The following is a 72,089-nucleotide window of genomic DNA, read 5'->3' on the forward strand; positions in this document are numbered from 1 at the left end:
GACTGACCAACTAGCTAAAGAAATGATGAGGCGGTTTTCATTAATGAATTGGAATTCTATAGATGCAAATGAAATACGTTTTGTCAAAGTTTTCAGTGTTATAATGTCATTTTAATTTTAGAAATTCAGCTCTTAGACGTCAAAGTGGCCAACGCAAGACACTCTGCTGCCATGTTTATTTCTCATCTTGCAGCGTGTGTTTCATCCTGTCATCCTGTCTTGCAGTGGGCTCTCGTTGAGGTTGTTAGACTGGCTTACGATCGTCACAGAGTCAGCTACAAGTTGGACCATACATTCTGCATATCGCCGGGTGCTTTGTGAAGGGTGTTCTGTTAGCATTTTGGTTGTGCCATTCTTCCTGCTCCACTTGGTCAACTGGAGACCTATGGCCGTGTGACTCAGTTGCTGTCCAGTTGCCTCAGCAACGTGTAGTACGAATAGGAGGCTTTCATCAGCTGCAACACAACAGCACAGGTCATACACCAATGTAAGTTTTTTATTCCAGGTCCGTTTTCGTTTGTTGATCACATCACTATAGTACAACACAACGTTGACACAGCTCTATCTGTTTATACAGCTTGTAAAACTACTATCGCTGTACTAATAATAAAACTGTAAAACCGTTGTGTCTGTCTGTCTGTTCCAACAAGCTAATCTCCAAAATCACTAGACGAATTTTTATGAGTTTTTCACGGTTAACGTGAGCGTGGCTTGGGTCGACGTATTGGCTTTATTTAATCAAAATCTCAACACGGAAAAAAAGATATCTTAATTTAAAATTTTGTCTAACTCCATCTGCTCAGCTTAGTATTTCAGATGCTTAAGGATTACAAATCACGGCATAGTACATCAAAGAACTAATAGATGACGTTGTTAGTTTAGTATTGCACCGAAGAACCACTAGATGGCGCTGTTAACTTTTTTTAAACGTAGCGACAGGAATATTTGCGGAAATTTACGCCAGTGACAGAATTAAATGCCACAGCCTTATCTTAACGAATACGCACTGACAGAAAATTTACTTGGCTAGGATATATGGATTTACTGATTTCTTTTTGTGTGTTGAAAACTTAACGAAATTGTTTTGTTTCTTTCCCTAGACTTTGTAAATATTATTTGCTAGAAAACCTAATTTATTAAGTTTGCTTCGTGATTTGGGTGCCTACTCATCATATTTTGATTTCTTTTTGTTTACAAATAAAAGCGTCTAGAAAATGGTCGAGTTTTTCTGAACACACCAGGATGGCTAAAAGACTGAGGACTATGCATTCTCAAGAATCCAATGAAAATTGTGAGCCGAGTTGTTGGTGTAGCTCGAGAACATCAGGCTTTAAGGGGAGCCGGAGGTGGTCGAATCCAAAAAATTACGATTTTTTTTTTTTTGCTACCGAAAATTAATTGGAACATTCCTCTTTAATGTAAACTTTAAATTATTGTTCTACTCACCCTAGAAGTGGAGTTATTACCATTTTTCCCCACCCCTGCAGAGGAAATGGGCGGCCGCTGAATGCATCTAACACCCTCTCATGACTTCCTGGCGAACTGCTTGGGATTTTCTCGCCCTGTTACACATACAGCGCCTTATGTTACGCATACAGCGAGTGTTCAAGCGTTGGCTACATTGTTTTCTGTGACAAATGAAGCGTTAAGAGCGCGGAACATCGTCTCTTTGCTGTTTACCGTTTCGAATTAGTTCAGTGTTGCGCCCGTTGTTGGTAGTACAATTCTTGTGTAAAGCGTTGTTCTGGTTACGATGCCACGTTTTAGTAACCGTGTATATAAGAAGAGGAAGAACGTAGGGAAAAGAAAATTAACACTAATACCAAGTTGTGATACTACAATTACTGAAACAGTGCGTTCTTCTGCTAAGCAACACATGGCCAGCCATAGCTCTGTGATATCTTCTAGCAAGAAGCTGACTGGTGAAAGTGACAGATTTCGTGAATATGTTAGTGACAGTGATGATATTAACGAAGTACTGAATATTGGATTATTATCTTCTGTGCTGAAAGAAAGTGTTCTGTGCAAAATGTGTTCAAGTGTAGGAGTGGGACTAGAGATAACAAAGCACTTTGGTTTAGCTTGTGAGATGAAGATAATCTGTGCATGTTGCAAGTATCAAGTGACTTTCTACAATTCACATGCCAGTCTCTTTGGTGAAAATGGACGATCTAGAGTGTTTGATGCGAATGTTCGACTTGTGTATGGTCTTCAATCCATTGGAAAAGGGTCTGCTGCTGGTAAACTGTTTTGTGGTATTATGAACTTGCCTTCGCCTCCAAGCAAATTTGGGTACTACTGTGAACTGGTAGGATCCTCTGTTGAAGATGTGGCTTTGAAAACCATGAAGCAAGCAGTGGAGGAATATGTAGAAATGAACGGTGGTTCTAGGGATTTTGTAGTGGCATTAGATGGTTCCTGGCAAAAGAGGGGTCATAAATCCCTGAATGGGGTTGTAACTGCTACTTGTGGTGATAGTGCAAAAGTGATAGATGTTGCAATATTATCAGAACACTGTAGGTGCAAAAATAAAATCAAAGGAGAGCACAGTGGAACCTGTGAGGCAAATTTTAGTGTATCAAGTGGAGCAATGGAAGTGGATGGAGTGAAGCAAATTTTTGAACATTCAGTTCCCAGATACAACGTTAGGTACAAATACTACCTTGGGGATGGGACTCCAAAGGTTTCAAGACTATAGAGGGCATTGTTCCTTCGTACTGCCTCTTCCAATGAGTACCCTCAACACAGCCTGAGCCCAAAAGATTCCTGGTGCAAATATAATGCAAAAAAGGCCTATGATCACAAACATGGTTTGCCAGCAGCTGTGATAAATGCAATAAAACCAATTTTTCATGACTTAGCACAGCCAGAATTGTTACACAAACGTCTACACAGAAAGACGCGAGCGTAAACAATTTGATTTGGAAAGTGATTCCTAAAAGGGTGTTTGTAAGCATAAAAACACTGCACTTTGGCATTTATGATGCAATATCAACCTATAACCAAGGGAACAGTGTGAAGTGTGAAGTTCTGAAGGCATTAGAATTTACAGCTGGGGTGAACACTGTACGAGCACTAAGAAATATTGACGGAGAAAGGATAAGAGGAGCAGAAAGAAGAGAAAGCCATATGAAGTATGATGGAACAACAGGCCAGAAAAGAAGACAGAAGAGGAAGCTTTTGGAGGATGAAGAAGAAGACCCTGATAATCCATCCTATAGTGCAGGAATGTATTGAGAAACTTTGATAGCCATTTCCCATAAATTAGAATTTTCCGAATATAAGGAACATTTTTTCAAAATGCACTCAAGCTAGAGAGATGAAATTTTTATACAGCACTCCTAGTGGTCAAACGTACATTGTAACACAGCCATTTGGCTATATGTTCAGTAGTTTCATTTCAGTTTAATTATAAAGCAATTATTTGTAAAAAAAATTTGGGTCATTAATAAACTAGGAAACTAGAAAAGATACTCCAAAATCCCTCTGTCATAACTGCAGTACTAAACCACTCTATACGTAAAAAAAATTCAAATTTTTCTATTTGGTAGTTTATTCATAAATGTTCCTCAAACTTAGTGATTTTAACATGGGCAGCATAGGCACCTCCGGCTCCCCTTAACTCGATCTTTGGAAACTCCTTCCAAAGGTGAGGCACAACATTATTTCGCGCCTCAGAAGCCTATATTCAGAGAAGTTTTAAGCTATTTGTGTGTGATGTAACATCATAGAAGCGAAATTTTGACAGGAAATGGCGCAAACGATCGTGTTTTTATACCCCGATTCCCACTTATTCCCAGTGAGTTGACGTTGTGCCATAATTATAAATAAAGCACAAGGCCAGACGCAGCATGTTGTGGGTATGGACTGAAGTGTCAGTTCCTCTTCGCATGGCTATCTCCTCATGCTGTCTCCCACGTCAGGGAAGCAAACAAACTCTTCATTCATTTCCCCAATTACACTACTTCAAATCTTAAGTCAAAAGTAAATTCCTCTCATATGAAGCCTCAGGCACAGTTATAAATAAATACCTGGGCAATTCCATGTTCCTCAGCTGGTATACAATATTATGGATTGTTTGGAGGAGGTAAAGAATAATGTCACAAGTGCAACGTTTCCCCTCTAGGAATCCATTGGGTTTTGACGCTAGTGGTGAGGTGGTTTTCAAACTGTTGCGTGATAAATATTGTTTTAGAGATGTTGCTAAAATTATTATCCATCACCATTAATGCACAAATGGCATCTGCAAGCTAATAATTGTATAACACTGCTGGATATTATGCATGACCACCTGACTGGTCCATATCTTCTGCCTAATACGCTCAACAGAGAATATTACCATGCTGTGAAGTACTACCAGAACTACAACAGGAAATACTGGAGAATTTACCACCAGTAGTCAGGCAATGATTATGGTTCGAACATGGGACTAGTCACACTAAGCTGCTGACGTAACAGAATATTTAGGCAATGTAATCCGCAGTTGTCATATTGGGAGGAGTGGTTCAGTGCTGTGGCCACCATGTTCTCCTGACCTCACTTCTATAAATTTATTTTTTTGAGGTGGAGATGAAGAGTTTGGTGTACGAGACACCAAAAGATATCCCAAAATATTTGCTCGTTTTACTGAAGCCTCACCCATTGTTTGTGATACACTACGTTGTTTTGATTGTGTTAGACAATCATTAGCACACAGATGCCAGTTGTCACTAAAGTAATGGGCGACATTCTCAGCAATATCTCTTGAACAATATTCATCATAAAGATGTTTCAACACTGTGTCTGAATATCAACACTATCAGAAAATTCATAGATAAGTTGTGGAGAAACGCTACAGCTGTGACATTTTGTCACTCAAAAGTTTCTATTTACATCTCCTCTAAATATTTGGAACATATAGTTTTTTTACGTCTTGTTTAATCAATACGATCTGCAGTTATACAAAGAAACAATATTATACACAGAGCCATAAATTCATTTTACGTTCCAAGAACCAGTATTCAGTCTTTCAATGAAACCACATTTTGCATAGGCTTTAACTGTATTTGAAATAAACAATTACTTCACACGAGTGGCCATTTTCAACGCCGGTCTCATTTTTGAGTCCACGTAGGTAACACATCAACAAAAATGAAAGCTAGGAGACATGGAACAAAAATATGATGTAATACCAAAGAGTTGATCATCTCATAATGCCTAATTTGGTCTTTCACCTGTAATTTTAATACACAATTTACGTAAAACGTTATGTGACACATGTACTAACATTCTGGGTGAAATATTGCATTACGTGATGATCCAGTTTTTGGAAGAAAGCTGTCTTAAGTAGAAGATGTGCCATGGTGGTGCTCAACAATTTTCACTGCTTTGAGAGGGATAAACTGATGCTACAGCGTTCATCTTCCGCACTCTAGTGTACCAAAACATGAGTGTGGCAGGATACATTGTGTATTGTAAAAAGTTTGTGAGAGCTGCGTGAAACGCCTTTCGTACCATTTAGACAGCAACGTACTTCATTTGTGCTTTCCAGAAATTTTGGCAATAATATTCTCGTTCAAACAATCGGTCCCTCCAAATGTCAGTGAATATGTGATTGATGAAATGTATATATTTGGTAACTTTCTGATGCTTACAAGAGCCATAAAGAACAAAATGTTTCAAATGGCTCTGAGCGCTATGGGACTTAACTTCTGAGGTCATCAGTGCCCTAGAACATAGAACTACTTGAACCTAACTAACCTAAGGACATCGCACACATCCATGCCCGAGGCAATATTCGAACCTGCGACCGTAGCGGTCGCGCGGTTCCAGACTGAAGCGCCTAGAAGCGCTCGGCCACAGCGGCCGGCCATAAAGAACATATTCGTAGCAAACTGACTGCTGTGTGTTACAGTTTCGCACCATAGAAGTTTTAGTAGTAAATTTCTTTCTCCTTTGATTATAGTGTAAGTACTTCCGCGATTTGTGCATTGTTTCTATATTTTCTTCCGGTCATTGGCCTTCTCCTTACATTCGCCAAACCTCAGGGACTGACTGCAGTAACTTTTGCTTACAAGGACCTGCTCGACCATTTACTCCATTCTTTCTATCTGCGCACAGTCATTCTGCTAGCTGGACTATTGGTAGCACTTTGAAACTTACAAGTGATATCTTCCATCAGTTTCATGCTATTTTCTACAACCACCGTCCACAGTGCCCGACGCTCCCTGTCCATCAGTACATAAGGTCTGCCTGGCCTTTATGTCCACTTCACAATAACATTACCAATAGTCGACTTGGGTAACTTTAGAAAGGCTGCATTGTCCCCGATGGATTTATTACTCAGGTAACATCCACTGCCCAGTCCACATTTGAAGTCACCGAGGTCCCTGGCCAACCTAATCTGCTGTTACTACTTCTCTAGTGGCAATACAATACGGCTCACATTCTTTTATAATGGCGCATCCTCCTGTAGTCCTGACATCTAGTGGTGGAATCCGCCTTAAACAGGTTTGTCGGGATACTTTTGATCAGATAGTGTTATGAGCGGAGCATGTACAGAAAGTGAATCATTCTAGCGACGTCAAGGAACGCAAAAGGGAAAATCCATTGACAAAAGCGACTGTAACAACACCAGATTGTTTTGGCCTGGCACCTCGGAACGATCATCTAAGAAACGACAAAGCTGGTCGGTTGTCCTTGTACTACTGTCGAAGGCACTTACGGAAAGTGGTTGAAGTACAGTGAAACCACGTATGGCCGACAATGTGATTGACATCCACACCCATCGAGATTGAACCGCCGCTCAATTAAAATGTGTCGCATGATTGGATGAATCGCATTTCTTTTTACAGTAGGCCGACGGTCATTCCGGGATACGTCGTCGTCCAGATGAATAATTACTCGAAACACGCACCACCCCACGGAGGCAGCCTGGTGGTGGCAGTATTATGCTACGGGAGACATCCATCTAGTCTTGCACATGTGACAGAAGCCTGGAATATGTTTGAAGAGAAAATGGACGGACACAGACGCCACACAATTAAGATGCTGTAACGACGCAAAAAAGGGTCTGAGTAGCAGAAGCACGCTAGAGAACAGGAGAATACGAAGGAGAGCTCAAGATCGCGACCTAATTTCCCACTGCTTTCACATCTGTCAACTTCTCATAGGCACTGGAGTCGGAAAGTGCTGGTGTTAACCCCCACAATTTTTCACTTACCTAAAAATTTCGGTGAATTTCGACAACACATACAAACTACGTTTAAACAATTACCGCGACACCTCCACATCCATAGCCGCCGCATACGGTAAAAAATTTTGAGTTTCAAACGCTAGTAGCGTTCTTACATCAAACAATGCAGTGACGACCAGTCACTTACATTTACTTCACAGCCCACCGCTTTAAAAACAATTAACACAGGATAATCGATAGTGGATGGCTAAATGTATAAGTAACCCATCATTTAAACAAGTACATTTTAAACGGCAGAAAGCACGGTTCGCTCTGTAGCAATTGCCACACAGGCTTGGAAATTACCGAGATTACCGTCCAGCCACCACAATGATTTAAAGAATTCCACCATTCTATTGAAACATGGCGCATAAGTATAAACCATTGACATTGTCAGGTTACCCTCCATTCAGAGGCTGTTGCACGCAGCGACTGTTATATTGACTCGTAAATAATAGAGTTCAGCTATCAGTCGTCCTTTGGAATCTAGATTTCGGCTAGAAACTAGCCATTCTTAATTTACTATCATTTTTGATCAATGGTCGGGCTTCATCCATGAATTGTGGATGAAGCCCGACCAACAGGCATTACTAATTAGTATTAATTACATGCATTTATCAAAAATGATAGTGCATTTAGAACGGCTAGTTTCTAGCTGAAATATACATCTGCCAGTAAAAATTCCAAAGGACGACTGATAGCTGAAATCTATTATTTACAAATTGACATTGTTTTGTAACAGTGCAACTGGCCTATTGCAATATGGTGAGAATTATGTTAGCAGTTTTTTCACTTCATTTAAACAATTCACTCGTTTTTCCGCATATATACTTCAACCAATTTACAAAGCGAAATTGGACTAGCAACAGTGTGACGTCATGTTTATTTTGTACTTTATTTAAACTAAGCATTGTGCATAGTCATGTCACAGGCATATACTTCACGACACAACAGTTCTAGAATTGAAGCAATTGGAGTGGCAGTGCATGATGGTTAACAGTTAAGCACATGCAGGTGCTACAGACGCACCACATGCACACGGTAAGTGTAGCACCGACCAAGGTAACAAGAGTAAATATAATACATTGCAGCCTCAGAGCCTCAGGGCAGCCAATAAGCTTTCACGTGCATCTTCTATGCATGTACTTCCTGACATGACAGTTCTAGAATTTAAAAGAATTGTGGCAGATCTAGTCTTACACGACATGCATCGAAGTAATTAGGAAGCCTGTCACCGAAAAGTATTGACGTACAAAATTTTACACACTTACTGCATCCACACTAATATACAAAATTAGTAACATTTAATAAGAAATTTTTTAAATCACACAGTTACTGGCATTTACCAACAGCTGTGACACTACGTTTTAAGAATTATTTAAGCTAGTCATTTGGTGTGTACCATCAACTACAAGACCTGCCAGTGCAATGGACTTATGAGTCAGTTGAAGCGACTACATTGACAGGAATAGACTTAATGACTCCTACCATTGTGGCACTCACGTGCGTACTCTTTCACATGAACATAAATATATGACTTTGAAAAGAGGCAGTACTGAACGTATTAAAGCAAAATTAATTTAGGGTTGTCTTCATGGGTGAGGTCATTATTAATTTTGTAAATCGTTCACAAACACCATTCTCCGTACCATAGTAAAGAGCCTTACATGCGTTGAGAACTTCAGTACTGTTTTTTTTACTATAAAGGTAAATCATTTTGTGCTTGCCAGGCAGGCAGTACGTGAGAATTTCTAATGTCTGAGTGGCAATTACTACACAGTTCCATTAACATTTGTAAATAAGTGCAGCGATGCGAGAATTAATTTTTTTAGATTTAACAGGGGCAAATGAGATATTCAGAATACGCATGTGTCACGCTCGCTGGTTATAACATAGCAGACGCTCTTAGGGAAAGAATACTACACCTTTCAGAATCGAATTAAAGCGTACTGGAAAGCAATAATCCACAGCAGATTCATACATGTAAGATCACACTTCAGTAATCTCGTGTTAAAAAAAAAAAAAACAAAAAAAAAAAAAGAAAAGACTCAAGGGAACACAATTTAATATGATTTTTGCCAGGAAAATACACAATTCTGTTACCAGATTGCCTGTATGTGGGTAGTGGACACTAGCTTTCGTATCGTAACAATCAGAATTCGTTACCTCTTGAATAATGACGCATCATATGTGAGACTTCTGTTGTGTACACCCAAATGTCATAATCCATCACAGTTGTCACTTTATTAATCATGCCCTGATTGATATGTATAGTAAATATACTTAGGATAAATAATATACCAAAATTAATCAAAATTTTACAATGGCAGTTATGGGGATTTTTCATAGCTATCACTTTACTGCACAAGAGTCCAGTCACAACAAAGAAATGAGTTCTGTGTATAATAAGACTAAGTTCTATGCAGACTTCTATCATTAAGGAAGGAGTTACACTGATCAGCCAGAACATTACGCCAACCGACCTACTATCTATAGAAACCCATCCAGTCGATAGCAGCGTCATCTGGCGAGGAATGCTGCTGGTCAGAAACACGCATGGTGGAGGAAGTAACAGTGAGCATGCTGACCACGTGTAGAATTGGGAAGGCGCGCGATCTATCTGTGTTTGACCGAGGGAAGATTTTGTTGGCCTGGAGGCTCGGCACGAGCATTTTGGAAACTGCACGATTTGTTGTGTGTTCGAGGACTGCTGTGTTGAGTGTCTTCAATACTTGGCGAAACCAAGGTGAAACCACATCCAGGCGTTATGGGGTTGGGCATTGTAATGGTTCTTTATTTACGTGACCATTACGGTACTCCAACCCCATTTCTCGATACCAGTAATATCGTACTACTTTTCTACGAAGTAACAGACGTAATTTTGTGATAATATTCACATTTGGTTTTATTAATGTATAGGTACTCCGATGTATCGATGTATTACAGTGATATCGTTCTTGTGTGTATTCATTTCTGTGAGACTGTCATAATCTTTGACTTATTTGTAACCGTTTTGGAGCGAATGCGCACAGAGCAGTCTTTGTTTCACTTTGCAGAAGTTACGTGGTTATTTCGCTTTGTAAAAAAACAGTCAAGTCTTGTGTTTGGTTAAAGTGGAAATTAAATATATGAAGATTGATACAAACCTGTTTTCTTGATGATGTGACAATTAAGAAGGAGTATATGTGAATTTACAAGAAGTTTAATAAAAATGTGGATCGTGAACACCAAGCCAAAAATTATTTCTACCATACCATTGTTCTGATCTGGGTTTGTTTGATCATTAAGAATTTCTTGAAAAACGCATTTGTTAGGTCTTCAAATATTGCTAAAATACAGATCTGGACCTCCTAGCAGTCAAAGTGGAATCACCCTAGAATCAACAAGATGAGCCATAACAACTTCGACGAAATCTACGCGGGAATACATTCAAGATAAGTGCCAAAATTAATGACTTTTTTACAGTGACTTCATTATTTCCATTCTGACGATACCATCCACAGTCAATAACTTTGTTGTTGCCCGATAAAGCGAACATATGCTGCGTGAGCAACATTATTAATCTGATTTCTAACCTACTTTGCAAGTGGTGGTATTGTTAGAGCATCCACCCCTCACTACAGATGTCGGACATCGTGGGCTGGGCGGCAGAGAGGTAAAACAGGACAGGTGGCGAACTGTGGCAGAGCTAACGTCAGACTTTAATGCTGGGTGGAGTACAAGTGCGTCTGAACACACAGTGCATCGAACACTCCTATCAATGGGCCTCTGCAGCAGACAACCCATGCAGGTGCCAATGTTATCACCATGACATCAGCAATTATGACGGAAGTGGATACGTAACCATCGACACTAACCTTTGGTTCAGTTGCAGAACATTACACAGTCCGATGAATCCTGTTACCATCTTCATCATGCCCATGGGATTGTGTGAATCTGTTGTCTTTCAGGGTAACAGCTCCTTGACACCTGTACTGTGGGATAGGGACAAGCTGGCGGCGGCTCCATCATGCTCTGGGTAACATTCACATCGGTATTCATGGGTCCAGTGGAGCTCATGCAAGGCACCGAGAGAGCCAGGGAGTATTGTACACTGGGTGCATATCACGAACAGCCCTTCAAGACAATCATGTGACAAGGACTGGCGTGTGATGGAGTAGTTCGAGGAACACAGTGGCGAGTTCCAGTTGATGTTTTGGCCCCCCAACTTGCCAGATCTGAACACAGTCGAACACATATGCGATGTGGTTGAATGTGGCGTCAGACCTCAACACCCCCCTCCCCAGAATTAGTGGGAATTTTGTGACTTGTGTGTACAGATGTGGTGCCAGCTCCCTCCAGCTACCTGTCTAGGCCCCACTGCTTCCATACCATGATGTGTCGCCGCTGTTATCCATGCCAAAGGTGGACGTAGCGATTATTCGGTAGGTGCTCACAATGCTTTGGTTGATCATTGTTCATAAAGTCACGATTATCAGAGAAGCTTGTGTAGACCTGAGAGGAATAAAACTCATGCATAAAGACAACATTATCTCCCATAACGTAACACATCAGTACCACTTATTGCAGAATGCTAGGCAATGGCTACCACATTCACAATGTGAAAAAGTGACCAACACTCTTGAACAAATGCACAAGGTGTGCTATAGCTTCCAATCTCAGACAGTATCCAAATTATGAAGTTCATGGGTGGAATAAATGATATAAACACTAGCTGTAAAGCTACAATAATGTGGTACATGATGTCACATATCTGAACCATAAGTAATAAACAACACCAAATTTCACCCATAAGTAGACGTTCTGGAGGAGAGAGTAATAGTATACGCGAGAACCTGGTAGTGACAGACTATTAGGTCACCTGAATCATGCGTTACAAGTGTGTATCATCAGGTCATATTCCTAAGCATAGAAACTGGTGTTGTATAACATCAGTTGCTAACATCAGTGTAAAGAATGTAACTTGAACTATTGTTTTTTTTTATTGTTGAGCGAATCACCGGTGCCGGCCGCAGTGGCCGAGCGGTTCTAGGCACTTCAGTCTGGAACAAAGTGACCGCTACGGTCGCAGGTTCGAATCCTGCCTCGGGCATGGATGTGTGTGATGTCCTTATGTTAGTTAGGTTTAAGTAGTTCTAAGTTCTAGGGGACTGATAACCTAAGATGTTAAGTCCCATAGTGCTCAGAGCTATCTGAATCATTTTGAATCACCGGTTTGTGGGCTATTTACCTCGTTGTATAGACATGTGTGTCCTTTCTGTCACCCACTACACATGCTCACATGACATGTCTGAACGCGCAGAGCACAGTCCAGAGACGTACCTCACACTCACACATAAGATTTTAAGTAAGTGATCTGCTTCATCCATACTTCATTGAATTCAATGAACAGTGGATGAAGCCCGACCAACAGGCATTATATGAATTGATCAAAAATGATAGTGCACTGAAATGGCTAGTTTCTAGCTGAAATCTAGATCTGCCAATAAAATTTCAAAAAGACGACTGATAGCTGAAATCCATTAGTTACAATCCCGGCGAGTGGTCTGTCTACCCGTTTGCTCGACTTAAATCCCGTAGAACACGTGTGGGAGGTGTTGGAGGTGCATTGCAACACGTCCATACGAAACAGCAACCTAGCTGTTGTCAACCGCGGTGCAACGCCTTACCATAAGAACTCCTTACCAACATTGCGACTAGCATGGTAGCACGTAACAGAGCATGCACTCCCGTCCGCTCGCTGTGATCACATACACTCTTAAGAACCAAGTCCCACATTTTGTAATATCCCTGGGACCTTCATGAATCGCAATGACTTCATTGAGATGATTGCCTTTCAACAAAAGTGTCATTTCTGTTCGTCTATAATAATTTCCACAACGAAACCTTGTCTTGAAACCTGGCAGAAAATTCAGAGAGATTCCGGTCATATACAAAGTATGGTAGCTGCAAGATACAGTCAATGCCTTCTCTTCACGACAGCAATGGAAATACTATCGACGATAGTGCTGCTAAAGCAGAATTACTAAACACAGCCTTCCGAAATTCCTTCACCAAAGACGACGAATGAAGAACAGCTGCCAAAGTAATTTAGAAGTAGATAGCCGAGGAGTAGGACATCTACTCTAAATCACTTAATAAAAGCAAGTCTCCCGGTGTTGACTGTATACCAATTAGGTTCCTTCCAGAGCATGCTGACGCAATAGCTCCATACTTAACAAACATATACAACAGCTCGCTTGACGAAAGATCTATACCCAAATACTTGAAAGTTGTCCAGGTCACGTCAATATTCAAGAAAGACCATAGCAGTAATCCACTAAATTACAGGCCCATATTATTAACGTCGATATGCAGCAGGATTCTGGTACATGTATTGTGTTCAAAGATTATGAATTACGTCGAAGAGGAAGGTGTACTGACACATAGTCATTACGAAATTAGAAAATATCTTTCTTGTGAAACACAACTAGCTCTTTACTCACACGAAGTGTTGAGTGCTGTTGACAAGGAATTTCAAACTGATTCAGTATTTCTAGATTTCCAGAAGGCTTTCGACCCCCTACCCCACAAGCGGCTTGTAATAAAATTGCATGCTTATGGAATATAGTCTCAATTATGTGAATGGATTCGTGATTTCCTGTCAGAGAGGTCACAGTCAGTAATAACTGACGGGAAGTCATCGAGTTAAACAAAAATGATTTCTGGCGTTCCAAAAGGAAGTGTTATAGGCCTTCTGCTGTTCCTCATCTACATGAACGGTTTAGGAGGCAGTCTGAGCAGCAGTTTTAGATTGTTTGCAGATGACGTTGTCGTTTGCCGCATAGTAAAGTCATCAGAACATCAAAACAAATTGAAAAACGAATTAGAAAAGATATCTATGTGGTGCGAAAATTAGCAATTGACCCTAAATGATGAAAAGTGTGAAGTCATCCACATGAGTGCTGGAAGAAGTCCGTTAAACTTCGGTTACACGAATAATAAATCAAATCTAAAGGCCGTAAATTCAACAAAATACCTAGGAATTACAGTTACGAACAATTTAAATCGGAAAGGACGCACAGAAAATAATGTGGGGAAGACAAGCCAAATACTGCGTTTTATTGGTGGAACACTCAGATGATGCAACATATCTACTAAAGAGAATGTCTACACTGCGCTTCTCTGTCCTCTTTCGGAGTACTGGAGTACTGCTACGCAGCGTCGGATCCTTACGAGATAGAGCTAACGGAGCAGATCGAGAAAGTTCAAACAAGGGCAGCACGTTTTGTACTATCGAGAAATAGGGGAGAGTGTGCCACGGACATGATACACGATTTTGGGTGGACATCATTAAAGTAGAGGTGGTTCTCGTTGCGGTGGGATCTCCTCACGAAATTTCTATCACCAACTTTCTTCTCCGAATACGAAAATAGGTTGTTGACGCCGATCGTCATAATAAAATAAGGGAAATCAGAGCTCTCGTCGAAAGATACAGGTTTTCGTTTTTTCCACTCACTCTTCGAGAGTGGAATAATTATTGTAAAGATGATTCGATGAACTCTCCGCTAAGTGAGCTGTAGCTGTATTTCTTTTAGTTACCTTCTGTACTGTAACATTCTTTCTATGTGTGATTCAAGTTTCATCGAGCTATGCTACTTGCCAATGACGCATCATTTGAAAGTTATATCTATGACAAGTGGTCAGAGGGAAAGCATGGTGGAAGTAGGTTAAGGCTCTCTCTGAGGGCTCCTCGTAAGCTACTGAGAAGTAGCGACACTAAAGTGGGTCTGGATCCAGTTTCTATGCGAGAAACTAGTCGAAATAACAAAAAAATTGGCAAAATCAGTGAAATGTTTTTTTAAGATGATTTGTCTAAAACTGAGAAATAAAACAGATTAGAGAAACATTATCCGCACCTAATTTGCTGTACGTGACTTCGACCATCATTCAAAAACGCTCGTCAAACGTTTCTACAATCTGTTTCATTTACCACTTTCGGACAGATCACTACACAAAACGTTTGACAGATTTTTCCAGTGTTTCATTTTCAAGTTTTTATGAGAAAGCATGATCGTATTAAGGTATTTGTGTTCCCAGAATCTTCTGTTTTTGAAATGTCCCGAATTTAGTACTTGATTCGAGGATAACTATTTTAAACATAAAATATTACACCAATGGAACGTCTTTTACGCAAAATAACTATGTCTTGAAGAGACGAATTTATTGACACCTCGTTTGCACATCTCGTTATGCCTTCCTACTGTATTCTGCTCTCTAAACGTCATAAATTCAGAAACTGATTCGGGGGAAAATCTTTTTGCCACTTAAATAGGACACCAATGTAACTTTTTGTGCAGAAAATAGCCAGGGGTTGAATGGATGATCTTCTTGACACTTCTTTCACGTACGTAGCAGCAATTCTTCGTAAAACATGCCAATTTTCCTCAAATCATTAATTAAATTTTTCCTAATTAGCCTAATTACCTTTTTCATCAAACCTAGACATCACGCTAGTCAGTTTGATATACTATTTGTCCATTTCCCACTCCTCTTTTGGCTATGAAAATCTGGAAAAAACCCATTGGGTGATTTACAGGCAGACTTGTTTCCGCTCCGCTCAAATATATGACACGTGCGAGAATTGGTAGTTTACTGAAAAATGCTTATTACAGTGCGTGAGTAGACACAGAAAGATTTTATGCGATTTTTGTCATCGCCCCACGATATGAAACCAAAGTTTTTGAAAGTAGGCCGAAGTGTTTTGGATAAAAGAGTGAAAATTGTAATATGTAAGTAGTAAATGAGTTTTGCTATTTAGGGAGCAAAATAACTGATGATGGTCGAAATAGACAGGATATAAAATGTAGACTGGCAATGGGAAGGAAAGAAATTTGTTAACAACGAGTATAGATTTAAGTGTCAGGAAGTCGTTTCTGAAAGTATTTGTATGGAGTGTAGCCATGTATGGAAGTGAAACGTGGACGATAAATAGTTTAGACAAGAAGAGAGTAGAAGCTTTCGAAATGTGGTGCTACAGAAGAATGCTGAAGATTAGAAGGGTAGATCACATAACTAATGAGGAGGTATTGAATAGAAATGGAGAGAAGAGACATTTGTGGCACAAATTGACTAGAAGAAGGGATCGGCTGGTAGGGCATATTCTGAGGCATCAAGGGATCACCAATTTGGTATTGGAGGGCAGCGTGGAGAGTAAAAATCGTAGAGGGGGACCAAGAGATGAATACACTAAACAGATTCAGAAGGATGTAGGTTGCAGTAGGTATTGGGAGATGAAGAAGTTTGCACATGATAGAGTAGCATGGAGAGCTGCATCAAACCAGTCTCTGGACTGAAGACCACAACAACAACAACAACAAGGTTTTTAAATAAAGTGGGCACTTAAGAAGAATTTTGTAAAAAATTTCCGTAATGTTTGACTTGTTTAGTTCGTAGAGCTGCTGATTATGGACGATAGAATTTTTTTCCTTATTATTGTAAACCGAAAAATTATATTTCTGTTCGCGATTTTGTGAAATTAATTCGACTTACTGAAAAATTTAAGAATCATAACGGGTTGTGAGTCACACAGTATACGAGTACTTTGCCAGTAGTGAATTTAATACAATCTTTCTTGCCGCACGCAATGACCCGTTGCCCTACAGAGGACTTTCGCATGCTGAGAGTGATGTAACTTACTCGTGAATAAGACGGTTTCTCAAGCGAAGCTGGACAGGCGTACTTTACAGAACGAATGTTGTATGTGTCGCTATGAATTATTTAAACATTTCTGGCCACCCAGCTATTATAAAACTTTGTGTAGGCGTTTCATAATGATATTATTCAATGATTGTTTGAATTTCAATTTAATATTGAAGGTAAGATTTGAAATAAACAAAATTTCTTAAAATCAATGTCACAAATTTCCAGCCAACCGGTTGCAAATAGAATTTAAAATTCTTTAACCAGTTTTCAACGCCAACTAAGGGCACCTTCTTCAGAAGAAACTGTTACCTTACATGTGGTTAAAAGGAAATTTGGGCGACATCGCTCTAGTCAAAATATTAAAACCACAATTAAAACGTCTTTCACCTGAATATATAACAGATATAGTAAAAAATTTTAAACAATATGTAAATATGCCACTAAGGGCATAACAGTGGTACAGGACACGAGTGAGTAACAGCGTTTTGACTTTCCACTTTCACGCATATGCAGGGAAGTTAGCCATCTAGATTTGCTATGAGGTGAATTGGATTGTATGGTTAAACAGTAGGGGGCCCAGGTCTCAGGCCGCAGCGTGGTTGGCTCAGCCAAAACGCCGTTGCTGTCCCAGTCGCAGTGACTACCGCTGGCGAGCCTAGGTGTGTGTACAAAGACTAATGTGTAATTTGACGGTGGCTGGTCGCTTAGAGGACGAGAAATTCTGGAGTAAAACACAGTTACATAATAAAGCAAATCTGAATACATCTACGATCTCAGAAAAACGAGGCGCATCCAGTGACACAACAATATTTTCAATATCTGTAAACTTACAAAAGTTAATATTTTATGGTGACTAAATATTTTCGCAATGAGCCTCAGAATCAACAATATTTAAACGCTTCATGCGATTTCAACAAGCGATGTGTCAGGTGATGGCGTTGGACTATAGCTATCATCCCTGAAAGCTGCCTATGTATCTATTTTATTTCTTTACTTATTTTTTTACATTTTTTTGTTATGCAGGTGTTCGTTAGAACATCGTAATCTCCACACTAACACAGCAAATTTATGCACCGTGAATGCCCCATATCTTGTCATGCTTGAGTTTTTCATTAACGAATATGTTGCCATTTTTGCCATATTCTTACTTAAGTAATGATTATAATTGCTAATACATAACATGGCAATTTAAGAAGTGCTCAATCACATGTGTTAGCTGACACCACTACTAAAGAAAGTGCAAAAGACGATTACCTTTAGCATGCTTAAGTAATTGTTTAAACAACATTTTACAATAATCTGTTGTTATTTAATGTGGGCGCACTTGTGCAAGAGTGCCAGCTTATTTAATTTTGAACAAAGCTTTATTTGTAATCACTGTGAACGGTCTCAGTGTGACTGAAGGTTTATAATATTAATCTACTTGAATAATGTCATAACATGTTAGTTTAATGTCAGAAATGTTCAAGTTGAGTCAAATCATGTCTGTAAAACAAAAGAACAACGAATTTTTGGTGGGAATGATGACCATTATGCAATGGAAATGTAGGCAGTGGCGGAACACCATTGGAGTCAAGTGGAGACAGACACTTTTTCGAGCGGTGTACTCACGGGAGCGATTTGGGGCTTGTAGGCGAGTTAGTAAAGATTATAGACATACATGTGGTAACAAGAGTGAATCCGTCAAGTAGATTAGTGATTCTGCCCAGTAAACGGCCACTAAAATACTCTTTTTTCTGACTGCATTAACAGAATCGAGAACACACATAATAAGAGTTTTCTGATTGTATTAACAGAATCGAGAACACACATAATAAGAGTTACTACTTTTTTTATTTCGTATGTTTTGTAAATGGTAATGCTGAACTCTGAATTACTTGAGCTGGCAAGTATTTCGTGTTTTGTGATCAAGAAATCGACTTAGTTTGCGCGCGTCTTGGATGACTATTTAGCTTGGGGAGTCTGCTACCATTCTCATAACACTCTCACTGCAGCTTTACTGCAGTTGACAAGGTTATTGTCTGTCTGTATTTTAACTGGAAGTCGTAGGACCACTTCCCATTTATTTGAGATGTACTTTCTCGAAAAAAAAATTATTCAACGTAATTCTCCGTCATCTACATCAATTAGAGATGTTGGAATAGGACTCTTTTTATTAAATTATTTATTTATCTTTTATTTTACATGTTTGTGTATTTTATGCATTCGCAAGCCTAACTAATGCATAGACAATGTGACAACACGATCACAGCTACAGTGAGTTAGCTGCTGGGCAAGAAAGCAGACATGTGTGGCTCGACCCTATGACTACATCAAGCTACACTTTTTTAACAGAGCCGTGCATAGCCAACTTATCTAAGGTGCGAGCAACATCAGTCAAAATAACAACTGGTTTCGCATGAGGGATGTTGTTTAGAGAGCTACCACTCAGCAAGAAAACCGTTAGTTTACGTCACACTGAAACACTGATATATTTTGTGGTAAAGTCAGTGTGGCGATTTGTTTCGTGGTTCTAGGGAATGTGGTGATGCCAGGATACGAGCTGTTAGCTGTGGTGTATGTCTGCAACCATGGTTAGAGGAAATGGTTCTCGCTGTGTTCAGATCAGCCTTTCTAGCACAGACAGATGACTTTCGCTTTGTCAGTGTGAACTGTCGAAGAGGTCATATTGGATTTATGGAAAGGCTGCTGTAGCGCCTAATGTGCTAAATCCGGAGAATTAGCTTTTATTGTCTATTGTATTCAGATAAATTTGATCTGTCTTTACGGCTGGAGTTGATTGAGTTAATTTTCTCATTTATTATGGGCTGTGGTCTGCATTAGGTAAGCTGGGTTGGTATGTTCTATTATTTATGTTTTGTTCTCTTGTTGTTGTTGTTGTTGTTGTTGTGGTCTTCAGTCCTGAGACTGGTTTGATGCAGTTCTCCATGCTACTCTATCCTGTGCAAGCTTCTTCATCTCCCAGTACTTACTGCAACCTACATCCTTCTGAATCTGCTTAGTGTATTCATCTCTTGGTCTCCCTCTACGATTTTTACCCTCCACGCTGCCCTCCAATGCTAAATTTGTGATTCCGTGATGCCTCAAAACATGTCCTACCAACCGATCCCTTCTTCTAGTCAAGTTGTGCCACAAACTTCTCTTCTCCCCAATCCTATTCAATACCTCCTCATTAGTTACGTGATCTACCCACCTCATCTTCAGCATTCTTCTGTAGCACCACATTTCGAAAGCTTCTATTCTCTTCTTGTCCAAACTAGTTATCGTCCATGTTTCACTTTCATACATGGCTACACTCCATACAAATACTTTCAGAAACGACTTCCTGACACTTAAATCTATACTCGATGTTAACAAATTTCTCCTCTTCAGAAACGATTTCCTTGCCATTGCCAGTCTACATTTTATATCCTCTCTACTCCGACCATCATCAGTTATTTTACTCCCCAAATAGCAAAACTCCTTTACTACTTTAAGTGTCTTATTTCCTAATCTAATTCCCTCAGCATCACCCGATTTAATTTGACTACATTCCATTATCCTCGTTTTGCTTTTGTTGATGTTCATCTTATATCCTCCTTTCAAGACACTGTCCATTCCGTTCAACTGCTCTTCCAAGTCCTTTGCTGTCTCTGACAGAATTACAATGTCATCGGCGAACCTCAAAGTTTTTACTTCTTCTCCATGAATTTTAATACCTACTCCGAATTTTTCTTTTGTTTCCTTTACTGCTTGCTCAATATACAGATTGAATAACATCGGGGAGAGGCTACAACCCTGTCTTACTCCCTTCTCAACCACAGCTTCCCTTTCATGTCCCTCGACTCTTATAACTGCCATCTGGTTTCTGTACAAATTGTAAATAGCCTTTCGCTCCCTGTATTTTACCCCTGCCACCTTCAGAATTTGAAAGAGAGTATTCCAGTTAACATTGTCAAAAGCTTTCTCTAAGTCTACAAATGCTAGAAATGTAGGTTTGCCTTTTCTTAATCTTTCTTCTAAGATAAGTCGTAAGGTTAGTATTGCCTCACGTGTTCCAACATTTCTACGGAATCCAAACTGATCTTCCCCGAGGTCGGCTTCTACCAGTTTTTCCATTCGTCTGTAAAGAAATCGCGTTAGTATTTTGCAGCTGTGACTTATTAAACTGATTGTTCGGTAATTTTCACATCTGTCAACACCTGCTTTCTTTGGGATTGCAATTATTATATTCTTCTTGAAGTCTGAGGGTATTTCGCCTGTCTCATACATCTTGCTCACCAGATGGTAGAGTTTTGTCATGACTGGCTCTCCCAAGGCCATCAGTAGTTCTAATGGAATGTTGTCTACTCCCGGGGCCTTGTTTCGACTCAGGCCTTTCAGTGCTCTGTCAAACTCTTCACGCAGTATCTTATCTCCCTTTTCGTCTTCATCTACATCCTCTTCCATTTCCATAATATTGTCCTCAGGTACATTGCCCTTTTATAAACCCTCTATATACTCCTTCAACCTTTCTGCCTTCCCTTCTTTGCTTAGAACTGGGTTGCCATCTGAGGTCTTGATATTCATACAAGTGGTTCTCTTCTCTCCAAAGGTCTCTTTAATTTTCCTGTAGGCAGTATCTATCTTACCCCTAGTGAGACAATCCTCTACATCCTTACATTTGTCCTCTAGCCATCCCTGCTTAGCCATTTTGCACTTCCTGTCGATCTCATTTTTGAGACGTTTGTATTCCTTTTTGCCTGCTTCATTTACTGCATTTTTATATTTTCTCCTTTCATCAATTAAATTCAATATTTCTTCTGTTACCCAAGGATTTCTATTAGCCCTCGTCTTTTTACCTACTTGATCGTCTGCTGCCTTCACTACTTCATCCCTCAGAGCTACCCATTCTTCTTCTACTGCATTTCTTTCCCCCATTCCTGTCAATTGTTCCCTTATGCTCTCCCTGAAACTCTCTACAACCTCTGGTTCTTTCAGTTTATCCAGGTCCCATCTCCTTAAATTCCCACCGTTCTGCAGTTTCTTCAGTTTCAATCTGCAGTTCATAACCAATAGATTGTGGTCGGAATCCACAGCTGCCCCGGGAAATGTCTTACAATTTAAAACCTGGTGCTTAAAGCTCTGTCTTACCATTATATAATCTATCTGATACCTTTTAGTGTCTCCAGGATTCTTCCAGGTATATAACCTTCTTTTATGATTCTTGAACCAAGTGTTAGTTATGATTAAGTTATGCTCTGTGCAAAATTCTACAAGGCGGCTTCCTCTTTCATTTCTTCCCCCCAATCCATATTCACCTACTATGTTTCCTTCTCTCCCTTTTCCTACTGACGAATTCCAGTCACCCATGACTATTAAATTTTCGTCTCCCTTCACTACCTGAATAATTTCTTTTATCTCGTCATACATTTCATCTATTTCTTCATCATCTGCAGAGCTAGTTGGCATATAAACTTGTACTACTGTAGTAGGCATGGGTTTTGTGTCTATCTTGGCCACAATAATGCGTTCACTATGCTGTTTGTAGTAGCTAACCCGCACTCCTATTTTCTATTTTTTTATTCATTATTAAACCTACTCCTGCATTACCCGTGTTTTATTTTGTATTAATAACCATGTATTCACCAGACCAAAAGTCTTGTTCCTCCTGCCACCGAACTTCACTAATTCCCACTATATCTAACTTTGACCTACCCATTTCCCTTTTTAAATTTTCTAACCTACCTGCCCGATTAAGGGATCTGACATTCCACGCTCCGATCCGTAGAACGCCAGTTTTCTTTCTCCTGATAACGACGTCCTCTTGAGTAGTCCCCACCCGGAGATCCAAATGGGGGACTATTTTACCTCCGGAATATATTACCCAAGCGGACGCCATCATAATTTAATCATACAGTAAAGCTGCATGTCCTCGGGAAAAAATACGGCTGTAGTTTCCCCTTGCTTTCAGCCGTTCGCAGTACCAGCACAGCCAGGTCGTTTTGGTTAATGTTACAAGGCCAGATCAGTCAATCATCCAGACTGTTGCCCCTGCAACTACTGAAAAGGCTGCTGCCCCTCTTCAGGAACCACATGTTTGTCTGGCCTCTCAACAGATACCCCTCCGTTGTGGTTGCACCTACGGTACGGCCATCTGTATCGCTGAGGCACGCAAGCCTCCCCACCAACGGCAAGGTCCGCGGTTCATGGGGGGGCTCTCTAGTTAACTGAGTGTAAAATATTAGTTTAGGAGGTCGGCATTTCACGGTGTACATGTTGGGATATTGTGTTCTGGGCTAAGATTTAAACTGTGTGTCTTTACTGTCACATTATAGTCATACTTTGACAGTTTTGTTGTTATTAATAGTATATTGTTTTGTGACCACTTACTTAGTGCTGAAGATGTTCAAAGGAGCAGATGATTTTACCATGTGATCTATTGTGTTAGCTCTCAAGTTGTGCTTTGAGGAAATGTGAGCGCCGGATTCTTATGTTCTCCTTGCGCATGTGCTCGGGTTTGATGAGGCTCATTAATACATGTAGAAACTGTTAAAAACTCATGCCAGCACAACCCCCAGACACTTTCCACTCCATTGTTTCCTGCATCACAGGAAATTGTTGCTACTTCACTAAGTCATCATCTTCTATATATACACAAATTTTCTTCATGCGTCCACGGATTCAGCGTACTATCTCTGAAGTATAGCGTTCAGAGAATCGGATGTACGAATTTTCGTTAACACTGAGAACACACACAAACAGACACACACACACACACACACACAGACATACATGCACACATATACGTATACATGGTAAAAACCTGTAAAGAAGACTGACATGAGCACAGGCTCAGTCGTCTTCTTTTCAAAGGGATCATCCCAGCATTCATCAAACAAGAGGCCCGTTGGGGGCTGTAAATTAGAATCGCTCGACTGGGATTTAAGCCCCAGAATTTTCATATTGGAGTCAAATGTATTAATCGTAGGGTCATCTTTACGGTTTCCCATGATGTGCCTTCGTCATCAAGGTTGAAAGAGCTGCCACGCAGCTAGGTAACTACCTCAAATTAAATTGCTCAGCAGTGGGACGCGAAGTGCTCAGTTCACTATCTGACAAAACTCTCAAGAGTTTTGGCAACATTCTTTAGATGAAGAAAGCGTTAAACACAACCAAGAAAATACAGATCGTGAGAATTTGGACTGACCGCTACGAAGGCAGCTGTATTGATGGGGTAGAGGCGGCCTGCCGTGATCACCAGTGGCTTGTGGGCGCGTGCCATCAGAATGGAGAGGGCCTTCTGGAAGCTGGTGCCAGCGCCCACCCAGCAGCTGCTATATGCCGCCAGAGACAGCCCCGCACCCTGCAAAGAACAACAACACAACATGATGCAAAGCACTGTCTCACAGTTTATGCCAATGTTCACCCAGCGCAGCTGCTGTACGCCACCAAAGACAGCACTTCGTGTTACAGTCTACAACAAATATGTTGGAGAAGAGTCTCTGGAAGATGCTGCTAATGCTCACACATCTGGTACTGTACGGCACTAGAGACAGAGGCCCCCCCTCCTGCGAACTATAACAAACACCACTATCGAGGGCACTCTATGGAATCTGACCGAGATGCTGCTGACCGTCGCCATAGATACCACCTACAGGCAACAACAACACTACGAAAAACACTCTCGAGAATGAATCCAGTGCTCGCCCAGCAGCTGCTGTACGCCTCACTCCACAAATAACAACACAAAGGGGGGCACTCTCGGGAACCTGACAGCACTCAGTGACTGTTGTATGCATGGAGTATAAAAACGGGAGTTGTCATGAAGTCACAAAATTGAAGCCGACCTCCATCATAGAAGTGTTTCGACAAAAAAAAAAAAATGTTAGCTTGCATCATTAGCAGGTGTACTAGTCGTTCTGATTATTGTCTAAAGTGTAATGCAATCACATTTCCTTCGTAAGTGTACTCGTTCAAGCGATATTTTCTTTTATACGCATGAATTTTAGCTGTGCTGATTACTTTACTGTTGTGGTTTTATTTCTGGTATTTAGATTTCCTATCAGTACAGTTCGAAAAATCTCTGTTGCGAACGCTCTTTGAAGAAAAGACTGGAAACCAATGAAACGTGTCAAAATACATTCTCAGCATTTTCGGGAAGACGCTATAAAGGTAACATGACTTTCATCAGTTCGTATTAAGAAAAATGCTGGATAATGAAAGCAGCTTTTTCATATTACATTCTTGGTTATTCGAAACGTATAACAAAAAGAAAGTTACATTAACGGGGCGAAATGCGTCGTATTATGGGATGAAATAGGCACTTAAGACACGAAAATCGTCTGCTAATGCCTTCCTGATGCTGCATGACCCACACAAACACTAAAACATTTACTGTTTAGAACAACTGTTGAGTGCACGCGACGGAGATTAAGAACAAGAAGCAGTGGTCTGCTAATGTTTTGGAAAAACTAATACGCGTATAGCAGTGCCGGCTTCGAAGCAACGCACGACGTAAGGCTTTAGCGTCATCACCCTCATGATACCTCCATGGTTATGTGTCAGCAAACGCAGTAGCTCACCCTACAAACGACAATGACACGGTGATGAGCTCTTTCTGGAAGCTGTTTCTTTCGATGACCCAGTGGAAGGTATACGCGGCCAGGGACAGCATCTCGACTTACAAACAACGACAACAACACAATGGCGAACACTCTATTTAAACCAATGCCACGGCTTACCCAGTGACTGCTGCATGCCATCAGATGGCGTCAGAGGCAGCGGCTTACCCTACAAATAGAAACGACAACACGATGCAAACTTCTCTCTGATGCCAGTGTTCAACAAGCGACTGCTGTTTGCCCTCAGAGACAGCGTTCCACCCTACAAATAGCAACAACAAAACCCAGTAGCTGCTGTATGCTGCCAAGGGCAGTCAACAACAACAAAACTGTAGAGAGCTCCCTGAGGAAGTCGGTGCTAGCGCTCACCCCAGTGGCTGCTGTACGCTGCCACAGACACTGCGCACCAACACATCCAGCACCACCCACAACACCATCAATAACACCAACACGACACAGAATACCGCTGTTTCCTAGCCAGTACCTGGTAAATCCTGCCTCTGATACTGCACCCTCCCCCCTGCAAACAGCAACAATAACTACAACACTGTACAGGTCTACTTTTAGCAGGGCTGTCATATTCCTTCCCTATGTTTCCACTGAGAAAGCAGCTGTTACATACTTGTCTCCCACTGCATCTTTCTTGTTTCTGAATAATTCATCAGCCCTTAGATGCAGGGACAGTCACCGTTTCTGGAAAACTTTTAAGAAATTAGATGTTATACATGGTGGTTACAATTAAACTTTCATTACTTGAGCCAGTACTCAACGTGCGAGAACCCAGCTCTATACCAATGATGTTCGGACTGTGCACTGCAGGACTTGCGTTGTTGACGTTGTCAGTGTCATGACTCGCTCTTTGGCATTGGTACTGGTATAGTGACGCAGGGCCGCGCGGAGTGGACGTGCCGTTTGGGGCATGCCACAGACTGCGCGGTCGCTAGGATCGAGTCGTCCCTCGGGCATGAGTGTGTGTGTTGTCCTCAGCGTGAGTTAGTTTAAGTAGTGTGTAAGTCTAGGGACCGATGACCTTAGCAGTTTGGTCCCTTAGAAATTAACATACATTCGAACATTTAGTGACATAGGAGGATCTCGGAGCACAAGGACCAAGGACATGAAGCATGAATGGAACACGTCACTGTGATCTGCTTCGCCAACATGTGAACCCTGCTCTACAGGAGAGAAATGCTTTGGACGCAACTGTTTTGATGCACGATGGAGCTCCACCTCACACGGCTTTTGAGACCACTCGGTTACTCTGTAATACATTCGGAGAAAACCATATCACTGGCTGTTTTTTTCAAACTGCGTGGCCTCCAAGATTATCTGATTTAGAGCCGTGTGATTTCTGTCTGTAGGGTTACCTGCAGGACAGGGTTTATCAACGGAGCACTAACACACATCCCATATGAGATGTTCCGGATACCAGAAGACCAATCTCGAGTGCGGTTCCAGGCTGCCGTTCATGCAGATGGTCATCACATTGAGCAGCGTTTGTAGGCTGGAACTAAACATGTTACGCAGTTAACAAGTGTTATCGTCTAGTGTGGCAATTAAAATGATATTGTTTCAATGGTTTATTCGCTATTTCTCTGCCACATGTCCTCACAAATGTTTCGACAAAGTTTTATTGTCCTACGATCACTCGTTTCGGCATGGGGGCCGTCTCAAATAGCGAAAATTTAAATAGAAACAGCCCTATATTTCCACTTCGTTTTCTGATATCAATTTGGTCTTAGCGAATGTCAAGACGACGTTGACTGGGACCTGTACTGTACACAGGCGGTTAGTATTCAGCATCACCATTACTCACTTGCAAAGCAGAATGGATTCACAGAAGAGAGCGATAGGAATACGCAAGTAGTGTGTTGTGTCGAAAAACCAGCCGGTACTGCGCATGGCTACATCACGGGGTAATGGATGAAGGGGGTGAAGCGGAGACTACTGTGGTTCTTTGACGTTGGGTTCATCTTTTCATCTCGGCACACGCTTCAGGAAAGAAACGAACAGTAGAAACGGCTTGGAGCGCTTTTGGTAAACACACAGTTTCCAAACCAATTTTTTTACATTTTCTAAACACAGCTTTTCAGTCGATGTTTATTACCTGCTTTCTTTTACAGCAAAGAGAGGAAAATATTTCAAAAACTGTGTGTTATTAACTGATCAATAAGAAGATGCATTGTAACACATCATTTCAAGCCTCATTTCTAGAGGCGGCAGCGGTGGCCGAGCGGTTCCAGGCGCTTCAGTCCGGAACCGCGCGACTGCTACGGTCGCAGGTTCGAATCCTGCCTCGGGCATGGATGTGTGTGATGTCCTTAAGTTAAATAGGTTTATGTAGTTCTACGTTCTAGGGGACTGATGACCTCAGATGTTAAGTCCCATAGGGCTCAGAGTCATTTTGAGCCGCATCTCTAGAGACAGCATCTGACTTCCATCTGCATCCCGCCTGGAGCTGACGCGTCCAGTAGCATATTTCTGCAATCCGTCTGAAGTGGTTTGCGACCAGAGGCTCATGTGCTAGCTTAAGAACTAGAGAGCCTTATCGTCGTAGCAGATTATTTCCGCTACCTGTAAGGTATAAACTTGTGGAAGCCCTGGTGGGAAACAGCACTCTCCAGAGAAGTGCTATTAGCTGGAGCAGGAGTTAACGAATGAGAGTGCTTGCATACTGCTCCTGAGGATGAGCACCATGAAGGCCCAAACGTGAAAACAATTTCTTGGAACTGACCGTAGACAGCGAAATCAGAGAGTCTGCAAGGAGCCTTCCTGAATGTATGTGTCAGGCCGCGGAGGAAGTGGTTTGACATAGTGAGAGTAGTCAAAGCCTGCAAGAATTTGAAAGTAAGTTTATGTGCACCGGTGTGAAATCTGATCGGTTTTCGAAGTTTTCTAGCCAGGTGTTAATATTAATTGTGTGTACATATGAGGCCTCTTATCATATCGTGAAGCTTTCAGCTACTTGGAAGTGATACAAAGAGACTGAGATGACAGTGTAGTGGACGGAGGCTATGTGACAAGACGTCGCAGCATTTCATTTACAAATTAGTATATGTGCCTGACAGAAATGTTAAACACAAAATAACAAGAACAGGATAGTTGTCATGTTACTGACGTGTTAGAAGCTCCTCTTGACGTTTTCTTTTTCGTTTTTGCGATTTAGGTTTGGATTTGAAATTCCAACTTATGCAAATCACAATGTATTTCTTTTTGTATTCTTCATTCAAAAATATATTTTGACGCCTATACATCATCCTCACTGGGTTCATTTTATTTCTGTAAAATATTACACAAAACTTTTTTGAAAGTTAAAAAAAATTTCCAAATATTTTAAATGTATTGATCGCTGAAATATATCATATTACTTTTATTACTAGTATCAGTCGTTAAACAACTATTTTCAGGTCTGAGAGAAATACTAGAAGCAGAAAATTGCTTCAAGTTAAACTGACTTCAACAGACTTCAAGAACATACGTATTTTAAGGAAATGAACGTCTAATAGTGATTACCTACCACTCACGCAAAGACTTTGTGTTTATGCACACTGTAGGCTAGAACGCCATTCTCTGATATTATTTATTGATACTACACGAAAACCGACAAAGTTCGGGAGAACAGTGTGCTGACCGCACGCTGCTTCATACCACATCCAGTGACGCCATTGGTAGATGATGAAAAGGCGGTCGACCGGTCAGGGTCCGTGAACGGAGTCCCAGAGTTGAGGATTAGATCCATGACATACGTTCACATATACCATTGTGTGATAACAGATTTTTCGATATTAAAATCGAATACGCTAGCAATGGATAGTGCCAGGAACGGCCACTCGCTATAGCTGAAATTGCAGTTGAAAACATTATCCATAGAACGTTGCTGAATAAATTAATGATTAGTGGCACAATACTCTGAGTGACTAAGTTTTATATTCTTGTAATTATAACGGTAGGGAAAAGCGCTACAGCTTGTCCTAGTTGATATATTGGCAACCGAAGCTGTACAATCACAATAAAGTCATGAGATGTTAAATTGACTCTTTTATTAGAGCATGTTACGCGTTCCGGGATTACACCCATCTTCAGACGTCTGTTACAAAAAAGTACAAAACATAAGTGAACACCACACTCATCACGTCTCAACGTTACAGAAAATGAGATCGGGTCATATGAGTTACATACCACAAACTTCAACTCCTTCCTAACCAACCAGGCGTACAGCCTTGACAACTCAAAGAAAGTGTCCAATAACGTATGGCTAGAACTGCGACACAAGCAGTCTTGAAGCAGAGCGTATACTGACGCTAAACAAGTCAACTAGCAGCGAAGCGCCCTCGGTAGGGGGCCCTGCATGGTCATGTGCTCCATGCGTTCACATGTATTTTAATAATAATTTTACGCAGCATATAACATCTAACTGGGTGTAATTACGACTAAAGGGCATTTTTTTTCATGAATAAACCTTTCAACCTCTCAAATCTCTAAAAGGATACCACCAAATTAAATATAACAAACGTTGTCCATCATAAACTAAAACCCTGTGATCAGCTCCCGTACGCAAACGTCTTAGGCGCCATCTGTTGAAGCCAATGGCAACACGTCGGCAGCAGCCATCCGCCTATCGAATTACAGGCAAATGATATTCATGGGCCATGATTGCCCAAATAAAAGTCTTCAAACAACAACTTACACCCCTCTACCACGTGGAAAAAGTTTAATGGTGAGAGGAAGAACATTTTCATAAAATCCCAAAGCACACACGTGGGTTATACCTCACACATTCGTTATATAAACTATGGTACGACAATTGCCCGAGTCCTACCTATGCTATCCGGATAGCGGAGAGCTCTAGATTAAAAAAAAAAAAATTGAAAAAAATAAAAAAAATAATCAATGGTGTCACCAAGGATCACTCAAAGGGTACGGTGGTGAACAAATACGTATATGCCAACGTATCTACCCATCTAACTTTCCCCTTATGACGTTAAACTAGCCAACCAATCAGCATAAAACCTAGCCTATCACAACGGTCCGCACACCGAACAGCGGCAGCTCCTATGAAATACACTATCATAATTTCTTATGAGCGGCTAACAGACACCAAACTCAAATTACTATCCGTTCAAACAAGACAAAAAACCAGTTGTACACATAGGAAGCCTGTTCATTAAAGACTGGGAAGGCAGCGTGCTGTATATGCGCATAGATCTCCAGATCTTCAAGGTTATCTAAAATCTTCGCTTTTGGTTCTAAATGCAGAATCCTTAGACTATCTTCTATCGGGGCCAGTCTCCGTCATATGGCACTCCAGCCCACTACCCCCTACCCGTCTGGCCAATGTATGTCCTAGTTGCTCGTGTAGACCAGTTGTGAAGTTGGTGTACAGCGTCGTTATATTAAATTTCCGCTACATAAGAGGTCCCCCATGGAAAACGAGTGATTGAGTGATCGTAGAAGAACGAAACTTTCTTGAAACATTTGTAAGGACATGTGTAAGAGAAACAACAAATAAACCACTGAAAGAAACAAATTTTGATTTCCACATAAAAAGGGTAAATTTGTTAATTGCGTAGCATATTTGCGTCCTAGGTTATAAACGTTGCTCAGTGTGACGACGATCTGATTTCACCACAACCAGCATCCGCACTGGAGATTACTCTACCCTTGGGCGAAAAATTTCAGGCGGACCATAGAATGTTTAGCTGTCGTGACACAGCTCATGCAGTGCTTGGAGGTCACACTGCGCGGCCAGCATTCTCAACCTTGACAACAGTAACTTCTTAAACAATCTGTGGCGCAATTGTCCGTCTGCCTATCCCAGGAACAATTTTCAAATCGCCAGTTAATTTGAATTTCCGGCTCATGTTCTTCAAGCTCGGTGCGGAAGTCGACGTCTTCGTATTCGTCTAATGCTTTGACACTCACGAAGAGCAGCAGCGCTATTAATATTGTTTAGATAAAACAGCTTTACGAGTATCTGGTGTCAAGACCGATTTCGACTGTCTTCAGCTGTAATGCTCACTAATGCTTGTGTTTTAACCCTACGTCGCCGCCCCAGTACCGACACCATACAGCAGTTCATGACACCAACACTATCAACAATGCAAAGGCTGCAGCACACAGTCTGAACATCATTCCTATAAAGCTTGGTACCTATTTGATAAATAATTTTCCGGCTCAACTAGCGAAAGTTTAATTACAACCACTCTGTATTTTATGTTTCTATGTTAATTAGCCAGGTATGGTAGATGTGGCTTTTCATTTAATTAATTTTCTGGTCAGAGAGACCAGAAAGCGCTATTCTGCTGCCGGAAATTTTTTTCACAGCTCAGGCTTTTATAACGAGAGTCACTCCAAAAGAAATACACACTATTTTTGGAAAGATACAGTTTTCATTCTGCATGTGTGGAAATTTTACAGTGTGTAGATACATCCTTCCTGCTTGTTTTCAAACTTAGTTCAACCTGTTCCCGCGAGTGGCGCCGTCACAGTATGTCTTCAAGATGGCTGCTACGCCGGCCGCGGTGGTCTCGCGGTTTAGGCGCTCAGTCCGGAACCGCGCGACTGCTACGGTCGCAGGTTCGAATCCTGCCTCGGGCATGGATGTGTGTGATGTCCTTAGGTTAGTTAGGTTTAAGTAGTTCTAAGTTCTAGGGGACTGATGACCACAGAAGTTAAGTCCCATAGTGCTCAGAACCATTTGAACCATTTTTTTTTTTATGGCTGCTACACTTGACGTTCGTCAGAAGCAACGTGCTGTCATAGAATTCCTGTGCTGTGAAAACGAGACAGTGGGAAATATCCACAAGAGGTTGAAAAAGGTGTATGGAGCTGCTGCTGTCGATCGCAGTACAGTTAGTCGGTGGGCAAGCAGGTTACGTGATGAAAGAGTGCACGGCAATATTGAGTATTTTCCTCGCAGCGGCAGGCCTCGTACTGCACACACTCCAGACAATGTGCAGAGAGTTAACGAATTGGTGACTGCTGACAGACCCATCACAGTGAACGAATTGTCATGCTACGTTGGGGTAGAGGAAGGAAGTGTTTGCAGAATACTGAAAGTGTTGGCGTTAAAAACGGTTTGTGCCTAGTGGGTTCCCAGGATGTTGACAGCGGTTCATAAAGTAACAAGAAAAACGGTATGCGGCGAACTTTTGGAACAGTACGAGAATGGTGGAGATGAATTTCTTGTAAGAATTATGGCCTGATGAAACATGGCTCCATCATTTTTCACCAGAGACGAAGAGGCAATCAGTGGAGTGGCATAATGCAAATTCACCCAAGAACAAGAAATTCAAAATCACACCTTCTGCTGGAAAAGTTATGGCTATGGTGTTTTTCGATTCCGAAGGACTCTTGCTTGTGGACATCATGCCAAGTGGAACCACTATGAATTGTGATGCATATGTGACGACACTGAAGAAACTTCAAGCTCGACTGAGTCATGTTCGACCACATCGGCAAAAGCAGGATGTTTTGCTGTTGCACGACAATGCACGATCACATGACAGTCAAAAAACCATGGAAGCCATCACAAAACTCGGATGGACAACACTGAAACACCCGCCTTACAGTCCTGACCTGGCTCCACGTGAAACTGAAAGACTCTCTTCATGGAACAAGGTTTGAAGATGATGACTCCCTTGTGCACGCTGCCAAACAGTGGCTGCAACAGGTTGGTCCAGAATTTTACCGTACCGGTATACAGGCGCTGGTTCCAAGACGGCGTAAGGCAGTTGAGAGGGATGGAAATTATGTGCAGAAATTAAAATATTGTTCCTAAAGGATGTATCTACGCACTGTAAAACTTTCAAACATGTAGAATAAAAGATGGATTAAAAAAAATAGTGTGCATTTCTTTTGGCGTGACCCTCGTAATATTTGCGTATTAGTGGGAGCATTGTTAGTGACGATGCTAACAAGTTATTTTTTGCAAAAGTAAGCAACAATTTCTTGATTACTTACGTCATAAAACCACATTTGGTATCGAGATTACTCGTTGAAAATTACTACATGTTTGTGCCCAACTCCTAACTGCATTATAATTCCAGAAATAAAATTGTGCGCTATTTTGCGACTGCTGTCAGTTTTTGCTTTGACTTAGTGGCCTAGTACAAGCCTTTCAGTTTAACGTATCTTCGGCGATTTACGTGTTCCTAATCTACTCGAGATATCCAGTCGGGAAAACAGGTACTATGGTTTAACTTGAAATACAGACCACGTGTTTTCCTAGCATCGTTAAGAAGTGATGATTAGATTGAAGGCACACTGAAAACTTCTGTTGTCGGAGCGGGCTTCTATTCCGCGAGATCTCGGGTTCCAGGCACGCGCTTTACTGCAGACTTCAAGTCTGACATTTTTGCAGCTGGCTTCGGAGTACTTTGTCCCTTAGTACGAGTACACGGTAACACTGGGTGATCTAGTTAACGAGACAGGGGACGTCAGCACAACTAAAGTCTATATACACAGATGGCGTTTGCTCAGTCTGGATCTAATCCTTACGCTGGACTATTGAGCACAGTTCCGATACAGCATGCCGTCTGGACGTTTCCTTGCACCTGCTCTCAGAAACTGAATAGCAGGCCGCATAATAAAGCTTACGCTAATCGCAAACAACTGGCATACTCACGCACTCGTCGCACCGACAACGATGCCACTGCAGAGCCAGTGTGGGCATGTAGCCACGTAAACAGGACCAAGATTTGCTCGTAACGTAGTTAAGGCCCACCTGCTGTGTGATGGCATCAGCCGTCCAACAGTAGAAATAGATCTGGCTGCTGTAGAAGGGCAGGATCATGGCGTACTGCATGGCCGTGAGGACGTCCCTTATCTGTACACACGCAACAAACGCATATACTTCCTATACTTCTTGCCAGAAGGAAGCAAACGTTGAGGAATTCCTTGAAACATTAAGCTGATTCTTATGTTATATTGTTGATTGCGTGTACTTAAACTTATGGCTTGACTTTTTTTGAGTTCACAAACATTTTATTTTTATCTGTTATTACTTTTATGTTGTAATTTCATGTACTGACACGTTCAATGACCTTGGAGATTTGCTCTTCAATTTGTTCCTACGGAAGTGGACGTGTACATAAGTAAACACATTTAGATAAACGACGCGACGGAAACCACTCGCATGACTACAACTTACATTTTATGGATGCATGCTGTAAAATTTTGATATTACTGAAATTTAACACATCAGTGTTTTTCTCACACTTACACCCAAAACGGTACACTAAATTTTGGCGCACCAGACAAACGTGGCATCATTCATAAAAATAATACTATCGGTTATGAAAGACCAATCAAGTAACCAAAGAAATTTAATTTCCTCAGCGGAGTATAGCTTGTTTTACAAAGTAGAAAAAGTCGAGAGTGAGCCAGAATATCTTTCGCAAAAGAGATACTAGACAAAGATAAGCGTCCCACAAATATACAAAGCGAATGTCTTTGACACTCTCGGTCCTAAAATTCTGAAAGGAGCAGGGATCATTAGGAATACTAGCAACTGCAAATGACTGGTTCAGTCTATGTCTGTAATACAGAGCACAGGACGCAAATGAAGTAAAATTTTTCGTGTAACACATAAAATACATTAATAAAGAGGTTCCACACCGTAGCGTCTTTGACCGTATTGTTCTTGACGTTCAAGAATAACTTTCCAGGCAATGTTGGTGAAAGGGATAACGCTAAAAATTTTGTTGATAGAATAAACAGGATAAGGTTGGTGCTTCTTAAATAGTCCCAAAAGTTCGGCTTTCCTTAGGTTGGGATCACTATATGGTGAGTTATGGTCAGCCGCGTAATTCAAGCTTCAATCCTCTTGCATGTTGTGATATGGAGCGTTATCGAAGATGGATCTACTTCTAGGAGGTAATCTAGGAATAAGCTGGGTCTACACTTGTTTTGGTTGCGTGTGTGCTTCAGTTTTATTAGGTCTGTCCACATTCGTTCCCTTTAATGTGTGTAAGGGCGCTGATGACCTCGACGTTGAGCGCCCGTAAGCCCCAAGACACACACACACACACACACACACACACACACACTTATTTTGGTAATTTTTGCTGTTCATATCTGTATGTTATTATGAGGTTTTGCTTTTTTAGTCATACATCAGAAGTGAACCCAAAACGAAGCTCTTATCAGTTGCCTGCATACATAACAAGGTGTACTGCCACTTTTGTCTGACAGTACTCCTCACACACTGTTAATTTTCCAACCTTTATTTATAGTGTAATGTGTAAGAACAATGTCAATAAAGCACCAGCCACTCTGATTCTATTGCTTCAGTATGTCATAGAACTCTAATGTGGTTTGGAAAATCGTTTTTGCAACTAATGTCCTCTCCTTTACCAACACCGATTGACACCTTTTAATACGGAATCCCAAAGACAGAACAAAGTTTAGTTTTTTGTCTCTCCTGAAGTCAAAAAAGCTATGAGGTTTTGCCAAAGATGGTATTTCCATATATTGTTCATAATATTGAAGTATTGGAGCCGATTACTACATTTAGCCTATTGTATAGTAAGAAGGTATAAATCTCATGCTCTCTTAGTGTTCTGGATAAACAATCACTGTTTGCACTACTTATGCGTTCTATGTTCGGTTGGCAAATTGGCACTGAAGATTCAATCTCACAAAGTTGCGGATCCTGAGAAGGATCTTTCCGGGTATATTTCCTCCTTAGATTCTGCCCGAGAGTCGTTTAAGACAGTTAGGTCTCATCTTAACAGTAGTTGCTCACTCATCACCGCCCAGAGAACACGGAACACGTCAGGATAATGGAGAGGTAATATCTGCAGATGTGAGCAGCAGTGGTCCATCTGGCTAAACAGTGCTCACGCTGAAGTAATTCACTCACAGCTCAATCAAGTGATACGCCTCATCATAGGCTGTCTTCATCCAACAAACACGCAATTGCTAAACGAGTGGACAAGAATAAAAAACAACCCAGAAATTTCACTATCAGAAACCCAGGAACTGAGGTCGAGAAAACCTTCATGGCGGACAGCAATCAGTCTGCAGGACACTAACTTCAACATGTAAGAAGCCTGGAACAATGAAAGGCAGGAGTAGACGTCCTTAAAGCATCACCAATTAATCAAAACTCCCTGGGAGTGACAGGCAGGTTTTCATTTACCCCGATGACTCTGGTGCATACTGAATCGTATCAGAACTGATCGCAATGGATGTGGAGCATTGCTGCAGTAATGGAGATGGAAGTATTACCCTGAATGTGACTGCAGTGAAGAGCACCAAACAGTACATTACATAACATTGAATGTTCCCCCAGCGCATTCAAAGAGACAATGGAATACCTTCACAATTTGTCTGCTGAAGCTTCTGACAGGATTTTAAACCTGAGCTTAGCCCATTATGAACTTGAGATGTCGTGTAACTGTGTAGTAATGTGTATGTTTGTTGTAAATAACAATTTAGTATTTCTACTGTCATTATACAATAAATAATAATCTTGTTGTAAATTAAACATTTATTGTGGTCTCTTTGCTCCTTGTTTTCTTTATTGCAGGCACTTGAATCCAAATCTGCACTGCGTCGTATGCGCCCTTCCTTGAACGCTACTACTTCCTCAACTTTAACATTTGCATATTTCATCGCTTTCTCCGTCAGCACTGTCAATATTTACTCCTCCTCGTTGTCAACAAATTTAATACCTGCGACGGTGCAGGAACACTGAAAACAGCGTACCTAGACGGGAGCACAGGATGGAAATGAAATTTGTTAGACATAATGACAGAGATGAGAGAGTCACTTCATTCCAAAATCAAGACAAATAAATAAACACAATGAGTACAAGTAGACAAATATAGCGCAACGTCAATAACAGGTTCGACCACCGTTTGGTGCAATACATACCGCAGAGCGGTCCGGAATCGAATTGATTAGATGTCTGACTTTGTCTTGAAGCAGACTGGTCCGCAAATTTTGAAGAGTCACTTCCATATAATGTAGAGAGTGACACAGAGGCAAATGGCGTTTTAGTTGGTCCCACACACGCTCAGTAGGAGACAAGTGGGCGGAGCAAGCCGGCCATGGAGGAGTTGGAACGTAACATATAAATACATTAAGTGTATTCACAATTGCGAATATGGACAACTATCAGCTGTAGAATGGAATGACGACAATGAAAATTTGGGTTGGATATGGACCTAATATGAATTTCTCACTTATAGCGAGCGATGGCCTTACCATTTGACTTCCCGCGCATGATTCACGACCAGACCCAAACTTGCATATGTTGTGAACCATGCGTCTACAATCTGTACTTGTACATCCATTAAGTGTATTCCCGTATAGGTGAGACATCTTACTTGAAAGTCGCTTGCTCGGTGACGACGAATAAATACGATATTGCAGTACCTGTGTGATTCTGAATTACGATGTAAAGTTCCTCTGGAGGTGCATGCATATCCAAAGGAACTTTGCATAGTAATACAGAATAACAAAGGCAATATCGTATAATGTAGAAAGTCTTGGGCAACTCGAGCCGCATGCGGATGAGCATTACCTTATTGGGAAAGTTCTGTGGTAGACAGTGTAGGACAGGTCCCACATGTCGTTGAAAAATGCCATCAGCATAACGCTGACCCGTTAAGTTTCCATGTTCGCAATTAGAGGGGACGGGCTATTGTAGGCAATGGCCTCCCAGACCGTTACACCGGCTGTGCGGGCGGTGTGGCGCGCGAATGCGTGTGTGGAAGAGTACTGTTCACCACGCTGCCTCCATGTCCGTATCGGGATGCATGGCTAAACGCCACGTAATGTCACTCTGTGGCAGTCCACGTCGTTCTGGTTTGGCGCCAGTGTAGACAGAGTCCTTGACGTCTCGATGTTGACGGTAGTACATGACAAGGGCGCCAAGATTGTAAATTCGCATCCGCAAGACGTCTGGAAAGGGTTTGTGGGTCAGCAGGCACCCGTACATCTGCTTGTATCGTGGAGCTAGTCACTGCAGGATCCCTGGTTACTTTCTGCACGATCCTTCCATCATCTCGCCTCGTCGTCTTCCTGGCGCTCCAGACTGGTACGTTGCACCTGGATGCCATCTCGTATCCACTGCTCCCAACATCGTCTGATTGAACACTCCGAGCGATCGACCTGGCGAGCCACACGGTGTGTTGACCAGCTGCGGTTTTCACGCTGAGCATTAGGCCCCTCTCAGACTGGTTTAACTGTGACAAATGTCTAACACCTGACATTCTGCGTCTATTTCTCCTCGATTCAGGATATGGTCGTCACCAGTATTACTCGTCGACTATGCGCCGTTTAAATGAGGCTGCCTGCCCAATTGCAATGCCACTGCAGGGTCTATGGGCATGGGCATTGACACTAAACTTCTGTCATGTACATATGGACCTCAGTAAACTTATTTGCAAAGTTTCGCGTCTGTACCTTTCTTCCTTCTTGGTGCGCTGTTTTCAGTGTTCCTGAGTCTAATAATGTTCACTGCTCTCAATTGGAAAGTGGCTATTTCTGGTCACGTGACTTGGATAGTTTGTTTTGAAAAGTGAGAATTGGGTTTGCTTAAAATGGAAACCGTATTTGCTTAAGTAGCAGGCCCTGTGGACACTTGTGCTCACCTTGGTCTGGTGGTAGAGTCCCATGCAGAGGTTGAGCATGGTGGAGGATAGCTGCACCAGCACCATGGCGCTCATGGCGGACTCCAGGTCTCGCAGGAACCTGCAGCACCAGCCATATCACATCACACTATGGTCCCTGGAAGGTTACATCACCACTTCACAGGCATATGCAGTCAGAGAATGACTTTATTGATCTCTGAGTCTGAACACCGGGCGCAGAAAAATCTTACGTTAAGATTAAAACGTAAAGTAGAGGAGAGTGTAGTACCTAGAGGACAGTGTACCTGCGAACTCACGATGTTTCTTGGTCGATATTTCAATCTGGTGATTTGATAATCACGTGAAGGAATACGCACTAGATATCACCATAAGTACGCCGGCCGGAGTGGCCGAGCGGTTCTAGGCGTTACAGTCTGGAGCCGCGCGACCACTACGGTCGCAGGTTCGAATCCTGCCTCGGGCATGGATGTGTGTGATGTCCTTAGGTTAGTTAGGTTTAAGCAGTTCTAAGTTCTAGGGGACTGATGACCTCAGCAGTTAAGTCCCATAGTGCTCAGAGTCATTTGAACCATTTGAACCTTTAGTACTTTCCGCCATTTTCCATAGTGTTTGTTGTTGTTACTAATTAGATCGTGTTTTTACAAAGTTTGTAAATATTTCAAGTGCAGTATAATACACAGTATTAAAGCTATTACTAAAGCTATTTGGAATACACTGTTAGTTCTTGAGTTACAGAATATTAGGCCACGAAAGTTCTACGTATTTTTGAAACTGCTTTTATTTCATGTGGACATTTAAGCCGTACTTCGTCGGTCGACTACCATCTAGTATCTTGAAACAGCAGAAGGTCTTTTGCGGTGTATAGTATACCAAGCTGTGCTACGAGTTACGAGTTTTCTGTTGACCAGAGTTCCCGTTATCTGTGCTGTAGTGATCTTTTAAGGGCTTCCAGCACGCTGGCATAACTACAGGTCAGCAATTTCTGTTAATCAGTACAACGGAAAATCAGCCAAAAGTTGCAAATTTCACTCTCTTTATTTACTGTATGACTAGTTTCGTGCCGGGATCCATTTACAAATCATCATGCCAGACAGTCAAAACAGTATTTCAAAAAATACAAAAACCATTCCAAAATTAAATGCTTATTATGAAGTGCAAATGAACAGTTACAACGCATACAGTTACGTATACGCTGTAACTGTTCATTTGCACTGGAGAACACCCCGCTATTTTATTTGCCTTGAAAATAGCGGGGTGTTCTCCCGCCGAAATATCGGCGGTCGCTGAAAGTGTTACCTGCCTGAATTCCCGAAAGTTATTTGAAAATTACCTGTATAGTCAAGCGAGCCTTGCACTACGCTTCGCTATCTACCACCCACTCACAGAATAATTCATTTAAATTAAAGGATAAAGAAATATCCTTTACATAGAACGTGTGATATTTGCAAATAAACTGAGTTTCGTTAATATCTTAACGGTTTTATGTGTCTCTGAAATGAAAATTGGTGCTAGATTCCATCAGCTTTAGTTATAAAATGTATTTGAGTAGTAAGTAGTTTTTGATAATACTCCTGTTTATGTTGGTTTCCTGACTGAATGTTGGTGTGTAGTAGATGAACAACGTAACAGACAAACGACTAAATTCAGCACTAACAAAATTTTCTCGATTGTAACACGTTTAATTGTAATACAATACTTTCTCTTTCCTACATGACCATTTTGTACCTTGAAAAAGTTTTTTCCAAATTTGGAAAAACTTTAATTTTCGGAAGTAAATTTTGTAAATTAAGAAAAAATTGCATCACATAAAAATGAATGCTATCACCATTGAAAAAATGAAATAAAAAAGAACATTTAACTTCTGTTGCATGCTCAGCTAGAGGCGAAAGTCTGGAATGTGTTCCAAGCTACAAGCTCTCCCATACTGTAAAACGAAAATGGTAACTAATTTCTTTATATTAACTTAAACGAGAAGGAAATTATTTATGGTGATGATAATTTGCATCAATTAATTTAGTATTCATAGAAAGTTATACTATTGGTCGCAAAAGGCACGTGATGTAATAACTTAAAAATAATATTTGGTGGATAATAACGACATGAAAACGAAACTGTAGTTAAGAACGTAGTGAGACAGGTTTGTAACCCATACCCAGTGTTATTCAATAAGTATGTGCTGCAAGCAATAACGGAAAACAATGACACAGTTGGGATTGGAATTAACATTCAGGGAGAAAGGACAAGAGCTAAGGTTTGGAAATAATACTTCAAATGTTTTAGAGATGACAGAGAATTTACAAAACAAGTTCAACAGAACGGATTGGAGTTGCGAAGAGGTTATAAAATAAATATCAATAAAAGTATAAAAATGGGTGCAGGATGTAGTTGAATTTAAAAAAAAAGATGATAGTGACGGAATTAGACTGGCAACTAAGACTAAAATTGATATATAGGCTGCAAATTAACTGATGATGGCCGAAGCAGAGTGAATATAAATTTTACCTGCGTCGAGGGGGGGGGGGGGGGGGGAGGGGGTGTTGTTCCCCTACTGGGCACGTAACCAGTTGAAAATTAAGTACCACGCGCAGACCGACACAGGCACAGGACTCAAAATCCTAAAGCGGCTATTCTCAGATTGGCGGCCTTTGGTCAGCGTCTGGTATCCAGGCTAGGGGCGCCTGAGAAAAACCTCCAGGGCTGACAGCCGTGGTTGAAAATCAGTGGCTCTAACCACAAAAACCGTCCCAAACGTAACGTTATCATAGAAGAGCTGATGGACAAACAAATTATCCTAGATGGACAATTCACCGCAACAAACTGGACAAGCAGACAATAGGTTCAAAATGGTTCAAATGGCTCTGAGGACTATGGGACTTAACTGCTGAGGTCACCAGTCCCCCTAGGACTTAGAACTACTTAAACCTAACTAACCTACGGACACCACACACACCCATGACCGAGACAGGATTCGAACCTGCGACCGTAGCGGTCGCGTGGTTCCAGACTGTAGTGCCTAGAACCCCTCGGCCACTCCGGCCGGCCAGACAGTCGGATTCTGGGAGTCTGCAGCATATACAGATATGAGTCGGAGCGAATTGGAAACTCAAGGTAGATGAAATATGAAAAACCAAGCTACATAGCTATCTTCATCGTAAATTCTCTTCTGCAAACTGGAAAATCAAAACATCTTACAGAGTTTCTCAAGAACCACAAAATTCTCATACTGGCCCTACAAGAAATCTGATTCATGGATGGATACTGTTTTGATTTGGAGACTTCAGGATATAAAAAAGAAAGATAGCCAAATATCTTGTAAAAAACACACAGCACCTTGTGACGGGCTTCAGAATAAGCAAAAATATTTTGTACTCCACTATCGACTTTGAACCACAACATGAAAGAATTACCACACTTATCTCCAGATCTGCTAACATAGTGTTCACTGTTATGAATGCACATGCCTCCGGAAATGAAGACAATAGAAAGGACAAGGAAAAGGTGAAACATTTTCGGGACCAAGTTGATGAAGTTGTTCAAAAAATTCGGGAATAACACAATGTTCTGTTTTTGGGGGGACATCAACGCCCAGATAGGGAAGGAGAAGAAATACAAAAAATTGTTGGAAACTACGCTGCGCTTAACATAACTAACCAAACTGGCATCAGGCTAATAGAATTACGCCAAGCATACAACATGACTCTGAAATCCACAGCCTTTAAAAATCTACTTCGAAAACAGAAAAAATGGGTATCACCAAACCCATACCTACTCAAATTCCAACTTCATCACGTTGCAATAAAGTTTCATACAAAACGTCAAAAGCCCTCAGAGAGACCAACCTAAACTCTGATTAATACCTTTTAAAATAAGAGAGGAATAAGGCTCTCATAACAAAGGGTCTAAAACTGACCCCAAGAACTACAAAAGGATTTCACTCGTAGATGTAATAAGTAAGATATCCTCTAAATTTATGCTAAACAGGGCAGAATCCCATCAGACCATCAACATGGAGAATACTAAGTGGGTTTCAGGAAGGGAAGATCCTGTCCAGAACAAACCTCTAGAACCTCATGGCCCATCAGAAACCAAGAGCAACGTCATGTGTTATCACTTTCATTGACGCAGAAAGCGTACGACACAATAGACGAAGATTCCCTTCCCTGTGTGCTAAAAGAATTAAACCTAGACAACAAAACCACAAAGCAAATCAGAGAAACCCTTTACTAATACAAACACCAGCCCAACTGATGGGAGGAGACTCTGGTCCTTTTGAGATAAGGGGAAGTGTACGGCAAGGTGACGTTCTCGCCTTCTCTCCCCCCTCTTAGTTAATTGTGCCTTACTAAAAGTAGTCAGAGAGTGAAACACTAAGACCCATAGTGGACTCGAACTGGGAACAAAAAACAAAGACATCAAAGTCAATTTTCTAGGCTTTGCCGATGATATGGTCCTACTAGCCGAACCTGGGAAGAAGCCAAAGAACAGACGCTCTAACTATAAAAACAAGATGAAAAATAGGTCTCAAAGTGTCCTCTGAAAAGAGCAAGATAATGGTAAACACTAAAAAACCATCAAAACATGTTAAAGTGGGAGAACAAAAAATAGACACTGTCAAATATCTTGGTGGATGAATCAACTGGAATAACCTCGAGAAAAAGGAAGGGAACCTAGAACAGGTAAAACTGAAGTGGCCTTCAAATTCATCAAAAACACATACCAAAAAGTTCTCTCATGGACTGCAAAAATGAGACATTACTATACAGTAATCAAATCGAAAGCCCTGTATGAAGACGAAACCTTGTATATTACCAACCATGGCCCAGTTGGAACGCTGGAGCTAAAAAAAACGAAGATATTAAGAAAACTCTTTGTTCCCAGATTCTGCAACACGAACTAATTCAGATAGAAAAAGAAATCCTTAACCAAACTACCGAAAAACTCACAGGCACAACGTGGAAAAGAATTGATTTTTATGGACACATCCTCAGAAGGAACCCAAATAGATTAACAGACAAATTTTGACTGCTTTTGCAACAAACCAAACTGATTTAAGGAAACGGAGAAGGACTTAGGAAAACTCCAGATCACAGAGAATATGCTCATAGATAAAAGTGAAAAAGATATAAACCCACAGACAAGAAAAAGAGGTTCCAAGTCAAAATGAAAACCAAACGAACAATCTAAATCTCTGAAGAAGAAAGGATACCAAGAATAGAATGAATGAAACAATACCAGGATAACAGAAATGCGGAGAGCACTAAAAATTTATTGATATAACGCAGCCCAAAGTAGAGTGAAACGGAAGAAGTATAAGAATTTGAACTTAAATCTTAGGAAGTCTTTTCTGAAGGTACTAGTCTGGAGTGCAGCCTTTCACAATAGGGTGAAGAGACGATAAGCAGTTCTGACAAGAAGAGAGTATGATTTAGAAATGTAGTGCTAAAAAAGAATGCTTAAGATTAGATGGGTGGAGCTAGTAACTAAGGAGAAGATACTGAATCACAAAATGGTTCAAATGGCTCTGAGCACTATGGGACTTAACATCTGAGGTCACCAGTGCCCTAGAAGTTAGAACTACATAAACGTAACTAACCTAAGGACATCACACACATCCATGCCCGAAGCAGGATTCGAACCTGCGATCGTAGCGGATGCGCGATTCAAGACTGAAGCTCGTGGAACCGCTCGACCACAACGGCCGGCAGATACTCAATGAAACTGGAGAAAAAAGAAATGTATACGCAGCGTGACAAAGAAGGGATTGGTTGATAAGTCATCTATAGAGGCATCAAGGAATGGTTAATTTGGTTATGGAAGGAAGCATAGGGACAAAAATTATGGAGGGAGACCAAGACATTAAACAGGCTCAAATGGATGTAGGGTGCAGTAATTGTTCAGAATTGGAAAGAATTTTACATGATGCCCTAGCATCGAGAGCTGCTGAAATCCATCTGCGAAATGAAGTTCACAAGAACAACAAATTTACATCAGTTAATTAACTAATCAAAGAATGTTATATTAATGGGCGCCAGGGACATGAGAATTGACGAGTTAAAAAAGAAAATAATATTCAGTGAGTATTTAAAAAAATTTTAAACGATTTGTAAATAACCTTGAAATTAAAGGAAGAGATGGGACCTGTATGACAAAATCCCTCGTTTTAATTTCGAAGCTGAACATTAAACTTCGTGTAGCTTGTACTATGTCCCATCCTTAACACTATTACAGAATCCAGCAACATAGGGACGTCTGGAAGACCAGTTTACATTTCTTCGTATCTAATACTTTATCCTTATAGAAAACGGATCTACTCTATGCACTGAGAACATGGGGCTGATTATGAATTGTGTGTATCGAAATTTATTAGGAAGTTCTTCTTTGCTTTGAATATTTTCAGTATCATTGCTGCTTTATGGAACATGATTCATTTGCGAGTTTGTCCGCATTATCACTGTATGGATGGTTTCTATCTTTTTGTATTTACATACACCCACATTTTCTAGCTGTTTTTTTTTAAATAATTATCATTGATATGACTATCAGATTCGTCGTATGCATCAGACGTAGCCCTTCTAATGGAAGCACTATTACGATTTCACTAGCAAATTTTCTACAGTATCCTTACTTTGTTTTTTACATCTTCTGTTTCCTTATCTGAAACATGTTTACCAAAAGTGAAATTTATCATGTGTGTACCCGCCATTCACAAAAAGAATGGAAAGATACATGCACAATCAAAAGAATCTTGACAACGCGCCTGATTGGAAATGTAGGTTAATGGCGTGATCACACCAGATGAAACTTCGACACAACGTTACCACACATTACCTCGCACCGAACGGTTAAAGTGCCGAAATCAGAATCGAAAAACCAGGAATTACATAGTGTATTAAAGGCCTAAACAAAACTCAAAAAATACGTGCTTAACAAGGTTTACATAGTAAACTGATGAGAAGCTAAACGATTTAAAACATCGGCAAATGATTGCTAGAAAAAATGTATACATACTCAACCAATACACATACTGAGACAATAGTTATAAGGCAATATAAAGGAACTTTTTACTTTATCCATTTTGTTTTCTCTTTCCAAATCCGAAATACTAAATAAATCTAAAACAATTTCATTTTCTTCCTTGAAAATAACGGACTGTTTCCACTTTAAGGAAAAGTTATTTCATGAAAATGATTTCGTGGCTTAATATTTTTACTAGGCGAGTACCCTGCGTTGCCCGGCTGTGTGTTTATTCCAGTCTTCTATTTGTCCATCTTCTTCTACCCCTTCTCTCTATCCACTTTCTTCTAACGCTCTGTATCCCTCTCCTCGTCGCCCCCTCCCACTGTCCATCTTCCCTTCCTCCTCTGTCCTTATGCTCCTTCCCCTTCTATCCATCTTCTCCTCCCTCCCTCCTTCTCCCCTCTATCTGCTCCGCACCCTATCTAAATCCATCTCATCCCCTTTTGTCTGAGTCCATATCCTCCTGCCCACTCTCCGTTTGTCCATATCTTCCTACCCCCTTCCCCCCCACGTTATCAACCCTATCCAAATAGGATCTTGCTGGCTCTAAGCTCCACAGTACTTCTTTCCAGATGTAAGTAGTATGTGTAGCAAGTTTGACTTAAATCGACCCAGGGTTTTCGGAGGAGTCTTTCACCCATGGCTTCGCCCGCGTGCGCACACGTCGCATATATTTAGCATGTTTCACACATATTTGTAAACATAGTTCACCTACGTCCCTAGCGAATTTCGCCCTGCGGTTTCGTTGTAACCCAGCTTCATATTTATGACGTCATAGCTCCTGAACCAGTTGTCGTTCAGTGCTAGCATTTTATAAGTACTTTCAGCAGCATATGTGGATACTGTGTGCGAAGTGTTCTGAGAATGCCGTTAGCATCAACGAAGTTATAAATGTGAACTTTCAATGTTTTTGACGTCATATCTCCTGAAATACGTGTCGTACAATGGTGTTATTTTGCAGGTACATTAAGTGGCATATGTGAAAAATGTGTGCGATATGTCCTGCGAATGAATTTAGTAGAAGAGAAGTAACAGATGAAAACGTCAAGCCTGGTGCGACATTTTTACTGCATAAATAGCGAAAATGCAATAAGCAATTTACGTTTCTCTTTTGATAATTTCGTGGGGGCTGTTATCGTGAAAAACTTTCACACGTGTTCTCAATAATCTATAAAGTTTGTTACAAGCCACTAAGTGCTCTATCGTCAAATTCCGTATGAGTGAAATCTTGATATTCATGCGTCCCCTCTCCCATTTGGAAGATAGGTGGTTCTTAACCCCACAGCGATCCTTTCCAGACTCTAAGTGATATGTGTACCAAGTTTGGTTGAAACTGGTTTAGAAGGAGATGCGGGACATACATACAAACGTACTCTTTTCATTACATGTATGAATTTATGCCCAGTGAAGGTTTTCCCTTTGTCCATATCTTGTAAAACCTCTCATTTTCTGCTTTCAGCCTCCTCTGCGAAATAACGCTCAAGGAAATACTGTCTAAGTAGCCCAAAAACATTTTCAGTGCGAGCCGGCCGGTGTGGCCGAGCGGTTCTAGGCGCTACAGTCTGGAACCGCGCGACCGCTACGGTCGCAGGTTCGAATCCTGCCTCGGGAATGGATGTGTGTGATGTCCTTAGGTTAGTTAGGTTTAAGTAGTTCTAAGTTATAGGGGACTGATGACCTCAGCAGTTAAGTCCCATAGTGCTCAGAGCCATTTGAACCATTTGAACCACTTGCAGTGCGGAACGAAAATAAAGCAAATAACGAAGTAATAATTAAGAAGAAAATGTTTCAAATGGCTCTGATCACTATGGGACTTAACATCTGAGGTCATCAGTCCCCTAGAACTTAGAACTACTTAAACCTAACTAACCTAAGGACATCACACACATCCATGCCCGAGGCAGGATTCGAACCTGCGACCGTAGCGGTCGCGCGGTTCCAGACTGAAGCGCCTAGAACCGCTCGGCCACAACGGGCGGCCAATTAAGAAGACATCAGCCCAGAATGCACTACTATGACGTGAGTGAGGTCACCGAGAATAAACTCCCGATTTTATCAGACGACTCCAAAGTGCTGCCTCCCCTCACCATTAGCATCAATACTTTCGACCCTGGAAATGTCGATAGCATTCCTCTCCTTACAGTCATTTGAAATGTACTATTGAATGTATTGCAGTTCCTTTCTATTCCTTTCTATCTCCCATTATGTCCCAGGAGACGTTATCGACCTTTATACAAACTTACTTTGTGATTTTCTGGTGGCTGTTGATGCAGGCACTGAGCTCCGCATACAGCATTTGTCGCATCTTGAGACCCGCGTCACCAGACAGGTCTGCTGCACCGTCACCGGCGAGCCGCAGACCTGAGACGCGTTGACCCATCAGCTGCAGCAGGGCTCCCACGTACAGCATGGCCGCCACGAAGAAGCCGTCCAGTCCGATGACGATGGGGACCTGTGTGAGGGGCACGGCACACTGGAGGGCGTAGAGCGCAGCGTACGCCTGCGGCCACTGCGACCAGTCCACACCGTGAATCTGTACCATCGGCAGCATCTTCTGGTCGCCGCCGGCCAGCAGCGGCGTCGGCAGCCACAGCAAGATGACGACGAATATATAGGCACTCAGTGACACGGTCATCCGGCGGGCCCAGCGCCGTGCGGACTCCAGCTCGGGGCGGTCCAAGTAGTCGGACGCCATCAGGTCCAGATCTCGCACCAACCGGTAAAATGAGAGCCTCTTGCTGAAGAAGAGCCCCGCCTTGACCATTCCGGAGAAGACCTCGAGCGTGTGCAGCAGCGTGTATGAAATGCTGTTGACATCCCCTCGGGCGGTGTGAATGCTGACGAGACCGACGGCCACGTAGGAGACGGCGCACAGCTGCACCAGCGCCACATACATTAGGTACGGGGTTCCACGTCCGCGAGGCCACATCCCGGCCACCGTCAGGTACAGCACCTGGCCCGCCAGCGTGCGCCCACTGCCATGTTGCCCCTCCTCTTCGGACCACGGCTTCTGCAACCGATGGAACTGAGCAAGTGAGCGACAGCTGCTCCGCATAGCGAAGTGGCGCTGGCATTCATTTTGTAAGTGGGCTGCTTCTGTGTTGGCAGAACTGTGTAGCGCTTTGCATTGGATCTTTGACTGCACTTTCTTTGTAAGAGACTCTGTGGCTGGGTGGACTCGTTGTTGGATGTTAATCGCCATAGTGTTGGGCAGTTGGAAATTAGTCGTCAGCAGTGATGGATGTTAATTGTGAGAAGTTAGCATTGATGGAGGGTAGAGGTCTGAAGTGTTAGCGTAGGCTAACGATCTGTACATTCATGATTATAAATCTTTGTACTGGATGTCAATGACGATTTAGATTCGTGTCTGAACTGGATGTCACGTTATTAGGGTAAAAAATACAATATTTGTTTTGCAGCCGAATCTTTGCTTTGCTAACCACATGCCTATTAGTAGTTAGTGGCTTTAGTAGTTAGGATATTCTATTTAGCTGGCAGTATTGACGCTCGCTGTATTGCAGTAGTTCGCGCAATGAAGATTTTTGTGAGGTAAGTGCTTAATGAAATGTATAGGTTAATGTTCAGATTTCCTTTTAGTCAGGGCCATTCTTTTGAATTAATTATTTGAAGTCAGGTTGTAATTTTTTTGAGCAGTCAGACTGCGTTGGGGTAGAATATTGTGGGTCAGTGTTGACATGATAAGAATAAGTAAAGAGAAAGTAGGTTCACTTGCATTCAATTTCACTCAGCAGCTTAAGTAAAATATTTTAATAAAGCAGTTTCAATATCCAGAATGAGATTTTCACTCTGCAGCGGAGTGTGCGCTGATATGAAACTTCCTGGCAGATTAAAGCTGTGAGTACGGGGCGTGAGTCGTGCTTCGGTAGCTCAGTTGGTAGAGCACTTGCCCGCGAAAGGCAAAGGTCCCGAGTTCGATTCTCGGTCGCGCACACAGCTTTAATCTGCCAGGAAGTTTCAGTTTCAATATGTTCTAGAAAACTACTAGGGCTTGCTGGAAAGTAACGCCTTCCGAACGTTTTATGTGAAAACTCTTACAGCTTTTTAAATAAAACTTGATTAACATTATACATCTTCAGCCTCCATATCTAAATACATTCGAAGACAAAAAGTAGTATTGACGCTCACTGTATTTCAGTAGTTCGCGTAATGAAGATTTTTGTGAGGTAAGTGCTTAATGAAATGTATAGGTTACTGCTAAGATTTCTATTTAGTCTGGGCCATTCTTTTGAATTAATTATTTGAAGTCATGTTGTAATTTTTTTGAGCAGTCAGATTGCGTTGCGGTAGAAAGTTGTGGGTGAGTGGTGACATGATAAGAATAAGTAAAGAGAAAGTAGGTTCACTTGCATTCAATTTCACTCAGCAGTTTAAGTAAAATATTTTAATACAGAAGTTTCAATATGTTCTAGAAAACTGCTAGGGCGTGCTGGAAAGTAACCCCTTTCGAACGTTTTATGTGAAAACTCTTAAAGCTTTTTAAATAAAACTTGATTAACGTTCTACATCTTCAGTCTCCTTATCTGCATACATTAAAAGACAAAAAAACGACGCACCAAGAAGGAATTATCCGAATGGTAAGGAAATCAGTGGGTGTAATGTATATGTACAGACAAACAAATGACTAAAATTTCAGAAACATTGGATGATTTAGTCAAGAGACAAAGTTTCAGGAACTGCGCAAGTCAGTAACCTGTCGTCCACCTCTGCCTCTTATGCAATCAGTTATTGGCCTTGATACTGATTGATAGAGTTTAAAAAGAATTTCTGTATATGTAATTATTGCCTGTCTTTTTCAGGCGGTGGCTGTGTTTTTCATTTACGAATGCATTTTCCATGCGCATAATTTACTGTCTGTAAGTCAATTTTGTCACTGTTCAGTTTGTCGTGATTCTAGTGCTCGAGATACTTAACATAGAAAGCATTTTGTTGTAATTGCATTACTACAATCCCATGAGATTTGCATTAACCTAAGTTGCCTTCTGCCGTTTGATTGTAACTATTGATCCCTATGATTCTACTGGTAATCGTGGTACAATAATTCCATGAAAGTTGCATTAGCGTAAATCGGCTGCTGCCGTCTGATTTGTAACTAGTATTCACTATAACGACATTGCATCTGTATCAGAATTATTGTCTCAAGGGCAAACTTTGCCTGTTTAGACACCTGGTAACCACCTATTTGGGAAAATGTTTCGTTATGGTTGTTATTTGAATTAGTAGTTTACAGAGTTCAACTTTGTGTGCAGTAAAGAGTGAATGAAGTTCTTCCTCCGTCAAGGTCCAGTACTTCCACTTAGCCCTTCAGGAGCCTTCTATGAGGCTCCGATGAATCTCCTTACTAAAAGTCTACCTTGACTTATTTAATCTTGTTTGAAATGTTATGTAACTGTTGTTTTAAATGACTTTGTGCAATGTTTCTTGTTAGCCCCTGAGAATGTTAACTTGCAATGCTTATGAGGGGTTCGCTGCTATACTGAAGTTTTAATAGTTGGTTTCCTTCAGAATAATATTTAATTGCCTGTTTAAGTATTGCTGTGTAAGTTGATTTCTATCAAACCTGTATGCTGCTTGTTGTTTGTTATATGTGGACAGCCTTGTATCGGTAGTGGTTGACGCGTTGTTGCTGTTCTGCTGGTCCAGGGCATGGACGCGTTTTCCCTCCGCTTGGTCGGTTTTCGCGTCATCGCACGAGGTGTAGGCGTTGGCGGTTCAGACGCGCATCTGCGGATCTCCCATTGAGTGGTTTATTTCCATTCTTTTGGTGTCGTGCAGCGGCGGGAGCGTCGCCGGATTTGGACTTGACTTTAGTGATTTTGGGGAAGTAATTTACTCAGTGTTTCTATTATTGTAAGATCCTTGTGTGATGAAAGCCTTTGGGCAAACTGAAGACTGAGTTCCTCGATGTATATTTTTTTAAAAAAAATAAGGATTTAATTGTTATTATCGTCTTAATAGTGTTTTAGGAGCCCGCTAGTTTATTTAATTATTTGATTTATGTATAACAGCCTTGTGGCCGACCAGCAAAATATTGCTGTTTGCTCCGGTTTTTACACGAGGGTAGCGTTTGGTCAGTTTGTCCGTATCTTGTCTATACGGGAGCGAATGATATTGTCTTATGACACTAAAGTGTCGTCACCTGCCTTACGCTCCCTAGTGTCGTGGGTAAAATGAAAATTTAACATGGTTCTGTACTTCCTAGTGGTGACGTGGCTAATGGACTTCGGATACCAACAGTGTATGTTCTTGTGTCTAATTTCTTGTCTCGTAGTAGGCCTGGAGCTTACTGTTGCACGGGAGATATTTTTTATTTAACGTTTGTTGAACTTGTATTCAAGTCCTGCTGTGGGATTAGCCCACAGTTGTGGTGCTAGTCCCGTAGACAGAGTGCCGCCGCATGTTTACTAAATCAGTTAACTGTTTGTTATCGGGTCACCATTGTATTGTACAGTTGACATGTTCTTCGAGTACCGTTTGTAATTTTATGCATAATGGATATGTCCTTATGCATTATAATATTAATTTAAAAACCTTTAACTATCTGTATGAATTTGGCAAGAATCCTGTTAACTGTTAGTCGGCTTATGATAGAATTGTTGTTAAATAAAAATATTTGTTTGGAAATGATGAATGATGCATCAAGTTGGGCCATCCTCCCACCTGCGTTCCTTAAATTAATCCCGATCCTTGTTCTGGGTATCAATGACATCTGTGGTGTCTAAACGACAACTCACCGGGCCAGGGCACTTGTGGATAACGCCCGCTTAGCAATTAAAAGATAGTAAGTCAGCGATTGCTGTAGAACATGCTTCTGCCGTATCATCTGTAAAAGCATTGCAGCTTAAGCACCATTTGATGGAGCACTCATTAACATAAGTCACACCACACAATGGGAACACTTGTCTTATGGTCACCAATTGGGCACTGATGCCCACAGGTCGAATTGAGACATTAGCCACCGATCCACTCAGCTACTGCTATGCCCCATGCTGCCAAACATGTTTTGCGCGGGAGCTCCCTTCTCGGATGACATCTCCTTCACTGCCAACCACTGACGAACAGGCTATTGAAACAAGCTACTCAAAGCGTGGCCATGATGTACAGCTATGTCGCCAGCACTTGTAACTATCATGCTTCACTTAAAAGATGAGGAAAATTTTTCTGAATTTTATGTGAATGAGGAATGTTTGCACCGTACGGTGGCACAAAGGCCAATCCTTGTCATGGTATCAGTGTGAGGCTCAAAAGGGGAAACACTTTGAGGGAGCTCACTGATTTGTGAAAGTGTTACGGACGACAGTGCAAAGTTTAAAAATAAAGCTTACATAAATTATAAGAATGGGTTGAAAGTATTAGACGTCAACCAAGATAGCAAGTGTTTTAGCTGCTATTATGATCTGTACTGGTTGTGCCGACCGAGAGACAGATCTATCCCCATGAACTAAGATATGGAAAGGAATACGTCGGGAAATGGATTGAGCAATATTCCGAGTATTGGTTCTCACAAAAACATTAAAGGTTTAATTAAATAGAAGATGGTTTATCGAACTACTGACTTAAAAGTTTTGCCCCAATTTAACTGCAATCGATTTCAATTACTCCTCATAAGCACATATATAAAAAATAAGAAATAATTACACATTAATGTGAGAAATAAATTACAAAGTAAGACGAACTAACAGTTACAAACATTGAAATGAACTTAAATAAGATTCTGGTTTGGCAAGTCCCACAAGGAAAAAGTGGGATGGGAGCGGCCGTCTTCTCAGCATATTATCCTCGAAGAAGAATATCCACGAATGGGTATGCGATGATTGGGCCGATTCTGCCAGTGAGACATATGGAATCTGCATGCAAATTGCAAAGTCTGCTCAGTCATCGATGGACACTCGAATCTCTGAAAACGTGTTGAATCATGGAACATAATCAATTTTAGAAACATCAGACCAAAAAACGTGGAGCTGGTTTCTTTAACGGTTAGTTTCTTTAACTGTTAGCCTCCGTTGCAAAATAATATCACCAAGTTGATGAGTCGGGGAGCCAAATCCTGCATATGGTGCAGTCTGCTGACACCTGCTAGTCATTAAGCCTTGCGTGACTGGCTGATCCTCAGAAATTCAAGTCAAGCTTCTGCCACATGACCGGAGTCTGAATGTTCACTTTTCCATGTCTGCGAGTGCTGAGCAGCCACCATCGTGTCTCCTGCCACAGTGGGGAAAAGGTCTCTGTCTTCTCTCTGCTCTACAGTAAACCGGTAAAAAAGAATACTCCACTAATGAGAAGGCTCCGCTAAACATTGGACAATGAGATATTTTTTCAAACAGTGGTCCAGTACCCAGCGAAGTAAGTGTGTTATAAGTTCTCCAGTGAGTTTCCTGAACTCCACTTCTCAGGTGTATTTTTAATTAAATGACATGCAATTAACTACAGAGATAGAGGGAACTTAAGACGTTTGTTAGTGGCTCGGTCTTCGCAGTCACCAATTTAACCCACCACCAGATATTCATGAAGTGGTAGAAACTTCCTACGGGTTAGGCTAAAATGTTTCAAAACTAATTGTATATGAGATATGTTAGTCCACCACTTGACTGCCATGTTTCAGCACCTCCAGCACAGGGGAAAAACTGGGCAGGGGGTGTCGCATGATCGGACAGTGACATCACCATGCAAATAACATACAGTTACGGAAATTGTAAATCTGAATTACTATTACTAAAGACTGTGTAGAGCATCTGAATGAACTGCAGGCTTTTAGGGGTAAATTATTGTGGAGTTCTTTTTTTGCAGGGTGATGACTAACGGAGTGTAAATCTTAAACTGATAGAGCGTAAATCGAAGCAGGGCAAATGTAACTCCAGAGCAATAAGAGATGAACTGGGCATGCATGATTCATCTAATTTTTTATATACATTTATTACTGTCACAGTCTAGCAGAAAAGAAAAACAGAGCACAGATCTAACATTTCTTCGCCCTAGCACAGCTCCGCTAATTCTTAGCACACAGTCGTAGTTCACAAACACAGACTCATGTACAGTCATGCTCAAAAGTATCCGAACGACCTGAATTGCATTTCGCCTGATTCGAATGCAACGCACATAACGCAGCTGTCTCGCAGATCCTCTAAATGCTCCTTGGTACAATCGTTTGACTATTGAAAATGGATCCAACAAGTCACCACTAGAAAACACTGCTCTGTATCGCAATAACTCAAGATGTAAAGTAATACCAAGGTACTAAAAATATCAGGGAGCACCTTATCACAGATAAGACTGTCCTTAAGGCTTCTAAGCTAGCATTTATTACAATAAATGACATACCTGAAATGTTACCACTCTCATTATTACGTCAGATAGGTAATTCACGTAGTAAGTTCGTCGTATTCATGATTTCCTCTTCAAAGTAACATACTGTACTTATTATTTAACACAAAATGACATTAAAAATTTAAGTTATTCACGAGCAGCTATTTGAGAATATGTATGAACTTCAAATGACACGACGAACCATCTCGTTCTGCATATGGATTCAAACCCAGGTCATGCAGACTAAGCAAAGACTTCGTGACTGACAGAAACTAACAGTCATTCCTGACTAGGTATACAGAGAGTAATATACCTCGACTTTAGACAGTATCAGTTAGCAAATATCAACTTTAAATTACGTAACGTAAATATTTTTAACGGACGCGAATTCCTACCCAGCATCTATTGTCCTTTCAACGAACTACGAGAAATGTTAAATATTGCTTCTTCACAAGTAACTTACTTGAAATGCCTCGAGGTAAAGCGTTATGTTGGACAGGGATTGGAACCCAGAACCTAATCGGATTGTTATCGAAGCAGAATCAACTGAGACATATCGGATTTTCTCGGCAGTAGCCAGATGTTTTAACTGAAATGACGAGACGAAACATTGCTTTTTCCTTCCCAGGACTCCAACCCGGCACCTATCGCTGTTATATTCTAGAGAAAACGAACGTTAAATATAGGTTTGTGACACCAGCAGCGACATGTGAGTATGTTTGAACTAGAAATAATATGACGAAGAGTTCAGTGCTGACTGGGAATCGAACCCTACACATATCGTTGTTGACTGCACACAAAGAGACGTCAGCTACCGAATTTTTCTCCACCAGAAGCTCGGAATAACATCCTTGAACTTACAGTGATCTCGCAAACAGTTCTGTGTCTCACTGGGAGTCAAAAACGTCAGATGTCGTTAGTGTTGACAACGAATGAAAATACATTAAAAATCAAAATTATTATCCACCAGCAGATAGGTGTTCTCATGCTAGAGGTTGATACTACATAATGAAAACTTTAGTGCCTGGCCAGGATTCGAACACATTCACGCGCAGTATGTGGAGATGTTGAGGAATCTGCAGTTTTGAACAAACAACAATTTGTAGTCGAGCTGTATTGTCACGAAGGGATCAAATTCGGCGTTAAGAGCGGTCTGAGTTGCATTCCCCGCTCAGAACCAATTTTATCGACATACAGAAGCTCAAATAAAAGATGGAATAAGCGTCCTGTGACCCTACATAGCGTTTGTTTCGTCACTAGAAATAAATAACTAGTATAAGAAAGGTTACTGCTGATAGAGTTTCTACGTGTCGCGACTCCTCACTTTACTGTGGTTCAACCTAACAACTACTTGGTAGAGAAGGAAAATCATGTGTAACGTGAATTTCAGACCGCAATGCCATTATACCTTCTTCACTTGGCGTAGCCAGAAGAGAACAGAATCTGTCTCTCCTTATCAAAAATCATCAGCAGAAGTTGGAAATGTATAAAACTTCTTCTCCTTCCTGACGTTTCATTGCCGGCTGCGGGCAACATCTTCCGAGGTGAGTTGGCGACTGGCTGTTTAGCGCTAGTGGTCCCACTTATATAGAGCGCTTAGATGGCGCCACCACTCGTCACGTGCTTTCGACTTTAAAACTATCTCTGGCTAGTGCCATCTCTCTCGATTACAGGTAATCGATTGTCACTTCGTTGGTACAAGGTCGATCGCCATATCTTGTCTAGTTTTAATACTTCTTCTTTTCTATTAAAATTATTTCCGTGCTTGTAGATCTCTATAGCTTCTCTATACATGCGAGTATAATAATGTGAGGTCCTAGCTATCACGTTTGTCTCACTAAATTTTATTTCGTCATCACCGTCTTTGTAAACGTGTTCCACTACAGCTGATTTCTCAATCTGTCCCAATCTACAGTTCCTTTTGTGTTCCGTTAGGCGGGTATTAACACACCTTTTAGTTGTTCCAATATAAACCATGCCACAGCTACATGGACCACGGCAATTCAGACCGGAAGTTTTAATTAATGCAGGTGTGTCCCAACTGACTTCGCGATCCTCACACAACGAACTGCAGAGCGCGGCTGACGTACGCACGGCCTACCCTGTTCGGCTGACGCGCGAGACTCTCTCCGAAGGCCCCGGGCGGCAGGTAGGTGCCGACCGGCGTCCTAGCCCGCGCTACCCACTGCTCCAGAGGCCACTACGTAAACATCCTGTCGCGCTCGCGCGCACTTAACGCTGGACAGGATGGAACCTGTCGACCATGTGCCGGACGAAGTACATGTTCCACGCCAAATTTATTTTTCTGAACAGGTTTGAATCTGCCGATACCTACATCACACAACCGCCCGAGATGTTTGGAAAGTTCTATCACTCGATACGCTAAAACCTATATCACGTTTTGTCTATACAAATAAGCCCTGTTCGAGTTCTCATGGTCAGTTCTTGTTTTGCTACCAAAACAAGAAAATTGTGACAAACGAAGCCACTAACCTAAGTCACCTCTTATGACTCAAAATCGTCCGCTTTGCCTCTCTCACGCACCACGAGCGCGGGTGCACCCATGTCACAGCCTGGACCTTTATACTCGCGTCGGACATACTCCTCTGTCAATATTCTAACTAAACAATGAACCGGATACTGTTGTTCAATCCACACGATCTAGGACATGGCCAGAGCACACCCGCAGTGCCAAAGCCGAGAACATCGCTCACCACACCTGTAGTTAGCCGCTGAGAGACTGAGATATGCTGCAATCACATCCCTCGCGTGCTCGTAGCTACTAGCCTCCGCAATTCGATCTAACAAAACCTCCAAGTATCAAAAATAAGAACCAAATCGAACTCTCTCATATCATATATCATCCCACAAGTACTTAACGTACATTTTATTTTGGCATCGAGTATATCTATCACTCTCATACAAAAAACACTCGTTCTCATGTAGCTGGGGTCATGTTGCACAGTCAGCACACACAGCTCATAATTTCAGTGCACAATATCAACTGCTCCTAAATAATGCATTACATATAACTGTAAACACCCTCAGTACTCCTAATATGTTCAAATAACGCAAAGCAAAATAACTCAACAGATTCACCAATCAACCTGTCCCACACTAAGTCACACGTCTGACAGCTCTCAATTCACTCAAAGGTCTCTGTTCAACCCCTCAAACATGACTTGATGACAGCCACATTCACACCTAACATAGGAGAAATTCATATCACCTAGACGCCGAACATGGCTTTCCAAGTCAGGCCGCGCGCACCGTCTGTCGCCCTCCTAACACAGTGTGGTCCAACACATGGGTTAAGGCCCCATTCCATTGCTTGCCGGCCTATTTGCGACACATCTCCACCTTCACGTCTGTTGTCAGAACAGCCGAGAGCGAGTTCACACACACACCGTCCGCACACATCCCAGCGCTGCCCTCCCCTCACAATCTAAAACGATCATCATACTATGTAAAAAAAAAAAAATAAGAGCCCAGTCAACCTCTCCAAACGCAACGGCCTTGCCGCAGTGGATGCACCGGTTCCCGTAAGATCACCGAAGTTAAGCGCTGTCGGGCGTGATCGGCGCTTGGATGGGTGACCATCCAGCCGCCATGCGCTGTTGCCATTTTTCGGCGTGCACTCAGCCACGTGATGCCAATTGAGGAGCTACTCGACCGAATAGTAGCGGCTCCGGTCACAGAAAGCCATCATAACGACCGGGAGAGCGGTGTGCTGACCACACGCCCGTCCTATCGGCATCCTCAACTGAGGATGATACGGCGGTCGGATGGTCCCGATGGGCCACTTGTGGCCTGAAGACGGAGTGCAACCTCTCCAAAATTGTATAGTGCCCCCCAGAAATAGTTAACGCTCGCTTTCGTGTTTTCTCAGCTTATTTGTAAATCCAAATTCTTACCCTACCAGAACTTGTTCACGAAAATAATACTGAATGCGCTCCTAACCTCCTACCCTTCCAGCTCTCAGCATACGCAAATGTTCTCAACCCTCCTATATCTCAGCACAACCGATTAATCATTCTTATTCCTTCTTATCGAATTTACAGGCCTAATTTCCTAAGGACCCGTTATTGAAGTACCATCCTGCTTTTCTTTCTGATGCTCTCTGTGCTGACTTTTACAGAGATCACTAAATTACCTCCACGGCCCCCTCAATCTACACACACACGCACACACACACACACACACATCCTCTCTACTCATCCCATAACATAAGCAATACTAACTTTACAATCCATTATATACAAACCCTACACAATGTAAGCCACAGTAACTACTATACTACTATATGGAAATGAAGTCCCATGCTTCTTTACAGAGCGTAGGGGAACGATGCGGGAGACCCGCACCGCCTTACTAGGCAAGGTCCTAATGGAGGTGGTTTGCCGTTGCCTTCCTCCGACCGTAATGGGGATGAATGATGATGATAAAGACGACACAACAACACCCAGTCATCTCGAGGCAGGAAAAATCCCTGACCCCGCCGGGAATCGAACCTGGGACCCCGTGCTCGGGAAGCGAGAACGCTACCGCGAGACCACGAGGGGCGGACATACTACTATATACCCTAGTGCTATCCATTCCTAAGGAAGCGCTGTGAAACTGATCTTTATTTCTACACACGTGACACTCAGCGGTAATCAGCCCTTCTACAACAATGGACAGAAGTCCCTCTCAGAACTGTTCCACAAATTCGGCGATCGCTTCCCCTCAACACAAATGCGTTACTTTCTCTTCTTCCTTGCCTTCTCGCTTTTTTCTACAAACATCTCCATACTCAAAGACTACAAGAACACACCAAAATTTTTCGAATTACAGCAATCTGTAAACCACTGAGTAACTAGAACCGAGATGACCGACCAAAAAATGATATTCGCACTCTCGAATACTGAAGTCATTGATGTCATTATTCTTACAGTTAAATGTTACGTTCGCGGTCTCAGTTGATTGGCATTCGACAATGAGCTAAGTATCGGAAATACACTCTCTTGACCCCTGTTACTCTGTAAATATCTGTACCGTCCTTACGACTTCCTCTCTACTCATTACGTAACATAAACAATGTTAACTTTACAATGCAGCATATACAAACGCTACCACATTAACTTTACAACACAGTATATACACATTTGACACAAAACAGTGCACTTATCCAGTATATATCTACAGCATGCGAAATTTTTTTTTTATTCCTACAGCGTCTATATGCCCCAATGCTCTCCAATCCTAGGAAAGCACCGTTAACCTGCTCTTTCTCTCTACAGACCCGACACTCAGAGTTAATCTTCCCTCTTACATCAGCGGACCTAAGTTACCCTCAGAACTCTTTTTACAAATGCAGTATCGTCCCCCCTAAGCATAAACGCCTTACTGTCTCTCCTTCCTTGTCTGTTCGCTTTTCTACAAACAACCTCAGACTCATAGACTGCAAGAATACATCTACTTTCTCCATAATATTACACGATTTTAGCTGTACTCAATATCATGCACTAGGCTACACCCTACCCATCACTAGTTCATCATAATTCCAAAGATATAGACTTCAAATTAATTCTCTACAAACGCTGAACTTTATCTATGTGAAGCATGCTGTAAACCACTGACTAACTAGAAACAAACATACGCAGAATGATATTTCCACTCTTGAATACCGGTCTCAGTCATGTAACATATTCGAGATCTTAGCTATAATTTACATGTCAACTAAGGTCTGTCCCAGGTCTATAGAACAGACAAGCGAGTATCCAACACACCACAATCGATCTTCACTAAACCAAATAAAGGAAGCAAATGTGCAGAAGTAGTCAACCGAACAATCTACATCCCATCGAATAACACTCAAACCCAAATCAATCATATTCTCAAAATCTGACTTCATCACCAAAGCCACCCCACACATACTATTACTTCGCTATTCGGTCTTCTAGAGGACATCAAAGTTAACTCTTACAGATCGATACACTCCAACAGGTCTCTGCATTCGGACAGCTGCTCCAGTTATTTATTATTATTTATTATCATTTATGATCATTTATTAATATTTATTATAATTTATTATTTATTATTACTTATATCAAGCGCGAATGATCGCCACGTGGTCCAAATGAGTTAGTACACATCGCCACCGGCAGAAGGCCTCATTTAAGATGTCCGATTTTGGTAGGGAGTTTGAATTTTGGCGGAAGATCATACAATTCGTTTACCTAACAAAAATGACTCCAAGTTCAACTGTGTTTAGCTCCTATCACAACCACCAGAGCGCTCTGTCATCACGTCAGTTGATTACACAATTACCATTATTCAAGATGGTTGCACCCAGTGTGAAACGTGTTACCTTTCCCGAACCTGCATGCTACAGTAAAATTCCAACTTGGCTTTAGTCACACCCTACACATCGTTCAGCTGATCCCATTTCCAGATTTTTGTGCATCTGATATCTGCAATTTAAGTACGAGAAAGACATATCCATTACCTTCTGCAGCCTGTCTAGAAACAGGACGATCTCATTTACTGCAACAAGACCTTGTCTTGACCATTCGCCGGAAATGCAAGCGCCGTCGGCGGCATTTCAAAGCCACGTATCTGTCCATCTAAACAGCCGTCCACCCAGCCCCAGGACCAGCATGCCAAAGTGGGCTCTCTCTCTATACCTGCTCTCCAGCTATTGTCTAACCACATACACTGCACAAATAGATTCCTGAATAGCACAGATCTCTATCCTCCCCTGCAACTCCAACTCGACATCCTCCGGTGGATGAGATACGAACTAAGACACAGTTGGACTCCAGGCCTCGTAGCGAGCACGGTGGATGCTGCTGCGATCTCAAAGATGTGTACTAAGTATGTTGGAGAACAAGAGATGACCGTACTGTTTGAAATAAAGACTTGAGTCCATTACCCACAAATTCACAGGAGGTGATTTAGATTAGTGTAAGTGCAGTTTATTATTATTATTTGACGCGATTTTGATAGCTTATGAGTGAAACAATAAGTGACAGCGAAAAAATTCAAACTTAGTAGGATGAGGTGGCCTATTTCGTATGTGTGACCAATTATCGTTTTGGAATTTGAACTTGTGAGCGATTTTTTGTTATGGATGTAGCGTAAATGGCTTTCTTGCCACCAAAATCAGGCACATTGAATAAATAATAATAAATGATTGAACTTGGTGCGATTTTCTATGTTAGTGGAGGTAGGCCAATAATAATAATAAATGATAATAAAAGATATAAATAATAATAAATGATAATAAATGAACATAAATAACAATAAATTATAATAAATGAACATAAATAATAATAAATGATAATAAATAATAATAAAGATAAGCCTGCCATTATCCTGTTGGAATTCAAATTTGCCACATTTTTTTCTCATGCGTTAGGTTAGTGGATATAGCCCAATTGGCCTATTTTCCCACCAAAATTCAAACTTCCCGCCATTTTTTCAGAATGGTTAGTTTAGTGGAGATAGCCCAATTGGCCTATTTTCCCGCCAAAATCCGCCATCATGGATGACGTCATCGGCGACATCTTGAATAAATTTGACAACAATGTAGAGTGGGGCACAAACCGCTTTGTCCTACTACTAAGACTACCAGTCTGGATGGCCTGGTCATTGCTTAGGGCTAAAATAAAATGTGCATGAAAAGCGAAAGTGTATTTGCTCAAATTGTAGTACAGCAGAAGTACTACAAGATACTGACCAACACAACGATTTCGGCATCTTTATCTATAATAACTGAGACATAGTCGCAGACATCAATAGCAGAACTGGGAAACCTTCTGCAGTCTTCCAACAAATGCAACCCATATGGCAAGCAGACTCCAGAAATCCAATTTAATTGGATTCCGTACCTTCCGTTGCAATAACAAGCCTAGCATGGTCAGACGACAACTCAACTGAAGAAAACATCTTGTGGTGTCGAAATTTGTAGTATGTTTTAAAAAGAATAAATGACGTTAGATCAAAATACAGCCCCTGATTTTGTCATCATTACTCAAGTAATCTGTCCAGCTGCAGTCCAACTTGAAAGATTTCCAGAGAAGGTGTATATTTTACTGTGTAGACTAGTGGTTAGAAAATTAATAGTAATATTTGTTTTTGGGGAAGTCTTGTGAATATCATTGTGTAGAGCGGCTTCCTTAGTGTAAATTCCATCTTGCCAGAAATTCCGTCACGCCACAGAGTTTCAATTTTGTGTTAGTAGATAGCATACAGTTTAGATCAGTGCATCTAGTTTGAATGTTTATCTAGTGCAGTAACTTTCTGGTAACAGGATTTCTAATAACAGGTATCTGTAAAAACATCAACTTCAGTCGATAAATTTATTCCTGTTTAATAGCTTGCGGTCTCAGAGTACAGTGAGAAATCTGCACAGAAATTTTTAGTATTACTTTATTCTCCTTTGGTATATTTCGCATACATTTCAAACTCAGTAGCGCCATTTGAGACATATCTATTTCATACACAGCGCGATATGGCTAGGGACTGTGCTTGCTGTGAGCGGACACAAGGAGAGTTGGCTGCTGTCCGTAAACAGATGGAAGCTGCGTTGGCTACCCGTCAACAAGTTTCCAGCTAATGTGGTGACGTCAGGGCGCCAGCGACGAGACCCGCACCTTCTTTGGTGCCCCTGATATCCCCTGCTGACCCGGATACGCAACATGTGACCGGTCCGTCCTCACTCCAGAATGGGGCCCGCATCTCGTGGTCGTGCGGTAGCGTTCCCGCTTCCCACGCCCGGGTTCCCGGGTTCGATTCCCGGCGGGGTCAGGGATTTCTCTGCCTCGTGATGGCTGGGTGTTGTGTGCTGTCCTTAGGTTAGTTAGGTTTAAGTAGTTCTAAGTTCTAGGGGACTGATGACCATAGATGTTAAGTCCCATAGTGCTCAGAGCCATTTGAACCATTTGCCATCCAGAATGGGTTGCAGAGAGTGGCGGGTTCGCGTGTCACTGGGCGGAAATCGAAAGAGGGAGCAGGCCATGCGGCTGGCAAGCTAAGTCTTAGCAACAGGTACGAGGTGCTACACAATGTTGATGATAACCCTGACCCAGTACGGGATGCCTCTCCTGTTGGGTCAACGGTCGATTTTCCTGCCCAGTCCGGACACGTACAGAAGGTGGGTATGCTTGCCTTTGGGAGCTCCAATGTAAGGCGGGCGATGGAGCTCTTAAGGAGATAGTAGGTAAGGCGGGAAACAATAACAGGGTGCATTCGGTATGTTTGCCGGGAGGTCTCATCCGTCATGTGGAGGAGGCCCTGCCGGTGGCTATCGAGCGCACAGGGTGCAACCGGCTGCATGTAGTGACACATGGCACGAATGACGCCTGCCGCTTGGGTTCTGAGGTCATCCTCGGCTCCTTTCGGCGGCTGGCTGATTTGGTGAAGGCAACTAGCAACTCAATCGGGGTACAGGCTAAGCTGTCTATTTGTAGCATCGTACCCAGGGTTGATCGTGGTCCTCTGGTTTGGAGCAGAGTGGAAGGTCTTAACCAGAGAATCAGGCGACTCTGCGACGGTATCAGATGCGAATTTCTAGACCTCCGCTGTCGGGTGCAGAATTGTAGGGTGCCCCGTAAGAGGTCGGGCGTGAACTACACGCAGGAAGCGGCTACTGGGGTAGCGGAGTACGTGTGGCGTGAACATGTTGCTGTTTTGGGTTAGAGAACCTCTTCCTTGGCATCAAAGACGATTTGCCTGTTAAATAATCCACAGTGACCTCAGAGAATCTTGGTCCTCACAGATCGGACATAAAAAAGATTAATTTGATTTTAGAAAACTGCAGCAGCATTCAAAAAAAAGTCCCAGAATAAGTATCGCTTACTGAAGGTTATAATACACAGCTAGTATTGGGAACAGAAAGCTGGTTGAAACCAGACGTCAATGACAATGAAATCCTAAGTACAGATTTTAATGTTTATAATATGGATAGATTAGTTTCCAGTAGTGGCGGCGTGTTTATTGCAGTTAAAAACTCCATAAAATCTAGCGAGGTTATCACGGATTCCGAAAGTGAATTAGTGTGGGTGAAACTGAGTAGCAAAGAACGGTCAAAAATACTGATCGGATGCTTTTACAGACCACCTAGTTCAGGATCTGTAGTTGTAGAGCGCTTCAGACTGAACTTGCAGAATATCATTAGTAATTTTCCTGATCATGCCGTTGTAATAGGTGGTGACTTCAACTTACCAGGTAGAGATTGGGAGTGTTATGCCATCAAAACTGGTGCCAAAGACAGGGATTCTTGTGGCATGTTCTGGATGCCTTGTCCGAAAATTACCTTGAGCAGATAGAGAACCAGCTCGTGAGGGTAACGTCTTAGACCTCCTGGCAACAGGCGGACCTGAACTTATCGAATCAGTGAACGCAGAGGAAGGTATCAATGATCATAAAGCTGTGACAGCATTTATGACGATGGGTCCTACAAGGAACGTTAAGAAAGGCAGGAAGATATATTTCCTCATCGAGGATTACAGGATAGAAATTTCAGAATATCTCAGGAGTCAGCATCAAATATTCGGTGATGAGGACGAAGATGTGCAGAAAAAATGGAAAAAATTCAAAGGCATGTTTCAATTTGCCCTAGACAAGTACGTTCCCAGTACGGTTTTAATGAATGGGAAAGATTCACCATGGTTTAACAGCTATTTTAAAAAAGCGCTAAGTAAACAAAGAGCATTTTATCACAGATTCGAGAGAAGTAAAAACCCAGCTGACAAATAACAATTGATCAAAGTGAAAATGAGCGTAAGGATAGCAATGAGAGAAGCGTTCAATAATTTTGAAAGTAGGATGCTGTCAACCAATATGAGTAAAAACCCTAAGGGATTTTGGACGTATGTGAATCAGTAAGTGGGTCAAAATCATCTAGTCATTCTCTCAGGGTCCACACCGGCACCGAAACGGAAGATAACAGAGAGAAGGCCGAAATACTGAATTGGATCTTCGGAAGATCGTAACGATGTCCCTCCTTTCAATCGTCGTACGAACGTCGAAATGGCAGATATTCAGGTAACCAATCGTCGAACTGAAAAGTAGCTGCAATCACTTAGTAGTGGAAAGGCATCAGGACCATATGAGATACCTATAAGATTCTATAAAGATTATGAGAAGATGTAATTTGTCGTACATCGCTTGAGCAATGAAAGTTACCTAACGACTGGAAAAAAAAAAAAAAAACGCAGGACATCCACGTTTTAAGAAAGACCGTAAGACAGATTCACACAATTAAGATCCACGTCGTTGACGTCGCTGTGTTGTAGAATTATGGAACATTTTATACGCTCAAGAATTACGACGGTTTTCGAAAATGAACATCACCTTCATAACAATCAACATGGTTCAAAATGGTTCAACTGACTCTGAGCACTATGCGACTTAACTTCTGAGGTCATCAGTCGCCTAGAACTTAGAACTAATTAATCCTAACTAACCTAGGGACATCACACACATCCATGCCCGAGGTAGGATTCAAACCTGCGACCGTAGCGGTCGTTCGGCTCCAGACTGAAGTGCCTAGAGCCGCACGGCCACTCCGGCCGGCCAATCAACATGTATATCGCAAACAGGGATCCTGCGGAACTCAGCTCGCTCTGTTCCTCCATGAGATTCAAAGAGCAGTGGGCAATGGCACTTATGTTGATGCCGTGTCCCTTGATTTCGGTAAGCCATTTGACACTGTCCTGCATTGCCGTTTAATGAAAAACAAAGTACAAGTTCACGGAGCTACGGAGCAGGCTTGCGATTTCATTCAAGACTTTCTTGTAGATAGAATTCAACACGTCGCTCTTAACGGAACAAAATCGACAGATGTGAAGATACCTACAACGTGCTCAAATGAGGAAAGTTTCCAACCGATTTCTCATACACAAACTGCAGTTGACCGGCGTTGCCTGGTGAAACGTTGTTGTGATGCGTACCATCACGTTTCCGACTTTGATGAAGGTCGGATTGTAGCCTATCGCGATTGCGGTTTATCGTATCGTGACATTGCTGCTCGCGTTGGTCGAGATCCAACGACTGTTAACAGAATATGGAATCGATGGGTTCAGGAGGGTAATACGGAACGCCGAGCTGGATCCCAACTGCCTCGTATCACTAGCAGTCGAGATGACAGGCATCTTATCCGCATGGGTGTAACGAAATCGTGCAGCCACGTCTCGATCCCTGAGTCAACACATGGGGACGTTTGCAAGACAACAACCATTTGCACTAACAGTTCGACGACGTTTGCAGCAGCACGGACTGTCAGTTCGGAGACGATGGCTGCGGTTACCCGTGACGCTGCATCACAGACAGGAGCGCCTGCGATGATGTACTCAACGACGAATCTGGGTGCACGAATGGCTGAACGTCATTTATTCGGATGAATCCGGGTTCTGTTTACTGCATCATGATGGTCGCATCCGTATTTGGCGACATCGGGGTGAACGCACATTTGAGCGTGCATTCGTCACCGCCCTACTGGCGTATCACCCGGCGTGATGGTATGGGGTGCCATTGGTTACACGTCTTGGTCACCTCTTGTTCGCATTGACGGCGCTTTGAACAGTGGAAGTTACATTTCACATGTGTTACGACCCGTGGCTCTACCCTTCATTCGATCCCTGCGCAATCCTACATTTCCGCAGGATAATGCACGACCGCATGTTGCCGGTCCTCTATGGGCCTTTTTGGATACAGAAAATGTTCGACTGCTGCCCTGGCCAGCACATTCTCCAGATCTCTTACCAACTGAAAACGTCTGGTCAATGGTGGCCGAGCAACTGGCTCGTCACAATACGCCAGTCACTACTCTTGGTGAACTGTGGTATCATATTGAAGCTGCATGGGCAGCTGTACCTGCACACACCACCCAAGCTCTGTTTGACTCAATGCCCAGGCGTATGAAGGCCGTTATTACGGCCAGAGGTGGTTGTTCTGGGTACTGATTTCTCAGGTTCTATGCACCCAAATTGCGTGAAAATGAAAAACATGTCAGTTCTAGTGTAATATACTTGTCCAATGAATACCCGTTTATCATCTGCATTTGTTCTTGGTGTAGCAATTTTAATGACCAGTAGTGTAGTAGAAAGCGTCGGATGCTCGTTAAGGCTATGCGCAGATGATGCAGTTGTCTATGCCAAAGTAGCAACACCAGAAGATAGTAGGAATTTGCAGAACGACCTGTAGAGATTTGTTGATTATAGCAAGCTGTGGCAGTTGACCCTGATGGAAAAAAATGTAATATATTTTGCATACATAGGAAAAGAAATCCACTGCTGTACAGCTACACTAATGATGAGAAACAGCTGGAGACAGCACCTGCCGTAAAATATCTAGGCATGACTATCCAGAGCGACCTTAAGTGGAATGACCACATAAAGGAGATAGTGGCTAAAGCAGACACCAAACTCAGATTCATCGGAAGAGTCTCATGGAGATGTAACTCGTCCTCGAAAGAAGTGGCCCATAAGGAGCTTGTTCTCCCGATTCTTTCGTATTGTTTATCTATCTGGGATCCCAGTGAGGTAGGACTCATAGAGGAGATAGAGAAGGCCCAATGAAGAGTGGCGCGTTTCGTCATGGGGTCGTTTAGCTGGCGACAGAGAATTATTGAGGTGCTAAAATCTCCACTGGCAGACGTTACAGGTGAGTTTTGCATTACGGAGAGATTTACTATCGAAATTTCGGGACAGCACATTTCAGGTGAAGCCGGACAACATATTAATTCCCCCCTCTCGTACATCTCGTGTATTAACCAAGAGAAGAAAATTCGAGAAATTAGAGCCAATTCAGAGGCGTACCGACAATCATTCTTCCCACGCACTATTCGCGAGTGGAGAAGGGTTGGAAGGATCATACAGTGGTACCGAAAGTACCCTCCGCCACACACCATTAGGTGGCTTGCGGAATATGATGTAGATTTAGATGTAGATAGTTTCGGAGGTTTTCCGTGGTCACCTCATAATCCCGACACTGGATAACCCGTCCATACATTCCCATTTGGGACTTTCTCTGTTACTGGCGTGCTTGAGATACCTGAAAGCTTCTAACTTTACAACTCTGGAACAGTCCGCCTTCTCTAGAGAATGTATTCTATCCCTAGATAAATGTTAAAGATCAATCAGAAATGTGCAAATAACTCACAATATTAAAAAAAACAATATTAAAGAAAACAGAAAAGAGCTAGTACGACTCGAGCTCTTAGGGTTTCGTATAAACTTAATTATGTTCATTTACAGGTTCTGACGGCTGACTATCGAGTATCAGATATACGACATAAATGGCCATATATTTTAACTAATTGATGTTGTACATCTCAAAGGATCCATAGACCATACTATTTGTTATAAATTTCGATTTGGTACCTCTACCTGTTCCGGTCAAAAAAAGAGTCGTAACAGAGAGACAGACAGATGGACAACAAAGTGATATTATAAGTGTTCTGTTTTTATTTAATGAGGTACGGAACGCTAAGAAAAGGAACAGACTTATTGCCTTCAGATAATCTGCTCATCATAAACAAATTTTATGATCACAAGCAAGACAAAACACTGTGTTGTGCTATTTCTGTTACAGACCTTCCAACGTAAGTAGGTCATTACAGTCAGATTAAGAGTTTTCTAACACATTATCTGTGGAGTCGTGCCCTCAGACGTACGATCATTTACTCTTTCTAACTGATTGTTTAAGTGCGAGTGTAGCTCTATGTACAAATTAGAAAAGGACACTCACAGTCTTCTGATCTGAATCGATTACATTCACGTACACTTCTTGTATAGTACTCCTCTTGATATATACCTTATAGCTACGTTTCAAGACACGATCAATTCCGTTCAGGTGAACTGCTACATCCTAGCTGTCACTGACAGAAATATACTATCGCCAACAAACCTCAAAGTTTTTATTTCCTTTCCTAATTTTAAATTTCGTTTCCAGATTTCTCCTTGGATTCTTTTACTGCTTGCTCAATGCACACTATAACGTGGGAAACGCACTATCCCCTCTTCCACTTCCACTTCCTTTTCAACTACTGTTTCCCTTTAATGTCCTCAGTCTCATGTAACTGGCATCTGATTTTATCGCAATATGTAGGTAACCTTTTTCTCCATGTATTTTATCTCTGTACTTTTACGCTGTCACTCGAAACACCACAAAAACCTAAATTTCCTTAGTTTTTCTTTAAAAACGAAATCACTCGAAACACCACAAAAACCTAAATTTCCTTAGTTTTTCTTTAAAAACGAAATCATTGATGCATTGATGATGTTCATAGTTGCCTACTGGAACGAAGAGTAGTGGACACTTGTATATCGCTAGATTCCTCAGGAAATACAGGGTCGTCCGCAGCTTAGGTTAGTTAGGTTTAAGTAGTTCTAAGTTCTAGGGGACTGATGACCATAGATGTTAGGTCCCTAGTGCACAGAGCCATTTGAACCAAATACAGGGTCGCGAACTGTCGCGGAATATTTGACGTCTTTATTAAAGAGTGTATCAGTCGCTGTTTTTCAGTATTTCGGTGACGCTCTTCTATCAGAAAGAAATGACCTGTAACCATTTGTGCATACCTCCCCCCGACTGGTCCCAAATGTGACTCATTGATATTTTGATTTTTGTAACGTGCGCAATTCAGCTATTCTGAACATTTACAACAAGTAGCCAATCTCTACACCACTTGAAAATCTTATCAGGATATGCGCGCTTGTAAATCGAGATACCTATTCCCTGGTCATCGGGGCCCACTTCGAAGCGGGACTCATCACTGAAGACAATTCTACTAAAGTCAGTGAGATTCCAAGCCGAAGATGTGTCCGCAGATGACTCGGATAGCGGTTGGATAGCAACATGAACGTTGCCTGCTGTGCTGTCCGACAAACCCGGAGTGATCGTCTAGGGTCCCATTTCTTTTCATAGCAGGACCTCTGTGGTTGCCATCTGCAACACTCTCACAGCACGGCGGTATGTCGACGATACTCTACGTCCCGTTTTGTTGCCTCTCCTGGCAAGTAACCCTAGGCTTACATTTCAGCAATATAATACCCACCCGCACATGGAGAAAGTGCCTACAGCTTGTCTTCGTGCTTACCAAATACTACTATGGCGAGCAAAGTAGCTGGATCTTACCCCAGTTGAGAGGGTTTGGAGGATTATGGACAGAGCACTCCAACCACTTCGGGATTTTGACGATCTAACGTGCCAAATGGACCGAATCTGGTACGATATCGCTCAGGAGGACATTCAACAACACAATTAGTGCCAAACCGAATAACTGTTTGATTAAGAGCCAGAGATGGATCAAGGCGCTGTTGACTAAATCAGTACGTGAAGCACATTCTCTTGAATAAATAATTCAGTTTCTTTTACTTGTAACGATTTGTTTGTCTGCTTGTGTATAGTATAACTACCAATATCCATCAGATTCGGATAATTCCTCCCTGGTTCTTTTTTTTTTCTTTTTTTTTTTTCTTACAGTGTATTACGCATCGAGTCTCTCATTTAGGAATCGCATTTAAGTGTTGGTTGTGACTGAGAAGAACAAGTTATGTCCAATGGATGAAGGAAAAACGGCTACCATCACCAGTCGAAATTCGACAACGGCACGAACTGTGGTTTATCGTTCCGCGATACCGCTGCACGTGTTATTCAAGATTACCAGCCGAATGCAGAGCAGAT

The 72,089-nt window shown here is 41.8% G+C and overlaps 1 protein-coding gene across 1 annotated transcript; it reads right to left on the reverse strand.

The window, feature by feature from the left end:
- Positions 1–398: 398 nt before the first annotated feature.
- LOC124594539 (odorant receptor Or2-like) lies at positions 399–49,152 on the reverse strand. The gene is made up of 5 exons (XM_047132911.1): positions 48,341–49,152; positions 39,081–39,180; positions 34,103–34,303; positions 24,066–24,221; positions 399–455 (listed from the first exon to the last, which is right to left on the reverse strand). Exons 1-5 carry the CDS (start codon positions 49,150–49,152, stop codon positions 399–401), a joined length of 1,326 nt encoding a protein of 441 aa, XP_046988867.1.
- Between the last annotated feature and the right edge of the window lie 22,937 nt (positions 49,153–72,089).

This window comes from Schistocerca americana, chromosome 2, assembly GCF_021461395.2.
Source record: "Schistocerca americana isolate TAMUIC-IGC-003095 chromosome 2, iqSchAmer2.1, whole genome shotgun sequence".
NCBI lineage: Eukaryota > Metazoa > Arthropoda > Insecta > Orthoptera > Acrididae > Schistocerca > Schistocerca americana.

What these genes read in the sequence shown, in the direction of transcription:
- LOC124594539 (XM_047132911.1), bottom strand. Translation starts at nt 49,152, where the DNA reads ATGCGGAGCAGCTGTCGCTCACTTGCTCAGTTCCATCGGTTGCAGAAG. An exon ending in AGCCACCAGAAAATCACAAA is followed by an intron (nt 39,181 to 48,340) that starts GTAAGTTTGTAT and finishes CTGGTGCTGCAG; the next exon opens with GTTCCTGCGAGACCTGGAGT. An exon ending in GACTCTACCACCAGACCAAG is followed by an intron (nt 34,304 to 39,080) that starts GTGAGCACAAGT and finishes GCGTGTGTACAG; the next exon opens with ATAAGGGACGTCCTCACGGC.